Source organism: Bubalus bubalis, chromosome 10 (genome assembly GCF_019923935.1).
Source record: "Bubalus bubalis isolate 160015118507 breed Murrah chromosome 10, NDDB_SH_1, whole genome shotgun sequence".
Taxonomy (NCBI): Eukaryota; Metazoa; Chordata; class Mammalia; order Artiodactyla; family Bovidae; genus Bubalus; species Bubalus bubalis.
In genome coordinates, this window is record NC_059166.1 from 29,033,381 (window position 1) to 29,105,469 (window position 72,089).

Genomic DNA, 72,089 nt, shown 5'->3' on the forward strand with positions numbered 1-72,089 from the left:
TAGCTTTGACTATATGGACCTTTGTTGGCAAAGTGATGTTTTGGCTTTTTAATACACCATCTAGGTTTGTCATAGCTTTCCTTCTGAAGAGCAAGTCTTTTAATTTCATAACTGCTGTTACTGTCCACAGTGATTTACTTACAAGACCCAGCAGTCTCTTCCTTCGATTAGGACAACTCCTCTCAGCTCCAAGACCCCTCACCAGATTGGCGGAAGCCTCCGTTGCAACTACTACATCACAGTTTAACCTCACTGCACCAACAGTGTTTCCCTAGCTCCCTGGCCAGTATTGATCCTTGACGCTCTTACCAATTAAACACTGCCCATAAATCTCTATTTCAGAGCTGTTTCCAGGGGACCCAACCAAAGACAGTTGGTTACAGAAATGATCCTAGGAATCGGACCCTAACTTGGGATTTTGGAGATAAGTTGTCTGCTGGCCAGCTGTTAATGAGGGCCCCACAAAGGGTGCTACATGGAGCACTGACACTGAAAACTAGCACATCGTGGAAGCCAACTGGGGTGAACTGAACGGGATAGCATGAAGGACGGTACACAGGCTCAGGCAGCTGAGAGGTTCCATGGACAGCATCACTATTGTGCGCACATGCTAAGTTACCTCAGTCGTGTCCAACTCTTTGCAACCCTATGGACTGTAACCCGCCAAGTTCCTCTGTCCGTGGGATTGCCTAGGCAAGAGTACTGGAGTGGGTTGCCATGCCCTCCTTTAGGGGACCTTTCCAACCCAGGGATCGAACTCACATCTCCTGAAGCTCCTGCACTACAGGCAAATTTTTTTTTTATCACTGAGCCTTCTGGGGAAGCCCATTATGAGGACTATGGAATAGGGAAAACCTGATTAATCCAGGGAGGTGACTGACTCCACTGCAGAAATGACTGGAGTTCAAGTAGGCTTTCAAAGGCTGTTGGAATGATCCATGGGGATGTAGTGGCTCTCACTAGAACCTTGTTTACTCAGGGAGCTCTCAAACCACCTTCTGAGTGATGAGAAGGAAGATGTACCCCCACTCGTTTGGTTGATGTCTGTAGAAACAGTCAGGTGATTTCCTTTTGGATGAAGATTTTCATCTCCATTTGAACACTAGAATGTGGGCTCTGCTATAACAGGGACTTTCTTTGTTGTGTCACTGATCTGTCTCCAGCTCCTAAAACAGTGCTCAGTACTTAGAAGGTGGCACTCAATAAATATGGGTTGAATAGTTGAATAAATGCTTCAAAGGAAATACTCCTAATTGGAGTTCCTATATTCACACCATGACATGAATGATAAACATGAGCATAGGCTTAAAGGGAGTGGGAGAGAAGCAATGAGTAAAGAGCCCATAGCAACTTATCTACTTTATTCTACTTGTATGGGTCAGTAAGTATGGGAGGCAAACAAGTAATGTCTGTGGAATGAAAATCTGATTGGGACTGACTAAAGGTGTACTTCTGAATCAAACCGCAACCTTGTGCTGTTAAGTATTTTCAGAGTGAGAGCAATTGTCTTGTTTTGACATAAACTGGTTGTGCGTGCATGCTCAGTTGCTTCAATCATGTCCATCTCTTTGCGACCCCATGAACCATAGCTAACCAGGCTCCTCTGTCCATGGGAGCTTCCCCACCCAGGGATAAAACCTGCATCTCCTGCATTGCAAAGAGATTCTTTACTGCTGAGCCACCGGGGAAGCACCAAACTAGTCACTAAGCCTTGTTTTTAATTTCTCAATTTTTTCAAATGGAACAATATTGGTGCTATCTTTGACTGGAATGTAAGCCAGCCATGAAACTCAAATGATTTCCAGGCCTTGCTTTCAGACCTGGGCCCCTGGAGCAGTCCTAACTCTTGCTGCTGCTGCTGCTGCTAAGTCGCTTCAGTCGTGTCCGACTCTGGGTTGCCATTTCCTTCTCCAATGCATGAAAGTGAAAAGTGACAGTGAAATCGTTCAGTCATGTCCGACTCTTCGCCACTGAAACATAAATGGCAGATGTGGTCCTTCTCCCAAGCACTGTATTGAGGCTGAGACTACAGCTGAGAGGGGCACTTGAGATCACTCATGTCTTCTAAACCTTTCTGTGCTGCTCAGAACTGAAAATCAATTTTATGTAGGAGCAGTAAGTGATCCCATATTGAAGAGGCCTGTACAGGTGAGTCCGCGCCCTCTGTCAGGGTCATAAACCTGGACATTGCATATTCATACACAAAGACCAGCGGGACACCCAGACTCAAGCGCGTGGGAAACAGCGACATCCAGTGGCTGGCCGGCTGCATATCCGATGTGCGGTGCACACTGAGTGCGAAAGATGGGGTTCACTCTTTACTCCAGAGGCTGACTTTTGCTTTTGTGTTTCCAAGCCTCCCAACCCTCTGAGATTCCAAGAAGGTTATGATTTCAGACCAACCAGGTTCTAACCAGTAATATTTATCCTCCCACATATTCTAGGTTTTTTTACTTTCAGAATCAGCACTCATCTCTCCCTAGAGTTGCAATGTCTTAAACTGCATCATAAAAATGAATAAATGTTCAACCCTTGAGAAAATGTAAAATTCTAAGATTACATTTTTTTCTTAGTTTTGAAAATGAATAAACTTTGTCATTCATTCAACAAACGTTTTTTTGTGAAGCTACTAGGTGCCAAGCCATGAGTACAAGAGGAATCCTTTCCCTCTTGGGGAAGACAGACAGTAATGTACACAAACATATACACACACACATATGGAGATCCCATAATGTTTGGTCATGGTAAATGTTAAAAAGAAAAATGAAACAAGATAAGCACATAGATTTTGACAGGAGAATTGCTGCTATTTTTGCATTGTGGTCATACAAGATCTCTGAGGACATTTTAGCTGAAACATGAATTGAAGGGTCAGATCATGTATATATCAAGGGAAGTACAGTCCAAACATAGAAAAAGGCAAATAATAAAAAGGAGCCATTGTGCGAAATCTATACACAGAGAAAATTTAAAATGGTGTCACTGTTGATAAAAGTAATTATATATGAAAGCAATTTTAATTCTATTTTTAAAGATGAAAAGCCTCCGAGCCTAAGCTCAACTTTTGTATTTTATACAGGAGAGTACAACAATTAATTACAGTCAATCTTTGAATCCTAATTCAAAGCCAATTCAGCCCCAAAGTAAAACACTGTCATATAATAACAAATGGCACTATTTAAAATCATTATTTCAAGGTAAAGGCAAAGAGTCAGGAAAGTAGAGAGTCACATGCTTCATTCAGTCTCCTACTTAAAGTGAGTTTAACAGGCACAATATAACTCAGACCTCCCAGGGCTCCCAGCGCCAGCTAAGGGTATTTTACACACACACACAGAGTGGAGAAAGCTTTTTATGTTCATTACAGTATTTGACAAAGTATGATAAAGATACTTCGGGAAAGATATTTTTTTCTTTTTATTTTCTCTTTTTGGGGTATAATTTACACTTATCTGGACTTCCCTGGTGGCTCAGCTGGTAAAGAATCCTCCTGCAATGCAGACCTGGGTTTGATCCCTGCGTTGGGAAGATCCCCTGTGGAAGGGAATGGCTACCCACTCCTGTATTTTGGCCTGGAGAATTCCATGGACTGTATAGTTCAAGGGTTGCAAAGAGTCAGACACAACTGAGAGAATTTCACTTCACTTACACTTATCTTAAAGGGTACAGCTTGCTTAATTTTACACTTTTAAGTTTTTACATTTGTAAAAGTTTAACCACCACTGAGATCAAGGTCGGAGAAGGCAATGGCACCCCACTCCAGTACTCTTGCCTGGAAAATCCCATGGACGGAGGAGCCTGGTAGGCTGCAGTCCATGGGGTCGCTAAGAGTCAGACCCGACTGAGCGACTCACTTTCACTTTTCACTTTCACTTTTCACTTTCATGCATTGGAGAAGGAAATGGCAACCCATTCCAGTGTTCTTGCCTGGAGAATCCCAGGGACAGGGGAGCCTGGTGGGCTGCCATCTATGGGGTCTCACAGAGTCGGACACGACTGAAGCGACTTAGCAGCAGCAGCAGCAGCAGCAGCAGAGATCAAGGTATAAAACATTCTCAGCTCCTGAAATGTCTTTGTCCCCTTCTAGCTTACCGCCAAAAGGTAACCAGTATTTTTATTTCTCTCATTGTATACTTATTTAGTCAGTTGTTTTAACTTCTTAAATCACGCAGCATGTGCTCTTTTTGCATCCGGATTCTTCTGTTCAATAATCACCTGTGAGGTTCATTCATGGGGCTGCATGTAGCTGTAATCCATTTTTTTAATCAACGTTGTCCAATATTCCATTGTATGGATATGGTACAGTTTATATGTTCTATTGTTAACAAACTTTTGGATTATTTCTTGTTTTGTGGGGTTAGCATGAACAAATCTATTATTAACATTATTGTACATGTATTTGGGTGAAAACAAGCATTCAGTTTTGTTGAGTTTCTATCTAGGGTTAAAATCACTGATTCAGAAACTGGGCCAGCTACCTAATTTGCAAGGCTCAATGCAAAATGAAAACGCAAAGCCTCTTGTTCAAAAAGTAGAGAAACATGCTATTAAAGATACTACAATGTAAAGCTTTTTCCTTTTTCCCAAGTCTCTCTCAAACTGTCATGGTGTTCTTTTATTTGCTATTTAGTAAGTAAAAAAATTAAAATGCTTCCATTTTGACATATATTTTACTATTTACCTTTATATTGGGCAATGGCTGTTTCAAGTGCAAATATTACAGCATTTAAGCTGCAGACAGAATCACTGAAATAGCACAATTCATTTTTCATAGCTTGTACACGCATACACATCACATTCTTAACAGAACAGTGAATGTGCTTCCTGGAATGAAGGTAAATATCTTTGCTTTGCTTCTTGGCACATGCCCAACACTTTCTACCCTTGGTTTACTGTTTAGAAAGCAGGATCAAAAGGAAAATGAACTATAGGTTGCCCTATCTTTCCTTTCCTTCCATGTTATCATTGCTAGCATATGCATTTGGCTAATGCAAGGAATGGAGAAGGCAATGGCACCCCACTCCAGTACTCTTGCCTGGAAAATCCCATGGATGGAGGGGCCTGGTAGGCTGCAGTCCATAGGGTCACTAAGAGTCGGACATGACTGAGCAACTTCACTTTCACTTTTCACTTTCATGCATTGGAGAAGGAAATGGCAACCCACTCCAGTGTTCTTGCCTGGAGAATCCCAGGGACGGGGGAGCCTGGTGGGCTGCCGTCTATGGGGTTGCACAGAGTCAGACATGACTGAAGAGACTTAGCAGCAGCAATGCAAGGAAATAACATGAGTAGTTAAGAATATGATAGAATTCTTTGTTTTTGTGTTTCTTAAAATAGCTTTGTGTTCTTTCTTTTCAGTGCAAGATCTGGTTCTAGCAGACCTGGGGCTTCTCAGGGCTGTCAGCATCCCTCACTTATCTTGTATTCCTTTGAGCTTCATTAAACTCCAAGGCACTGGTGTTCCACAAGAATACTGTGGTCATAGGCATGGTGAGTGCTCTTCATGACAGGGGTACCAAGGAACAGCACAGACACACAAACTATACTTCCCTCCCTGCTCAGGACCGTGCCCAACAGCAGAGGCCCCCAAGCTTCTTGGCATCAGGGATTGATTCCTGAAAGACAATTTTTCTACAAACTGGGAGTGGGGGATGATTTGAGGATGATCTTCATAAGGAGCTTGCAACCAAGATCCCTCACAAGCTCAGTTCACAGTGGGGTTCAAGCTCCTAGAAGAATCTAATGCCTTTCCCTGATGACCTGTGATGTTGAGAAGTCTATTATTTATTTTTATATCTTCTTTTGGCTTCTCTGATTACTCAGTTGGTAAAGAATCTGTCTGCAATGCAGGAGACACCAGTTCGATTCCTAGATCAGGAAGAACTGCTAGAGAAGGGATAGGCTACCCATTCCGGTATTCTTGGGTTTCCCTTGTGGTTCAGCTGGTAAAGAATCTGCCTGCAATACGGGAGACCTGGGTTTGATCCCTGGGTTTGGAAGATCCCCTGGAGAAGGGAAAGGCTATGCACTCCAGTTTTCTGACCTAGAGAATTCCATGGACTGTATAGTCCATGGGGTGACAAAGAGTCCGACATGACTGAGAGACTTTCACTTTCACTCTTGTGAAGAACCTGTTAAAACTTTTGCCCATTTTACAGTGGATTGTCTGTCTTTTTCACAGCCATGCTGCTAAGTCGCTTCAGTCGTGTCTGACTCTGTGCGACCCCATAGACGGCAGCCCACCAGGCTCCCCTGTCCCTGGGATTCTCCAGGCAAGAACACTGGAGTGGGTTGCCATTTCCTTCTCCGATGCATGAAAGTGAAAAGTGAAAGTGAAGTCGCTCAGTCGTGTCCGACTCTTTGCGACCCCATGGACTGCAGCCTACCAGGCTCCTCCATCCATGAGATTTTCCAGGCAAGAGTACTGGAGTGGGGTGCCATTGCCTTCAATGCAGGTGTTATTCATACTTTCTGCATTCTTTTGATGTATGTATTTACTGCTAGTATCTTCTGCCCTGTACTTACCGTTTCATTCTCTTAACAGTGTTTTTTTTATCATAAGTCACAATATCTTTGTGTAAGTTGTTCAGTTTTGTTCTTCTTCAAGATTATCCTGACTATTCTAGGCCCTTTTGAAATAAAAACTCTGAAATGACCCCTGTGCTAATCTAGCATTTTCAAAAGTCTTCAGATTTAAATTCCTTAAATTACCCAGCAGAGGGTACTATACTACAACCAAGAAAAGCCAGTCTAAATCTGGATTTGGAGGAAAGAGATTTATTAATGTTGTGCATTTGTCTTTCCATACCAGAAAAGAAGAATCTTTAGTTTCGTTTTGCATAGTCTGGCTAATTAGCATGCCTGGCAGATGCAGCTACCAGCTGAATTATTATACCAACAGTTGTTGCATTGAGAACTTTTTTGATGATCATGAATGAAAGGTCATTCAACATTTGCAAGGACTTTAATCTTCTTTATTTGTGTGTGTGTGTGTGTGTGTGTGTAATAAAGTTTTATTAAAGTATAAGGGAGCTAGAGAAAGCTTCTGACATAGGCATCAGAAGGGGGCAGAAAGAGTACCCGCTTGCTAGTGTTAACAATGAGGTTATATAATCCAAAGAATGTCTGGAGGTTGCAAAGACCTCATCAGACCCACTCCCATAATTTACATCTTAAGGTAACACTGTCCTCAGGCAAGATACATCCTTGTAAAGACCAGGTCTACTCCCATAATTAACATTTTAAGATAACAAAAGGTTGAATCCAAAGACTGTCCTTAGGCAGGATACATTATTGTTAAATAATCCTAAGGAATGTGGAGAAAGAAAAAAAAAAAACGTGTCCTTTCTTCCTCCTTGAGAATTCCAGACCCCTCTCTCCCTGGGGACCCCTAGACTCCCTATCAACTTGTTACCACCATTCTTTATGGTACTGACTGAAGTAACTGTTGTGGCTTTTTATAAACCCTTCCAGAAGTCATTGTTTCTGTTAAGAGTATGGTTTCCATTTTTCAACCTCAAAATAGAAAAGATGACCCAAAAAATTATTATAAATCCTTTAGTTAAAAATGTTCTTTGAGACAAATATATGGTATCACATATAGGTAGAGTCTAAAATATGATACAAATGAACTTATTTACAAAATGAAAACAGACTCACAGACATAGAAAACAAACTTATGATTACAAAAGGAGAAAGAGGATGCGGGAGGGAAATTAGGAGATTGGGATTAGTAGATACAAACTATTATATATAAAGTAGATAAACAACAAGCTCCTACTATATATATAGCATAGGGAACTGTCTTGTAATAAACTATGATGGAAAAAAATATGAAAAAGAATATATATCCCCCTTGTCACTTATCAAATGTCTATAAATGCTGGACTCTATACCTTGTTTTACTAAGCTTCACTTTATTGTGCTTTGAAAATATTGCATTTTTACAAATTGAAGCTATGCGGAAACCTTGCCTTGAGGAAGCCATTTTTTCAACACCATTTGCTCACTTGTTCTCTCTGTGTCAAATTTTGGTAATTCTAGCAATATCAGACTGGTTCATCATTATTATATTTGTTATGGTGATCTGTGACCAGTGATATTTGATATTAGGACTGTAATTGTTTGGGGGAGCCACGAGTTGCACCCATATAAAATTTAATCGATAAACGTCTGTATTCTGACTGCTCCACCAAACACTGTTCTACTGAGGGTAAAACACGACCAAACAGCATTGTATGCAACAGAGAAATCATTCGTGAAAGGAAAAGTCAACCAATGCAGCGAAGTTGACTGTAGTCTTATTTTAAGAAATTGCCACAGCCACCTCAGCCTTCAACAACCACCACCCTAATCACTCATCAGCCATCAAGACTGAGAAAAGACCCTCCACCAGCAAAGGGATTATGACTCACTGAAGACTCACATGATGGTCAGCATTTTTCAGCAATTAAGTATTTTTTTAAAGGTTCGTACATAGCTTCCTTCATGGCCAGATGGTAAAGAGTTTGCCTGTAACACAGGAGACCCAGGTTCAGTCCCTGGGTTGGGAAGATCCCCTGGAAAAGGGCATGGTTACCTAATCCAGTATTCTTACCTGGAAAATTCCATGGACAAAGGAGCCTGGTGGGCTCTAGAGTGCTCAGGCTTCAGTAGCTGTGCCACGTGCCAGCTTAGTTGCTTCGCATCATGTGGGATCTTGCCAGATAAGGGATCAGATTTGTATCTCCTACATTAGCAGGTGGATTCTTGACCACTGAGCCACCAGAGAAGCCCCTAAAAAGGTTAATTATTTAGCCTTTTTAATATGGTATTGGTGAAAAAATTGACAAATATCAGTGGGAAGAATAGAGATTTGGAAATACACCGATACATATATGGTCAATAGACTTTCAGGAAAATGGCTAAAGCAGTTCAGTGTGCACCAAAAATCTTTTAGCAAATCTGTTTTTAGCAAAACAGAACATCTTGTGGGGAAAAGAATTAATCTCTACTTTTTCCTCATATTAAGCACAAAAAAATAACTTACAATGTATTTAATTACAAAATCTTTGTTCAAACACACAAAAATTTCTTAGATAGAACATCAAAACACAATGATAAAAAGAAAAAAAATGAAAAACTAGACTAACAAAATTTGAAACTTTTGCTCTTGCAGACATCATTTTAAAAATTATAAGGTTTCATGAACTGGAAGAAAATATTTGCAACAAATATGCCTGACAAAAAGCTTATATCCAAAATACATAAAAAACTCCTACAATTTCATAATAAGACATAACCCAAATGTCCATCAACAGGAAGATGGATAAGTCAGATAAAGTATTCACACAATGGCATGTCAGGGAAACAATGCTCCATGAATATTTTCACATTTTTGGATAGTTTGTCTTCAAACAAAATTGGCACACCATAGAACATTTCTTCTTCTCCAGACTCACAGTGCTCCTCACATGACAAGGGTGTTAGACCTGGAGCCATATGTTCCCATTCAAAGGATAATAAAACTTATCTCCCCCAGAGCCAAATGATTGCAGGCCAGGGTAGGGACTTTCCCCTTTTACCTTCCTGAGACAATCTGTTTACTTTCCCAAGTGTTTGTTCACATTGGGAAGATAAGGGTTTTTTTTCCCTTTTTAAGAAAGGTAGGCAGCAGTTAGTGAAAGTGAAATCATTAAGCCATATATACTCTATTTGAACTTCCAGACTCATAATCTAGGACTTCCTATCCTCTTTCTCATGCATAGGATATCTACCTGGCTCTCATCACACCATCTCAGAAGAGAGAGAAGAATAGAGCATGGAAAACGGATGCAGTTATGCTATCTGTGGTGCTTCCCTGGTGGCTCAGTAGTAAAAAATCTGCCTGCCAATGCAGGAGACGCGGGTTTGATCCGTGTCGGGAAGATCCTCTGGAGAAGGAAACGGCAACCCACTCTCTTATTCTTACCTGAGAAATCCCATGGACAGAGGAGCCTGGCAGGCTACAATCCATGGGGTAGACAAAGAGTTGGACATGACTTAGCAACTAAATGCTCTCACCTGGAAAATCCCATGGACGGAGGAGCCTTGTAGGCTGCAGTCCATGGGGTCACTATGAATCGGACATGACTGAGTGACTTCACTTTCACTTTTCACTTTCATGCATTGGAGAAGGAAATGGCAACCCACTCCAGTATTCTTGCCTGGAGAATCCCAGGGACGGGGGAGCCTGGTGGGCTGCCGTCTCTGGGGTTGCACTGAGTCGGACACGACTGAAGCAACTTAGCAGCAGTAGCAGCAGCAACTAAATGACAAACAGTAATAGCAATTCTGATCTCTGTCCTAGAAACTTTTTGCTTTTGGCACAGAAATGAACAAATGCAGATATTAAAATCTTATCATGGAACACTTCCTAGCAATGAAAAAAAAGATTGAAATTACTGATACATGTTATAACATGAATGAACCTCAAATGAACATTATGTGGAACAAAAGAAGACATATGCAAAAAAAGTACATACTGTCTGGTTCCATTAATAGGAAGGGCAAGAAGAGTAAAAACTAATCAAGTCTTGGGACTTCCCTGGCAGTCCAGTGGTTAAGAATCTGCCTTTCAATGTAAGGGACAAGGGTTCAATCCTTGGTCAGGGAACTAAGATCCCATGTACCTCAGGGCAACTAAACCCGTGCAGCGCTCTCCAGAGCCTGAGCTCCACAATGAAGACCTTGTGTGCCACAACTAGGACCCAATGCATCCAACCAAATAATTTTTTTAAACCTAATAAAATAGTAATGGAAGTCACAATAGTGACTATGTTGGAGGGATGTGAGAGGAGCATGTGGGAATTTTCTCTGTACTTGGTAACATAGTTGTGTGTCCATGAAAAATTTAAGTGAATTTTTTGTACCTTATTTTACATATGTTATGACTTAAAAAAAAGTTTTTTTATAAAAAAGTCTCCACCAGTTGTTTTGTGGGAGTTGGAAAGTGATTCTACAATTTATTTGGAAATCCAAATGGGAAAAAAAAATAGCCAAGGTACTTGAATAAGAACAAAGTAGAAGGACTTGCTTTACTAGCAAAAAGATAAAGTAGTGTGGAATTAGCACAGTAATAGACAAATAGACTAACAGAACAAGAGTATGGTCTATAATCAAACCCATTCATGGACGACAGTTTATGAAGAATTCTAAGAAAAGGATGATTTTTCAGTAAATAGTGCTGGGTCAGCTGGACTCTTAAACAATTAAACTTGAATCCTTACTTCACATCATATATAAAAATCAATTTCAGGTGGATCATAATTTGAAATGTGAAAAATTAAACAAAAAAAGATTTCAGGAGATAACTTAGAAGAATATTGTCATGATCTTGGATAACAGTTTTTAAAGAGGACAGAACAAAAACAAACCATAAAACAACTAATTGGTAAATTAGATTTGATTACATTTAAGAATTTCTTTTGTTACTCTCAAGAGTGAAAAGGCAAGCCACAAGAGGGAAAATATTTGCCACATATATAACAGCAAGAGGTGTCATATTTAGAAGATGTAACAAATTCCTTCAAAACAATTAAAAACAAAATTAAAAGACACAATTTAACAGAAAAAAAAAAAAACTGAAAAGAACTTCAGCAGATCCATGACACAAGAACTAGTATGTATTATCCAAGTGGCTAATAAACTTGCCAAAAAGTTCTTAACATCATTAATCATCAGAAAAATGGAAATGAAAACCATAATCACATAACTCTACATATCTTATAAAATGGCAAAAATTATAAAGCTGAAAATATCAAATATTAGAAAGAACGTGGAAAAAGAACTCTCATTGTCCTGACAGGGGTGTGAATTGTGTAAATTCTTCAACTATTTCAGAAATCAATATTGGTAGTAAGTTACTTAAGTTACAGAAGTTGAAATTAGGTCTGTCTTATCCAGAAGCAATTACACTTCTGGGTATGTATTTGGCAGAAATATGTGCACCCAAGCAAGAGACACATACAAGAATGTTCAAAACAGTACTATTGCCAATAGTTCTGAACCAGAAACAATCTAAATGCCATCAAAAATAGAATGAATAAATAAATCATGGCATAGTCATCTGATAAATAACTTCTCAGCATGACAGTATAGCTACAGGCAGTAACACAGAAAACTCTCATAGCCTAGTGTTAGTGAGAGAAGACAGAGTACACCCTGTGTGATTTGGCAAAGAAGAGAACAGTTAGGACAGGGGTTTCTATCAGGTTAGAACTGTTCCATTTCCTGAATTGAGTGATGTTTACCAATGCTTTCACTTTGTAACTCACTGAGCTATAACATAGGACTGGAAAAGATCAGTTTTCATTCCAATCCCAAAGAAGGGCAATGCCAAAGAATGTTCAAAGTACAGTACAACTGCACTCATCTCACACTCTAGAGAAGTAATGCTCAAAATTTTCCAAGCAAGGCTTCAACAGTACGTGAACCATGAACTTCCAGATGTTCGAGCTGGTTTTAGATAAGGCAGAGGAATCAGAGATCAAATTGCCAACATCTGTTGGATCATAGAAAAAGCAAGACAGTTCCAGAAAAACATCTACTTCTGCTTTATTGATTATGCCAAGGTCTTTGGCTGTGTGGATCACAACAAACTGTAGAAAACTCTTAAAGAGATGGGAATACCACATCACCTTACCTGCCTCCTGAGAAATCTGTATGCAGGTCAGGAAGCAACAGTTAGAACTGGACGTGGAACAACAGTCTTGGTCCAAATTGGGAAAGGGGTACGTCTAGTCTGTATATTGTCACCCTGCTTATTTAACTTCTACACAGAGTACATCATGCAAAATGCTGGGCTGGATGAAGCACAAGCTGGAATCAAGATTTCAAGGAGAAATATCAATAACCTCAGATATGACACCACCCTTATGGCAGAAAGTGAAGAAGAACTAAAGAGCCTGTTGATTAAGGTGAAAGAGGAGAGTGAAAAGTTGGCCTAAGAAAATGGCAATAGGAACATATATTGTACTTTACACAATAACTACTTTAAATGTAAATAGACTAAATGTTCCAACCAAAAGACACAGACTGGCTGAATGGATACAAAAACAAGACCCATATATGTGCTCTTTACAAGAAACCCACTTCAGACCTCAAGACACATATAGACTGAAAGTGAGAGGTTGGAAAAATATATTCCATGCAAATGGGAAGCAAAAGAAAGCTGGAGTAGCAATCCTCCTATCAGACAAAACAGACCTTAAAATAAAGAAGATTACAAGAGATAAGGAAGGACACTACATAATGATCAAGGGATCAATCCAAGAGGAAGACATAACAATTGTAACTATCTATGAACCCAACATAGGAGCACCTCAATACATAAGACAAACACTAACAGACATAAAAGGAGAAATTAACAGTAACACAACAATAGTAGACGACTTCAACACCCCACTCACACCAATGGACAGATCACCAAAACAGAAAATTAATAACATAAGTCTTACATGATACATTAGATGAGATGGATCTCATTGATATCTTCAGGACATTCCATCCAAATGCAAAAGAATACACTTTCTTCTGAAGTTCACATGGAACATTCTCCAGGATAGACCACATCTTGGGTCACAAACCAAACCTCAGTAAATTTAAGAAAATTGAAATTGTATCAAGCATCTTCTCCAACCACAATTCTATGAGAATAGATATCAGTTACAAGAAAAAAAAAAACTGTAAAAAACACAATCACATGGAGATTAAACAACACATCTCTAAATAACCAACAGGTTACTGAAGAAATCAAAAGGGAAATAAAAAAATTTCTAGAAATAAATGACAATGAAAACATGACAACTCAAAACCTGTGGGATGCAGTGAAAGCAGTTCTAAGAGGGAAGTTTATAGCAATACAATACTACCTCAAGAAACAAGAAAATATTGAATAGACAACCTAACTTTACACCTAAAGCAATTGGAAAATGAAGAAGAAGAAACAAAAAAAAAAAAAGGAAGGAAAGAAATCATTAAGATCTGAGCAGAAGTAAATGAAAAAGAAATGAAAGAAACAATAGTAAAGATTAATAAAACTAAAAGCTGGTTCTTTGAGAAGATAAACAAAGTTGACAAACCTTTAACCAGACTCATCAAGAAAAAAAGAGAGAAGAATCAACTCAACAAAATTAGAAATGAAAAAGAAGAGGTTACAACAGACAATGCAGAAATACAAAGGATTACAAGAGACTATTACAAACAACTACATGGCAATAAAATGGATAACCTGGAAGAAATGGACAGATTCTTAGAAAAGTTCAATCTTCCAAAACTGAATGAAGAAAAAATAGAAATTATGAACAACCCAGTTACAAGCACTGAAATTGAAGCTGTGATCAAAAATCTCCCAAAAAACAAAAGCCCAGGACCAGATGGCTTCACAGGAGAATTCCATCAAACATTTAGAGAACTAATGCCTATCCTTCTAAAAGTCTTTCAAAAAATTGCAGAGGAAGGAACATTTCCAAACTCATTCTATGAGGCCACCATCACCCTGATACCAAAACCAGACAAAGACAACACACAGAAAAAAGAAAACTACAGGCCAATATCACTGATGAACATAGATGCAAAAACTCTCATCAAAATTTTAGCAAACAGAATTCAGCAACACATCAAAAAGCTCATACACCATGATCAAGTTGGGTTTATTCCAGAGTTGCAAGGATCCTTCAGTATACGCAAATCAATCAATGTGGTACACCATATTAACAAATTGAAAGATAAAAACCAAATGATAATCTCAATAAATACAGAAAAATCCTTTGACAAAATTCAGCACCCATTTATGATTAAAACTCTTCAAAAAATGGGCATAGAAGGAACCTACCTCAACATAGTAAAGACCATATATGATCAGCCTATGGCAAACATTATTCTCAATGGTGAAAAACTGAAAGCACTCCCCCTAAGTTCAAGAACAAGGCAAGGGTGTCCACTTTCACCACTATTATTCAACATAGTTCTGGAAGTCCTAGCTACAGCAACCAGAGAAGAAAATGAAATAAAAGCAATCCAGATCGGAAAAGAAGAAGTAAAGCTCTCACTGCTTGCAGATGATACTGTACATGGAAAATCCTAAAGATAGTATCAGAAAATTACTAGGGCTAATTAGTGAATTTAGCAAAGTTGCAGGATACAAAATCAATACACAGAAATCACTTGCACGTCCATCTGCTAGCAATGAAAAATCAGAAAGAGAAATTAAGGAATCAATCCCATTCACCACTGCAACAAAAAGAATTAAATATCTGGGAATAAACTTACCTAAGGAAATAAAAGAACTATATACCGAAAATTATAAGACATTGATGAAAGAAATCCAAGACGACATAAACAGATCGGAGAGATATTCCATGTTCCTAAGTAGGAAGAATCAATATTGTGAAAATGACTATATTGTCAAATGCAATCTACAGATTCAATGTGATCCCTATCAAATTACCAATGGCATTTTTCACAGAACTAGAACAAAAATTTCACAATTCATATGGAAACACAAAAGACCCCAAATAGCCAAAGCAGTCTTGACAAAGAAGAATGGAACTGGAGGAATCAACCTTCCTGACTTCAGATTATACTACAAAGCTCCAGTCATCAAGACAGTATGGTGCTGGCACAAAAACAGAAATATAGGCTGATGGAACAAGATAGAAAGCCCAGAAATAAACCCATGTACCTATGGGTACCTTATTTTTGACAAATGAGGCAAGAATATACACTAGGGTAAAGACAGCCTCTTCAATAAATGGTGCTAGGAAAACTGGACAGCAACATGTAAAGGAATGAAGTTAGAACACTTCCTAACACCATACACAAAGATAAACTCAAAATGGATTAAAGACCTAAATGTAAGACCAGAAACTATAAAACTCTTAGAGGAAAACAGAGGCAGAATACTCAATGTCATAAATCAATGCAAGATCCTCTACTCCCCCTGGAGTAATGGAAATAAAAACAAAAGTAGACAAGTGGAGCTTGATTAAACTTAAAAGCTTTTGCACAGCAAAGGGAACTATAAGCAAGGTGAAAAGACAACCCTCAGGATGGGAGAAAATAATAGCCAATGAAACAACTGACAAAGGATTCATTTCTAAAATATATAGGCAGCTCATACAACTCAAGACCAGAAAAACAAACAACCCAATCAAATAGTGGGAACAGACCTAAACAGACATTTCTCCAAAGAAGACATACAGATGGATAACAAACACATGAAAAGATGCTCAACATCGCTCATTATTAGAGAAATGCAAATCAAAACTACAATGAGATATCACCTCACACCAGTCAGAATAGCCACCATTAAAAAATCAACAAACAATAAACGCTGGAGAGGATGTGGAGAAAAGGGAATGTTCTTGCACTGTTTTGGGGAATGTAAACTCATACAGCCACTGGAAGACAATATGGAGATTCCTTAGAAAACTAGGAATAAAGCCACCATATGATCCAGCAATCCCACTCCTAGGCATATACCCTGAGGAAACCAAAATTGAAAAAGACACATGTATCCCATTGTTCACTGTAGCACTATTTACAATAGCTAGAACATGGAAGTAACCTTAATGTCCATCGACAGATGAATGGATAAAGAAGTTGTGGTGCATATACACAATGGAATATTACTCAGCCATAAAAAGGAACAGATCTGAGTCAGTTCTAATGAGGTGGATGAACCTAGAGCCTATTATACAGAGTAAAGTAAGTCAGAAAGAGAAAGATAAATATTATATTCTATTGCATATATACAGAATCTAGAAAAATGGTGCTGAAGAGTTTATTTGCAGGACAGCAATGGAGAAACAGACATAGAGAACAGACTTATGAACATGCAGAGAGAGGAGGAGAGGGTGAGATGCATGCAGAGAGTGACATGGAAACTTACATTACCATGTGTAGAAAAGAAGCCAATGGGCATTTTCTGTGTATCTCAGGAAACTCAAACAGGGGCTCTATATCAACCTAGAATGGTGGGATGGAGGAGGGAGATGGGAGGGAGGTTCAAAAGGGAGGGGATATATGTATACCTATGGGTGACTCATGTTGGTGTTTGACAGAAAACAACAAAATTCTGTAAAGTAATTATCCTTCAATTAAAAAATAAATAAATTCACAATATATATATATATACAAAGGGGAAAAAAAGTTGGCTTAAAACTTAACACTTAGCTTTAAACTAAGTTTTAAACTTAAAACTCAACACTCAAAAAACTATGATCATAGTATCCAGTCCTACCCCTTCAAGGAAAATAGATGGAGAAACAATGGAAACAGTGACAGGCTTTATTTTGGGGGGGCTCCAAAATTACTGCAGATGGTGACTGCATTCATGAAATTAAAAGACACTTGCTCCTTGGAAGAAAAGTTATGACCAACCTAGTCAGCATATTAAAAGGCAGAGACACTACATTTACCGACAAAGGTCCATCTAGTCAAAGGTATGGTTTTTCCAGTAGTCATGTATGGATATGAGAGTTGGACTATAAAAAAAAAGCTAAGTGCTGAAGAATTGATGTTTTTGAACTGTGGTGTTGGAGAAGACTCTTAAGAGTCCCTTAGATTGCCAGGAGATCAAACCAGTCAATCCTAAAGGAAATCAGTCCTGAATATTTATTGGAAGGACTGATGCTGAAGCTGAAACTCCAATACTTTGGCCATCTGATGCAAAGAACTGACTCCTTGGAAAAGACCCTGATGTTGGGAAAGATTGAAGGCAGGAGGAGAAAGGGATGACAGAGGATAAAATGGTTAGATGACATCACCGACTCAAAGGACGTGAGTTTGAGTAAGCTCCAGGAGCTGGTGATGGACAAGGAAGCCTGGCGTGCTGCAGTCCATGGGATTGCAAAGAGTCGGACATGACTGAGCAACTGAACTGAACTGAACTGAGCTGTAATAACTACATTTGTGCATTTTTCTGTATACATATTAGACTTCACAATTACAAAACATTTTTAAAATAAAGTAATTAACCTCTAATTAAAATAAATAAATTTAAATTTAAAAAAAAAAAGCGTGTACCACTTCTCGAAGGGGCTTCCCCAGTGGCTCAGCAGTAAAGAACCCACAAGGAACACAGGAGACACAGGAGACATGGGTTCAATCCCTGGGTCAGGAAGATCCCCTGGAGGTGCAAATGGCAACCCACTCCAGTATTCTTGCCTGGGAAATCCCCTGGACAGAGAGGCCTGGAAGGCTACAGTCTATGGGGTTACAAGAGTCAGACATGACTTGGTGACTGAACACACAGGACACAATACCACTTCCCAAAATAAAAACTGAAGAGTTGGGGGGAAGATTTGATAAGATTCCATAGGATTTGAAACATTAGATATAATTTGGATTTAAGCAGACAGCATATCAAAAATTACTAGTGGCCCCATATAGCCACAGAGTAGTTCATTCAATGAAGAGAGCATGGCAGAGTAGCCTAAAAGGACTGTAGAAATCCTCTAAATACTGGATGCTTATTATTTCCCCAGAACTCTCCTTTTTTGCCACCACCCCCAACCCTTTTCAGAGAACTTTATCTTGCCACCCCTCATGTTCTAACTGCCACATGTCCCCTAACATTCAGGTGCACTCCTGGAGCAGTAGCCTTATTACATTCTGATCCTGCCCTGTTCATGCTTGGGTGTGCAGGAATGGCATCTCTTTTCACTCACAGGGTAGTTAACACTAAGGAAATCAACTCATGCTGCATTTTCATAAATTAATAAGAATGTGTCTTACTATGTGCGCTATTTCACAGTTCACCCCTCATATGTATGTGATTCATTTTGTTACGTATTAATATAAGAGGCATACAAGGAAGTCATTAAAATACAGCCTTTGGAATTGCATTAACCAGGATTCAGATCCTTGTTCTGTCCCTTTAAGTAAACCATCTGTACAAGCCTGTTTGCTCCTTTTGTAACGCGGGGTAACATAACTGATTCATAGAATTGTTTTAAGGACTAAAGAAAGCAGCAAATATAGACATTTTAGTTGGTACCTGGCTGACAATAAGAACACAGTAACTTCAGATGATGATGATGATATTACCCCTGAAAACTGTTTAGGAGTTAAACTGGAATACAGAAAATTTATACTATCTGTTTGTGGTATTAATGTCCGGGCTGGGATGAGAAGGATTGGTTTATGACCTTTCTGAACAGAAAGCCCAGAAACTCATACATCAGGTTTCACAGAACTAAGATCCCAGTGTGATAAGTCATGGCAAGAAGAATTGTAATGTTTGAGGAGAAGATCTGAATGTGTTGAGTCATTTCAAAAATCTGTGAAAGGATATACTAGAATTTATTTCAACCTGAGAGGTTTAGACTGGGAGGGACTCAGACTGTCTCTTACTGAAGTTCACAATAGTGAGAAGATGGTAGAATTTAAAGGTACTAAAGAAACGCCCTAAGGTGAATTCCAGGTCACAGCTAAAAGCAAAAGTCATGTCTGTCCTCTTCAATGCATGGGCAACAACTGAAGACCTAGCAATTTCTCAGGTCACACTCATCCTGCAAAAGCCATAGGCAACTGAGGACAGAAATGTGAGTGTGTTCACAGGTATGAGACCGAAAAATTCTGACTTACTGTCTGATCAGTGCCCAGGAGAAGGTGAGGAGGATGGGAGAGAGGGAGGGAGGCAAGGGCACACAGAAGATGGCTGGCTCACAAACAAGGGGCACCCACTTAAGAGTGGGAAGGACTATATGTCTCAGGCATGCTCCCCATTTCTGCTTCCTAGAAGAAGGAAACAATAAACTGTTCCTGCTCAAGTTAAGAAGTGTTAGGGGGCTATAGATCCCTGGGAACTATACTCAATATTCTGTGATAAACCATAATGGGAAAGAATATGAAAAAATATATATGTAGAACTGAATCACTTTGCTGACAGCAGAAATTAACACAACATTGTAAATCAGCTATACATCAATTTAAAAAAAAAGGGGGGGGGGTTGGGAGACAGGGAGGGAAAGTTATGTATATTTGCCTCAGCCCTTTTAGGGACGTGAACAATTCACATTGGAACCAAAACACACACAAGTCTTAAGGTTTAGATACTAAAAATAATCAACTCAAAATACTTCTGTGGCAAATATACATCATGTTTAATCCACCAGAATTGAAGTAATAATGATAGTGCTAGACTAATTTTTAATGGAAATATAGTTGATTTACAATATTGTGTTAATTTCAGATAGAGAAAAAAATAACTCAGTTATTTGTGCACATATTTTTAGATTATTTTCCAAATAGATTACTACAAGATGTTGAATATAGTTCCCTGTACTCTACATTAAGTCTTTGCTGTTTATCTGTTTTATGTAGTTTGTATTTGTTAATCTCATTCTCATTTGTCCATCCCTCCTTCCCTTTCCCCTTTGGTAACCATGTTAGTTTTTATGTCTGTAAGTCTGTTTCTGTTTTGTATATATATTCATTTGTATTATATTTTAGACTCTACATATAAGTGATAGCACATATTTGTCTTTGTCTCACTTAGTAAATATTCTCTAGGTTCATCCATGTTGTTGCAAATGGCAATGTTTCATTCTTTGCTATGGCTGAGTGACACTTTAGAGTGTGTGTGTGTATATCTAGTATTTAAAATCCAGAAAGGGACTTAACTGCTTTAGTGAAAGAAGTGAAAGTCATTCACTCGTGTCTGACTCTTTGCGACCCCATGGACTATATACAGTCCATGGAATTCTCCAGGCCAGAATACTGGAGTGGGCAGCATTTCCCTTCTCCAGGGGATCTTCCCAACCCAGGGATCAAACCCAGGTCTCCCGCACTGCAGGTGGATTCTTTACTGATTGAGCCACAAGGGAAGCCTTTTAAAATCCTATGGAATCTTATCTCATCAAATCTTCCTCCAACTCTTAAGGTTTTGTTTTGAGAAGTGGTATTGTGTGCACCCCACTCCAGTACTCTTGCCTGGAAAATCCCTTGGACGGAGGAGCCTGGTGGGCTGCATGCAGTCCATGGGGTCGCCAAGAGTCGGACAGGACTGAGCAACTTCACTTTCACTTTTCACTTGCATGCATTGGAGAAGGAAATGGCAACCCACTCCAGTGTTCTTGCCTGGAGAATCCCAGGGACGGGGGAGCCTGGTGGGCTGCAGTCTCTGGGGTCGCACAAAGTTGGACACGACTGAAGCGACTTAGCAGCAGCAGCATTGTGTGTTATGTGTTTAGTCCCTAAGTCATGTGGGTCTCTTTTGCCACCCCATGGACTGTAGACCACCAGACTCCTCTGTCCACGGGGATCTCCAGGCAAGAACACTGGAGTGGGTTGCCATGCCTCCTCCAGGGGATCTTCCGACCCAGGGATCAAACCCGCGTCTCATGTTTCCTGCATTGGCAGGTGGGTTCTTTATCACTGGTGCTACCTGGGAAGCCCATTGATAACATAAAGCCACTGATAACATAAAATGTTGTCCTTCCTAGTGAAAGTGAGTGAAGTCGCTCAGTCTTGTCCGACTCTTTGCGACCCCGTGGACTGTAGCCCACCAGGCTCCTCCTTCCATGGGATTCTCCAGGCAAGAATACTGGAGTGGGTTGCCATTCCTTCTCCAAACTCTTCCCAAATCAATGAGTCCAGTTAGGAAAACAGAAAACACACTGTTTACTTTAACAGAAAGAATTTGCTAAGAGGAACTGTTTAAACAGTCGGGAGGGAAGTTTTCCCTGCAGTAGTGACCTCCTTGGACTTGACCGCAGTGGCACAGCGGTAAAGAACCTGCCTGCAGTGTGAGAGGTGGGTTCCATCGCTCGGTGGGGAAGATCCCGTGGAGAAGGAAATAGCAACCCCTCCAGTATTCTTGCCTGGAAAATCCTACGGACAGAGGAGCCTGGTGGGCTACAGTCCATGGGATTGCAAAAGAGAACCACACGATTTAGAGACGAAACAACAGTAACAAGTGACCTTGTTGGTTAGGGAGGTGGAAAGTCAAGGATTCTCGGAGCTGCTAGTCCGACGGGCTTAGAGGAGAACTCGGACACTCCCCTGGCGCTGGCACCCAGCCCCGGCTCCGGCGGGACGCGGGTGGGGCTCCGCCGCAGCTCCGCCTCCCCCGGCACCCAGCCAATTGGAGCGCGGCGAGCAGCCTGAGCCCTGGCCCAGGGTGCGGAGGGGAGACAGCGCTCCCAGCGCCCGCGGCCCGAGGGGGAGTCCCACGCTGACGGCTGCCTGTAAAGATGTGACTCAGCTCCGGCGCCCATGTGCGCCCCCGGACCCTCAGCGAGGGCGGCGGCCAGAGGAGCCCCGGCACCCGGCCTCCTGGCCCTGCTGTTCCTGCTGCTGGTGGCCGCGTCGACGGGACGGGCAGGTAGGAGTATCGTGCCCGGGGCCAGCCGGCCGCCCAGCTCCGACTGATTTCTTCCACCCCGCCTTTTGCTTTCAGGCGCGTGGAGCAGGAGGAGCGGAGGTCCGCGCGGGGAGCCAGGGAGCCCGGGGAAGAAACGCCGCTGCCTCGCGTGCGCTGAGAACTTGTTGCGAGGGTTGCGGGTAACGGTGGAGGCAGGTTGACTGTAGTCGCTCCGAGTGGACCCGCAGCTGGTAACTTGCGGTCGGCGACAGTGCCTTTGCACATTGCACTTGCCCCCACGTCGCAGGCTGTCGCCACCCCCGCTGCGGCCCCACGTACCAGCTGCCCTTCTACAGGGAGCACCCCAGGGAAGGAGGCGATGCCTGCGCTTTAAAGAACCGAACTCCGGAAAAGAGTTGGGCTCGCAGGGGACAGGAGCTAGAAAGGGGCAACGTTTCTAAAGTAAGATCCCTTTCCTGGGCAAGTCTTTTTTTTTTTTTTTTTTCTTTGCCGTTTTGACCACGTGCATGTAAATGCCCTTTGATTTTTCAGAAGTAACAAAATTTGGAACTGATCTGTGATACAGGTTTTTTTGGTTTTGTTTTTAAGTTTTAACTCTACCAGCTGCAAGCCAGTAAATCAGAATGATTCATTAACTGATTTCTGTTTTCCTTCTGCATTTCTGGTGTATGAGAAAAAGAATGTTTTTAAAGATATCTAGGATCCTCTCTTTTTTTTTTTTTTTAATTTCAAGCAACAGAGCTTGAAATACTGTGTTTTGTGCAGATTTGGCCCAGGCTTCTATGTTTTTAATCCAGAACTGAACAATGACTGTGAATGCAAAAAGTTGTCCATGAAACTGTGGTGTCCTTAGTAATCAAAGAACAAGTTGCAAAAGTTCAGTATAATCAAAAGAAAAGTGTGCATATAGATCTTGGAGAGATTTTTGGACAATAGACGTTATGCACAAAAAGCTTCTCTTTCTCTTCTAAATCCTGAAGTTACCAGAAATTGTCATTCTTTTCTCTTGTGATAAATATTCCTAGGTAAGCTGAATGGGAAGAGACTGCTCCTGACTTAGCCAGATACTGAGCTTCAACTAACTGACAGGAATTTGGTTGTTTCTATTTCTAATCAAATAAATAAAGCTTGCTTCTTAATTGGATTGGAAGGCTGACATTAGAAGGTAATAATATTCTTGGCTTCAAAGCAAAATTAGGGGAAAAAACAAAAAAACTCTCTCCTGACCCAGGTACTTTCTTGGCTCGTCTTAAAACATTCCTGTCCTCTTCTGGGCCTCAAGGCACACTGAGAGCTGATAGGAAAATCAGGTGAGAAGGTACATGTGTTTATGTGGATAGAGAGCTATCCCATCTTGTTGGTTCCACCACCATATCTGAAGAGCCATGTGAACTTTCTAAGAATTATATGACATTGCCACATTCCAGTAGTAAAGGCTTTAATATTTCAAAAATTTTGGCACAAAAATTTGAAGTCACACAACTCTGTGATTGGATTGGGCTGTACTACAATACCAAACATCCAAAGAGAAAGGAAAAAAAAATTTTCAATGTGGCATCAGCATTTTAGGAAAGTTCTTGGTATTTCATTTCAGGTCAACTTTTAAAGGAATTTGGAACATCTGTACCACACTCACAAGGCAGGAGGGACACAAACTCGACTCTATCAACTCTCCAGGGACAGAAGTTTCATTAGGAAATTCATCACTATGGTTTGGCAGTCTGGTCCTGTTGGCCTAATCCCATGTCTTATTCATCACTGCAGATAAAGAATCCTGGTCAGCATAATATTAATGAGCATTTAAAGTCAGTAACAGAGAGTGGGAGGAGATGACTTGCCAAAGTCACTATCTCCTCTCCTCAAACCCTTCAGAAACCTTCACTGCTGATAGAATCATTCTAAAGTCTCCTGTGTGGTCTTATGTGACCCCTCCTGCCAGTCTCTTCAGCCTCACTCACACCACTTAATTCCTACTATTGTGGACGTTTTCCAGTTCCTAGAGCAAACCAAACTGTTTTGCATCACAGGGACTTCATACTTGCAATTCCTTGTGCTGGAATGTTCCAGCCCACTCTGTCTCTGGCTAACTCCTGTTCAGACTTGACATCTCACCTCCGGTGTGCCTCCCTCGAGAAGAGCTTCCCAAAATCCCCAAAGAGGGAAAAAATAGAGTTTATACATCTCACCTCCGGTGTGCCTCCCTCGAGAAGAGCTTCCCAAAATCCCCAAAGAGGGAAAAAATAGAGTTTATTGTGTCTATGAACAAAGGAGCCAACTCTAGGTCTGGAGCTTTCGAATATGGTCTAAATATTAAAGTATCTCTGCTTGTTAGAACTAATATGCTACATTTAACACAGTGAGGGTATTTGTTGAAGTGTTTCTTCTTTGATATAAACACAGCAGTATCAGGTATTTTATTTCACGGAGGTTATTTTAAGATATTTTTCACACACACAAATGATTCCAGTGAACTAATTAAATTTTTTTCATTGCTTTCTCCTTTTTAGCTTTTAATTTTGAGCTAATATGAAACTTACGCTCTAGAAATAATAGAGCTCTCATGAACCCCCTCACCCTGTTTCTCTTAATTTTAAGATCTTATATAACCATACAGTGTTCAGAACCGTGAAATTAACATTGATGTAACACTGTTCAGGCTTCCGAGGTGGCTCAGTGGTAAAGAATCCGCCTGCCAATGCAAGAGACGGGTTCGAACCCTGTGTTGGGAAGATCCTCTGTTGAAGGAAATGGCAACCCACTCCAGTATTCTTGTCTTGGAAATCCCATGAACAGAGGAGCCTTGAGGGCTACAGGCCATAGGATCCCAAAGAGTCAGAAACAACTTAGCAACTAAACAACAACAGTGTAACACTATCCACTAAACTACAGACTTTGTTTCAGTTTCACCCTTTTTTCCCCACTAATGCTGCTTTCCTGTGCCAGGATCCCAGTTACCTTCAGTTGCTGTCTCCTTCCTCTGCTCCAATCTGTGAGTTCCTCAGTCTCTGTTTGCTTTCCTGTCCTTGACACTTTAGGAGTCCTGGTCACCTTTCCCTCAGACTTGTCCCTCAGTATGGGTTCATTTGAGGTTTCCTCATTAGAGTGAGATTATTCCCTTTGGGCAATAATACCACAGAAATGACGTTATCTTTACCAGCCCGTCCTATCAAAGGGTTTATGATATCAGTACATCTTCTTCCTGATGATGTTAACTTTGATCATTTGGTTTAGGTGGTGTCTGTAGGGTTTTTCACTGTAGAGTTCCTCTTTTCATTTTCTGATTAATAAATTGCTGCTGCTGCTAAGTTGCTTCAGTCGTGTCCGACTCTGTGCAACCTCATAGACGGCAGCCCACCAGGCTCCTCCGTCCCTGGGATTCTCCAGGCAAAAACACTGGAGTGGGTTGCCATTTCCTTCTCCAATGCATGAAAGTGAAAAGTGAAAGTGAAGTCGCTCAGTCATGTCTGACTCTTCGCGACCCCATGGACTGCAGCCTAGCAGGCTCCTCCATCCATGGGATTTTCCAAGCAAGAGTACTGGGATGGGGTGCCATTGCCTTCTCCGAATAAATATCTAGTGGGAAGATATTCTGAGATGGAGCAAGTATCCTGTTTCTCCTCAAACATACACCCACTAATTTTAATATTCATCAGTGGATACTGGATGCAATAACTGTTATGCTTAATGGTGATTTTTTAATTTCACTCTTTCCTTCTCAATTTATTAAATTGGAATTCTAATGCAGGGAAGAGCCTTTGCTTCTCTGTCATTTATTTCTTTATTTAGTTTCTTACATATATTAATATGGATTCATAAATGTTTTGCTTTATTATTTGAGTTATAATCCAATACTATTATTATTTAGTATTAATTTTATTGCTCAAAATTTCCAGCTTTGGCCATCAAAAGCTCTTTTAGTTTGGTTCCTGCATGCTTTCAACAGGCCCCATTCTTTCCTAAGCATTTCATTACTTTGTAGCATCACAAAATATTTCAAGTTCATCTCATATTTTCCCTTCCCCAGGTCTGAACGGGCTTCCCAGGTGGTGCTAGTGGTAAAGAACCCGCCTGCCAATGCAGAAGACATAAGAGACACTGGTTTGGTCCCTGGGTTGGGAAGATATCCCTGGAGGGGGGCATAGCAACCCACTCCAGTATTCTTGCCTGGAGAATCCCATGGACAGAGAAGCCTGGTGGGCTACCATCCATAGGGTCACAAAGAGTCCGACCCAACTGAAGTGACTTAGCACGCAGGTATGAAGGGCTGAATCAGCCACTTCCCCAAGGAGCTCTAGTTCCTTCTCCTGGAGAATAAGATCTAGAAACCAAAATCTCGTTGCCGGGTATGCTCATTGCTACTGGAATGTTTTTCTAGGCCCTCTTAAAAAAAAAAAAAAAAGGTGACTGGCAATGTTAAAATTAAATATTTCTTCTGCTTTATTTTCAGAATTCTTTTTGCTATAGAAAACTAGGCTTGAAAAGACCTTAAAATCCCATCCAACTCCTTCTCTTGTGAATCTCTTCTGCAGCATAACTTCCAAGGCATTACCTCTCTGCTGTTGAAGCATCTCCCATTGTAGGAAACTCACTACCTGACACCCAAGTCACGATGTCCTGTCGTTGCAGACTTCCAGCTACTGGAATGTTCTTCTGTGTAATGAGCTGAGATCGTGATCTCTTTCCTCGTCTCCCATTGTCTCTCTCAGAGTTGGTCCTCACTCTGAGTGGATCAAGTTGTATAGAACAATCTGCTCAGCTCATTGACTGCAACCATCACATTCTCTCTGTCTTCTTTCATCTCAGCTAACCACCTCCCCAGTTACACCATGCCAGGCCCCTCTTTCTCCTGGTCTTTTCTGTAGGTGTGTGTTCTGGATTGTCCGTAAGCTGTCAGGCTGACTCACTGTAGATCATGATGAGATGGCTCATCTGCCACATTTTAAACACTACCCCTCGAATGTTGGTCCTTGAGTGATTTACCATCAGGTTCTTGGTGAACACAGGCCTCTAATGCCTAAAAGTTACCTTCCCTTTTTATCTTTGTTGTCTTCTCCTATGATACACAGACCTTGACCCCTCATTTAAACTCAGAATTTCATACAAATATAATTTCATTTTGTAGAGGCAGTTTTCTTTCTCTTCACTTCTTAGATTATAGAGAATGGAAGTATGGCATAATGTTTTGGCTAGAGCTGGTGAAATCTATGATGATGGACTTTAATGCAATTAATGAGACTTTTCTGGAAAGGAAATTTTTATTGATTACAAATATTATCTATTCAAAATCAGTTCTATTTTTCAATGCAGCACTCACTGCATTGCACGTGGACATGCCAAAATGACTTCCACTCAACTTGTCCAATCACTTTATGCGCAGCTTCATCAAATGCCAGCTCCACCTCCAGGCACAGAGAATGGCATTCCTCTCTTCTACAGGTTTGTCAGGAAGTTTTCCTTATACTTCTTGAGTCTGAGCATGTATGCCTTTCATCCAGCCTCCTGAAATTTCCATTTCATACAATTACATTTGTATTTTGGTAGTATGAGATATTTTGGCAAGTGTATCCTCTTAAAGCTTCTGTTTATGTTCTTTCCCCCATTTAAATTTCCTCCTTTTCAATGTTGCAGTTTTTTGTGTTTTTTTTTCTCCTACATCAGTCCCTTCCTCTTTACTTTTGGGTAACTTGGCAGCCCTTACAGCATTCATTGTTCTCATAAATAAACATTATGTTCATTTTTGAGGAAAGGTGTGAGCAACAGACACCTACTATATTACGTTTCTAGGCCTGCCATAACAAAGTACCTCAAACTGGGTTGCTTAGATCAATATAAATTTACTATCTCACAGTTTTGGAAGCTAGAACTTAAAACAGTAGAAGAGCATCTGTTCCACACCTCTCTCCTAGCATCTGGTGGTTGCTGGCAATCCTTGGCATTCCTTAGCTGTTGAGCACCATCCCAGTCCTCTGCCTTCACACAGTGCTCCTTCTGTCTCTTCACATAATCTTCCCTCTGTGCATGTCTCTCTTTGTGTCCAAATTTTCCATTTTTATAAAGATACCAGTCATGTTGGATTGAAGCCCACCATAATGAGGTACTGGAGGTTGGGATTGCAACATACTCCTTTCAACATACATTTATAACACCAACCATACCCTCAGCGGGCTTCCCAGGTGGCTCAATGGTAAAGAATTTGCCTGCAACGCAGGAGACACAGGTTCAATCTCTGGGCCAGGAAGATTCCCTGGAGGAGGAAATGCCAACCCACTCCAGTATTCATGCCTGGAAAATTCCATGGACAGAGTAGCCTGGCAGACTACAGTCCATGGGGTTTGCAAAGAGTCGGACATGACTGAGCAACTGAGCAGGCACACACCATACCCTCAAAGACTTGGAGGGTAGTGAGCAGGACCCATGAGCTTGGTTCCTAAAGTAAAGGAAAGCTGCCTTTTCAATCCTATGTAGTTCTCCTCAACATATTTATTAATCTATGTCCACTGCCAAAGGGAAACTTTTGCAGAGGTCTCACACATGAAAGCGTCCCTTGAGAATGTAAAGGGCATAGATGAGTCTTCTCTTATGCTTTCTTTAACATGAACATAAGAGAAAGCCACCATTTTGTAATATATGCAAACACAGAATCATTATGTTGTATGACTGAAACTAATATAATGTTTATGTCAATTATATCTTAATTTTTAAAAAAGAGAAACATCAATGGATGTGTATTAAGATGATGGAGTTAAAATTTCTTCAGCAGAGGGGTTCACTCTCTTCCAACCCCTACCTCCTGCCTCCATTTCTCTGTGGGGCACTTTCCTGCAAAATCTTGCTCCAACATGGACCATTTTCATGCTTAAGGCTAATTACTCATATGATTCCAAGTCAGCCTCCCTCCTCCATTTTACATTAAAATGTATATGTTTAAAAGGTTCTCTAAATTATCTACTAAATGCTTTATGTTGTTATTTTTTAAGTTGGCTAATGGTTGGTTTAGTGCAAAATAGAACAACATATGTACCTTAACAGTAAATAACTTAGGGGAATGAGGTATTTGAGCTGATTGGATGTAATGAAAAAGAATCAGCTTCTTACCCCCACACATTCATTTTGAGTTTTCCTAAGTTAAAATATAACTTGATGCAATGTGATTTTTAAATAACCTTCTTTTGAGTACTTTTCATTTATTCATTCACTTACTCAGAGTCATTCATTCCTACATTTCAGGAACTGTTCTAAGTATTGAATTGAACAAGAAAGCAAGGACGCTTTCTTTGTAGACCTTTTAATCTCAGATGATTACAGTATAAATGCCAGAACTGAAGAAACCAAGCTGCTTTAGAAGCACAGAATAAGGCAACTGCTCTAATTTAGGAGTCAAGCAGGGCTTTCTGTGAAAAGGGAAACTGAAACTTACGAGAATTGCCAATATACTCATATTTTTCATTTAAAATACTAGCAAGAAAATAAAGTTAAATCCTGCTCTAAGCATATTCTATCTGTAAATGACAAAGTAGTTAATATTCCTTTTCCACACTTATATTTCTTTCTTATAAAGCTACTAATCAACAAACAAAACCCAACAACAAATAGCAAAATCCTACGAAAAGGAGGGATTTTTTTTTGAGAGTGGTATTGCCAAATGGATAGGAGTAAGGAGCTTTGCAGTTTACGGACAGCCTGACCTCAAGGTCATTGACAGCCTCACCAGGTCACTGTGGACTGTGGCTCTACTCAGTGCCGAGTCCATCTGCAGTTATCAAAAGGCACCCATGTTATAGCTGCAGTTTTCTAAGAAGGCTGGTATCCTAGGTGCTGTTTCCTACTTCCGGAATCAACACAGTCCTTTGAAGGCTCTGTTAGCTTTAATAGCAAGAGCAAGGGAATGTCTACATCAATCCATTCTCTGCATTGATCCTGGAGAAGGTCCATTGTTGCCAGTACCTTATCCTGACCAGTGTTTTTTTAACATCTTTGTGGCAGGATAACTACCCCTAAGGGCTGATCTTTAGAGGGACCTGTGTTGCACATGGATCCCCTATCCATTGTATTACATTTAGTTACATAACTTCATCAAGGCATAATCCAACCTGAAGAGGTCTAAATCGAGTCCAGGTCACTGTCAAAAACATAAAAGCATTGACTTGTCACTACAGAGGAGAGGTAGCCCACTGAAAAAGAACGCATCTTTCTGACTGTATTTTTAATGGCTGCTATCTACTTCTGTCTTCATCTTATTTGATTAGACAGCTTGAGATCACACTCTCAACCTCATTTGCCTCAAAATCCCAATCAACAATGAGCAGAAGTAAATACTATTAATTACTTCCAAGTCTCCATTAAATGATTACTTCCAAATCTCCACTACTAAGTAATTGTTTTTAAGGCTTTTTTTTTGTTTTGTTTTTCTTACTTTTTTTCTATTTTTCTCTGTCTTCTCACATTTTTATCTTGTTCATTTTCTTTCTGAATATGTGAAGTGATAGAGATATCAGTGGAAAAACTGTATTACATATGTGAGGATAAAAAGAAGTACTGGATTTGAAAATGATGTGAAAGATAAAGTGGATGATATATGTTGATATTTAATAAATATCTGTTGATTGAACTTGGAGCTCCCAATAGTTGTTCTTTCCAATACCTTAGTGGCTCCAAATGGTTTCTCTCTGTTCTTTCTTTTCATGTATTTATTTTTAATTTTTTGCTTGCACTGTGTCTCTGCTGCTGCACGTGGGCTTTCTCTAATTGCAGAGAGTGAGGACTACTCTTTGTTGTGATGTGTAGGCCCCTCACTGTGGTGGCTTCTCTTACTGGGGAGCAGAGGCTCTAGGCACACGGGCTTCAATAGTTGCAGCACTCAGGCTCAGTAGTTATGTTGGGCAGCTTAGTTGCTCCACAGCATGTGGAATCTTCCTGGACCAGGGATTGAACCCATGTCCCCTGCATTGGCAGGTGGATTCTTATCCACTGTTCCACTAGGGAAGTCTGTCTCTGTTCTTTCTTCTGTCTTTTACTTTCTGAGGCAAGTTATTGAGTCGTAGAGACTACAACACACATGTGAATCTTCTTTCCCATATGCTATACTATGCTAAATCACTTCAGTCGTGTCCGACTCTGTGCGACCCCATGGCAGCCCACCAGGCTCCCCCATCCCTGGGATTCTCCAGGCAAGAACACTGGAGTGGGTTGCCATTTCCTTCTCCAATGCATGAAAGTTAAAAGTGAAAGCGAAGTTGCTCAGTCGTGTCCGACTCTTAGCGACCCCATGGACTGCAGCCTACCAGGCTCCTCCATCCATGGGATTTTCCAGGCAAGAGTACTGGAGTGGGGTGCCATCGCCTTAGTCACTTTGGATAGACACTTTGGCAATCACAAAATGTGGAGAAAATCAAACCCTTGCCCTCAAAAAGCCAATTTCTGAAAAGGAAGGGAAGGCATTCACACAAGAAATGACATAAGCCAGTGAGACTGATACTCTAACAATGGGACCAACATATACAAATTGATAATGACATCTTCAAAATAGGCATTTTAGGAAGCTATGCACAAAAATCTGACTGTTTTTCCTAAACTCCTTTTTTCAGAGTTCTGGATAGAACCTGCACACGTTGGTCAAAATAACCCATTAAGTGGCAAACCTCATCTTGAAGATGTGGTTTAATTTTCAAAATCTTTCAGAGCCACTTCCAAGTAACTTGTATAACCAAGCTAAGAAATGCTATGTTGGGCAAAAGCAAGGTGTGCCTATTTTTAAATAATGAGATGGAATTTTTGCATATTTATAACCTACCTCTGAAGACAGTTGTAGCTAAAAGGATATGTGTCCCAAATGCCAGAGCTGAGCAATGCCGGAAATGATTATAAACCGCCCCGAGGAAACTGCTTGGAACATGTGCACTCTTTTTGATGGGTAAACGCCAATATATTTATTTTAAGAGGTAGTCTCAATCTTAAAGTCCTATTTACTCTCATGTACCAACAGCAATATTCCAGAACATGTTTAAGCACATAGATTTACTTATTGAGGTGTGGCTATAAAGAAATAACATGTTTTTCATGTATGACTTATATATCACTCATCCATATAAACATTCACATACTTGGCAGGGAAAGTGTGTATTGATGGATTATGTCCAGATTCAGAAAATACCTGCTCTGTAAGCGCAGGGCCTTCTGTGTGTTTCTGTCTTCCAGTGCACCTTAGGAACTGGATTTTCCATTTCTAGTAGGTGCCTGGTAATGAGGTTGAATGAATGATATGACTAAGTATACTTCCTCCAGAAAAAGATTCAGTAAAGGAGAAATACTCAGGTTTTCCTCATTGAATTTCTTACATAGCTCCTTAGAAGCAATTTTCAGTAACATGCAAACTTTATAATGATTGTGCAATCTCTTCTTCCCACAACACTGTTCTTTGGAGCATTCTCTAAAAGCAGCAAGTGAGTATCCTAGCAGAGAGATCTCTGTTGTCCTAAGAACACTTGGACTCAATCACCCTCCGTATGGCTGAATAACCGCAGGCAAGTTGGTCAGCCTCTCTGGGCCTTTATTCAGCTGTGAAAGGAGAATAGTAACCATGGAGGACGACATTGTTGTTGTTTCGTCACTAAGTCGTGTCCAGCTCTTTGCGATCCCTTGGACAGTAGCCCACCAGGCTCCTCTGTCCATGGAATTCTCCAGGCAAGAATACTGGAGTGGATTGCCATTTCCTCCTTCAATGGATCTTCCTGACTCAGGGATAAAACCTGTGTCTCCTGCATTGGCAGGTGGGTTCTTTACCATGGAGCCACCAGGTAAGCACATGAAGGACAAGGCTGAGCTAATAATTACTGAGTTCTTTCTTTGTACCAGGCACTATTTTAGGAACCTTATTTAATCATCCCAACAAGCCTGTGAGGCAGATAATAATATTGTTTCGTTTTACAAATGAGGAAATTGAGTGCAGAGGCTAAATAACTTACTTCAGGGCACACAGCTTAGATAAGCAGAGAGCAGGGAGCAGGTGTCAGTGTGGCTCTAGAACTCGTGTTCTTATGACTTCTCTCTGACCTACTCACATAAACAATTATTAGAAGCCAATGAGATAGAGCAGGTGGCCGTGCCCCGTAAAATAACGAGCAGTCCTATTATAGAGAAAGCAGAGGCCGTACTCAAGTACAACAGCAAATGGGCTAAGCGGTAATAGGGAAATAGTAGCAGAATTGCTAGAGAAAGATAATTGAGTTTGGAGGAACTAATGTTAACTCCAAACCGTACTCTCTCCTTCATAGAAAACAGTTAAGTATATTTTCTCAGGTAAATAGTTCCTGCATCACGCTTTAAGTGTTGGTTAGACGACTCACTTTTTAAGAGCACTTGAAATATAATTTTAGTGGCTGGGGAAGGAGGAAAGAAGAGTTCATATTTTTCAGGAGAAATAATTTAAAACTTAAGACCAAAGAAAATATGCCTTTCCTTTTAGCATGATGAAGTTAGAACAATACTTCATCTGCTGGAAGGCAGAGACACTGCTTAGCTCTCCTTTGGTGGAGGTTGGGATGAGATATTTACAGCTTTGCTTCCTGAAGTTGATTAATCGCCCTCTGGTGCCATTTTGTACATCAACTCTTCTTAACCCCATTTCCCACAACAGAAAACTCAGTCAGGTGATTTTTTTCTCTTCTTTTGGTCTTACAAGGTAGTAAAGTATTTTCCTATTTTGAAAAACATTTACAATATGTGGCAACCACTTGCCATGAGCTGCTCTTCCTGCATTAAAAGTACGTTGAGTATCCCTTGTGTGCAGTGCAAGTTTCCCAAGGTAATTTCAAGCTATCAAGGTTTGGTAGTTCACACTCTATCACCCTCGTTCAGATGCTCATATGAACCTGGGTCCTGCTCTGTCTTCATGACGTATGTGAGCCAAGCAGTCCCTGGTTCGTTCAGTTCAAAAGTATTTGCCAGGCACTGGGGATACAAAGGGTCTTGTAAGACATGGTGCCCTGTCTCAAACAGCTCAGAGCCTGGTGATTGCTTCACTGCTTCAGCTGCAGAGAGACAGATGGGGCTGGAGACTTTCTCAGGGCAGAGCTGGGCAGGGCTTCCTCAATGCTGAGGTTCCCAAGATAATGAGCCAGTGAAACTTGAATGGCCCCAAGGGGAAGTCCCCAGAAGTGGCCACATTTGGCTATTCAGTCTCTTACAGTCTGGTGGTTTTCCTCAGGAGTGCATGAACATATTGTCCATAAAGGGTAAGTCAGAAAGTCTCAGCCCCAGAAGAGAGAGGTTTGGGTAACCATGAGACCAGTTACCCTCCATGAGTTCACACTGAAAACCTCGCCGTTTTTTACTGGTGTTCATCAAGTACTAATTTATGCATTGATTTTTTCCCACAGTGTAATGAAATAGAAATACCTTTTACTGTCAGGCATATGATTGAAACTGCAACATATTTAGACAGTGACCTTAGTATTATCTTTGAGGCCATTAGGAAAATGTCATACTATTTCATTACACTTACAGAAAGGTAACTATAAGATAGCTCTTGGAACTAATGCAGCAGCCACACTTTGTAAAACTCCACTAATGAACTTGTCAAAGACTTACCCATTTCAAATGCCATTTATCTATTCTCTTTCTACTAAAGGACCCAAGAAGAGACAAAGGACCTTTTCTTTATGGTGCTATAACATAGATGAAGCTGGACTAGAAGGCTTTCCCAAAGGCCAAGATATAATGAGAGGAAAATAAACACAAAGAGGGAACACAAGTCTAAATGACATGACTTACAAGCCAGAGCTAACTCATCATTACTTGGGAGATCATTAAGTGGGTCCTCCTTGCTGACCCCTCACAGCTTTGTTAGGGTAGTAAGCCATCTTTTCTGTTGTTGTTGTTCATTGGTCCATTCACACTCCATTTATAGGCGGTATTCCCTGTGTTGTACAATATATCCTTGTAGCTTATCTTATACGTAATAGTTTGTGCTTCTTAATTCTCTTCCCCTGTATTGCCCTTCCTCCCTCCCCACTGATAACCGCTAGTTTGCAGAAGCTGTCTTAATTACCCATAATCCAAGGGGACCCCGCCTCAAGTCTCCCTCCCATTGCCCAACATTCACACCTCCATCAGGGAAGCTCAAAGGGAGCCCAAAATTCTGGTCCCTTTCTGAGGTCTTCTGAATTTCACTTTCTCTCGAAAGAAATGCCTCCTCCCCAGTGACTGTCATCAGAAATGCCCACTCCCTTTTAGGGTATACCATGCATACGCTCCACAATATCACAACACAATCATGTCATTAGAATAGCACAGGCCAGTATTCATTGAATGGAGGCGCACAAGGGAAAATAAGGCGTCTTCTAGTTCCAAAAGATATTTAGGGAGAGAGTACCAAAATTATAAAGGGTATAAAACAGCTAAGCAAGTTAAGGGTTTGCTGGTAATTTGCTGTGACGGGTGAACATAGTGCATTTGGCTGAATACCGTAAGGATAGGACAGACCAGGCTGTGGAGACCCTTGTACCAAACCAAGGCTGTAGTGGTACAGCACTCCCAGAAATAAAACTATGTGTACCAATCCAAAAACTTTGTGATTTGGATTGTGATATTAAATAGAAGGACTCTCAGAAGTTCAGATCTGTACTCAGGCCATAAATCTATGTGAACAAAAGTGCTTTTGTAACTCACAGATCGGCACATGACTCCTGATATCAATGTGGGTATGACATATTTTCACTTGGATGTTGACTAAATTATCTTATCAGTACTGGCAGGTTAAGACAATGACTTATCTCAGTTGGAACATTTATTCAGGAGTGTTTTCTTTATGTTTTTCCGAACTGGAAACAAATAGTACCAACGACTTTGTAAAGATGAAAACACCACAAGGAAATACTAGTTATCGATTGTGCTTTTTTTTTAATGTGCTATTTCTCCCCCTCAGAAACAAGTACTAATTCTATTTTCTATCATTCTTTTGCATCATCAAAAGGGCTGCTACTGCTGCTGCTGCTAAGTCGCTTCAGTCGTGTCCGACTCTGTGAGACCCCAGAGACGGCAGCCCACCAGGTTCCCCCGTCCCTGGGATTCTCCAGGCAAGAACAATGGAGTGGGTTGCCATTTCCTTCTCCAATGCATGAAAGAAAAAGTGAAAGTGAAGTCGCTCAGTCGTGTCCGACTCTTAGCGACCCCATGGGCTGCAGCCTACCAGGCTTCTCAATCCATGGGATTTTCCAGGCAAGAGTACGGGAGTGGGGTGCCATTGCCTTCTCCTCAAAAGGGCAAATATTCCTGAATAAATCCTCATCTGTTGATGTAGCTTACACCCGATAAGACTCCCATAGCTCTGATTCATCACAGATTCCTGTTGTTTCTGCATTGAAAATAGAGCTCCAAGCTGTTGCCACCCCACTTTCCATATCCACAACCGGCATCTTGGTGCCAGTTCAGCCATCCTCACTGGGGTTGCTGCAGTTGTGGTCTCGCCCGTTTCTCCAGGTCTATTCTTACCCTCATTCAATCTTTTCTCCTCTCAGAAGTGAAGTAATCCGTTTGAGATACAAATAGGCTCTTGACTTCCGCTGCCTAAAAGGCATCAGTGCTTTTCTGCTGTATTTCAATTGTATCCCAACTTCCTTTCCAGGGTTTACAAAGACAGGGGTGGCGGTGGAGGATCTAGCCCCTTTGAACTTCAATCACAATGTGGCCAGTGGCCTTCACTTTTTGCAGCCACACTGACCTTTTGACTGTTCCAAGGGCATGGTATTTTTGGATTGGCATTTCCCCACCTCTGGAATCTACCTGGAGCACTGCCCTCCCACCTCACAGCTGACTCTTAAGCCCCTATCTAAGTAGGTTCTGTGACCCACTACTCCAACCTTATTCTCTTCCATAGCTGGGTCACCACGTGCTTGTTTGATTTTTGACTTGTCAATGGTGTCTCTCTTCCCACTAGTCTGGGATCTCCACAAGGGCAGAAACATACCTGCTTATTCATCATTATGTATCCACATGGTGGCAGCTGTATTAGTTTCCCGGAGCTGCCATGACAAAGTACCATAAACTGGATGCCTTAAAACAACAGAAATGTATTCTCTCACAGTTCTGAAAGCTAGAAGTATGAAACCAAGGGGCTGGCAGTGCCATGCCCCCTCTAAAGCTTCTGACAGGAGCTCCTTCTTCACTTGGCCTAGCTTCTGGTAGTAGCCAGGCTTCTTGACTTACAGATGTATCACTCCAATCTTCCATCTTCAAGTAGTGTATCCCTATGTCTTCAGATTTGTTGTTGTTGTTGTTGTTGTTTTAGGGCTGTCCCTGGGGTAATGCTTTGATTTATTGACTAGAGGATATCCCAAACTGATATCTTTTCTGCCTGGGAAATCTAAAAGATATTGTCAATCCAAATGAATCTAAAGGACCAAAAGCTAGGATATTCTTCCCCCAGAAATAGTGTAGCAAACAGCAACATCCATTTTAAAATGTATTTCTATTAAAGGTGTTTACTACTCTGAATCCTTATTAGTGTATTTAATGGATTGGCTAAAAAGTTCATGATAAGATGTTGTGGAAGACACCAAATGAACTTTTTGGCCAACTCAATATAATGTGTTTAACAGAGCATTTATATATTTTTTTAATTCAAAAAATTGTTGCTGTAACCCTCACCTGTAATTAAAAGTCTAAGAAGTTTTCATTCTTCTCATTGGTTTTTTAAATTTTTTCATAAAGATGAAATGAAACTACTAAATAGAACATTTTTCAAGATTGTGACTGCAGTAGTCCTTTATAACATCATCGGAAATGAAAGGAACCATTTTTTTTCCTTCCTCCATTTAACTTGTGGTTTTTTTTAAGTGATTAATTTCTCTTAGTTTCTCTAAGTTTTAGACTCTTTGTTGTATTAGATATCTAGTGCTGTGTAACAAGCTACCTCAAAACTTAGCAGCTTAAAGCAACAAATATTATCTCTCAGTTTCTGTGGGTCAGGAGTCCAGTAAAGGCTTATCTGGTGGTTCTGGCTCAGGGTCTTTCACGAGAGTATAGTTAAGAGTGTAAATGAGAGTACAGATGGCTGAGGCTGCAGTCATCTGAAAGCTTGACTGGGACTGGAGGATCCACTTCTAAGCTCACTAATGTGCCTTTTGGCAAGAAATTTCACTCAATTCTTCAACATATCTTGAAGGCCTGTTACTTGCCACAAGGTCCTCTGTGGAGAACTGTTCACAAAAAGACAACTGACCTTTCCTAGAGTAAATAATCCAAAAGACAGAAAGCAAGATGGCAGCCACAGTATCTTTTATAACCTAATATTGGAAATGATGTACTCTCACTTCTGTCATACTCTGTTGGTCACATAGACCAACCCAGCTACAGTGTGAGAGGGGAATATGCAGGCTGTGAATGCCAGGAGGAGGGGATTACTGAAGGTCATCTTGGAGACTGGCCACCAAAATTGTGGCAATACACATGATTTATCCATAATGTAAACTTGCAAAGAGGTTCACAACATTTATAATGAAATATGTTTTATTTTCAAAAAATAGAATGGTATGGTGAGAAAAGTGTTTAATGTTTTGATATTGTTGTCACATTATTAATTCTCTTTAACCAATTATTCCTTTTATTTAAACTATTAAAATATTTATTTTTTAATCATTTCTCTACAGAGGATTTCTAGAAATTAATCCTTTAGGATACAGAGTTTGTAACATTTTGATAATTGATATAGCATTTTAAGCTTCCCTGGTGGCTCAGTCAGTAAAGAATCTGCCTGCTATGCAGGAGACCTGGGTTTGATCCTTGGTTCAGGAAGTTCCCCTGGAAAAGGAAATGGCAACACACTCCAGTATTCTTGCCTGGAAAATCCCTTGGACAGAGGAACCTGGCAGGCTACAGTCCATGAGGTCACAAAGAGTCAGACACAGCTGAGCAACTAAACCACCACATAGCATTTCTAGAGGATCACTTAAACAGTTACAAAACTCTAATCAAAATTTCTGTTGCATCATTGAACATTAATGATTGACAACACATTTCAGGGGGTACTTTATTTCAGAAAAGCAAGGTGGTTTAAAACAATCATTTTATTATTTCTCATGGTTTGATGATTAACTAGGGCTCAGCTGGATGGTTCTTCTGCTGGCCTCTCTCAAAGCCTCTCACACAGCTTTAGTCTGAGGCAAATGGGGCTACAGTGTCCACAGTGGCTTCATTCTGGCCCCTTGACTGGAAAGCTGGGCTCAGCTGGGACGCTAGGACAGCTGGACATCTCCCTTGTCATATGGCCTCTCGACATGGTTTGTCCAGCAAAGTAGCCCACATTTTACATTGCAGTTCAGGGCTTTCAAACGAGCAAAAGTGAAAGCTCCCAGGCCTTGTTAAGGCTCAGTCTCAGAATCATTTCTGTTGGTTAAAGAGGGTCATGAAGTCAGGTCGGGCTGGAAGGAAATTCACAGAGCACGAGTACTGGAAGGTACTGCTTCTTGGGGTCTGTATCTAGAGACCAGCCACCACAGGTTAGGTCTTCCTTTCTCTCCACTAAACCCTCAATTCCTCTCTGCTCCTTTTTCAGTTCCCTGTGTCTCTGGTGATCTGCCTAAACCTACAAATGTTGCCTTCATATCCATAAACATGAAGAACATCCTACAGTGGAACCCCCCAGAGGGCTTACAAGGCATGGAAGTTAGTTATACTGTGCAGTATTTCATGTAAGTCTATTCCTTTCCTTTGGTTTATTTATAAAAACAAGACTTAGACTCCTATGCAAAGATTAACAAACCATCTATTCTATTAAATGAGTGTTTGAAGAAAAAGAGAGATTTTAGATATTTCCTGTTAAATTATCTTGTTATGTTTTGTTAGATTAAATTAGACAATAATTTCTTCATGTAAACAGAGTGTTGAGTGCTTAGGCAAGAGAGGAAATATTTAAATGGAGAAAAGTTGATCAAAATGTTATTCTGTGGCTGAGCAAACAAGGAGATCCATCACCTCTGAAACATGTAAACTTATTAGCATTACAGGGTATTTTTAAGTGAAACAGTAACAGAATTCCGTACAACTCATGGTTTTTATAGTAATGAATGGACATTTCCACTTTTCACCTCTCCCTCAAAACTCATGACAAACAAGAAAGAATGCAAAATAATGAGTGAGTGTGGGGTAGATTGTCACTCCCATACCCATTTACCTAGTATTTAATAAAGAACTGCTCCCTTCAAAGAGTAATTATCCCAAAGAATCCAGCAGCCTATCCCTAATTACTGAAAGGAAGAAAGAAAAAAAAAATGAGCATAAGTTAAAAGTTCCTGAAAGCTTTCTTGTGGAAATAGAAAGAAAATTCAGACAAGTAATTGTCTGTAGTTTGAGTCTATAAACAACGTGGTCTCTAATGGTAAATGTCAAAGAAGAGATAAACAGTCAAAAAGAAGATTCCAAGACTCCAAGAGGAAGAACGTTTTTTAAAAGCAAGATGGCAGAACTTAGGAAGAAGATAGAAAATAAAAATGTTTTATGGAGATGAAAAATCTATTATAACTGATAGCAATAATTGAACAGGTAATAATAACTGTCTGGAATTGCATATTGTAAATGCAAGCTCTGACTAGGAAAATTTAATAAAAATAATAGGAAGACATCCTGGTGAAGTTATTGAACTTTGAAAAAATGACATGATTTATAACCATCATAGTAAAAGCAATGATTTCTATCTGCAACACTCAGCTGATGGCAGTGATACATCTTCTGAGGGAAATATAGTTGTGACCTAAGACTCCTACCAAGTTCAACAAATGTATTTTCAAGCAGGTGGAACTTGGGATATCACTCCACTGAGACTTTCTTGCAGAGGGTTTGAAAGGGAAACACTAACTAAAGAGGATCTCCAACTGAAAGAGATAAAAATGAACCTAAAGAACCTTAATAATGACAAGATTATGGCAAAAAAGATGAGTAGCATGCATTGAAACCACCTAAATGTAGAACTAAGAACTAAGACTAAACAGTAATGAGAAATGTGGTTATAGAACTTTCTTTGAATGTTTGGACTTAATAATATAGCAAATCATAAGGTGGGGAAAGACTGTATGTGTACTGACTTTTATAGCACCAAGGTATTATATGTGATCCAAAATGAAAATGTTATCATTTGAATAACTAAACTCTCAATATCTTTCATATATGATTTTCTTAATTTAAACTATCTTATTAAAAGATATTAAGAACAAATATCTTGTGGTGATGAAACATTTGAACTGCAGTGATTCATTTCAGTTTAATTTCTTTCTCATTAAAGTTCAAATCAAATTAAATTTACTATTTTTATTAAAATCATAAGTATGGCATAATCGAGTTTTTGTCTATGTATTCAATTATTGAATCCTTCTTCTGGATACATATAAGCACAGTGAGATGTACAGAATCACACGTACCAAATGTTTTGGGGTAATGGGCTTCATGGTAATTTATTTATCTGTCCATTATACTTTTTTCATTGTGTGAGTTTAAAAAATGTACCATATTTACAAATAAAAACAATAATGTCATTTTTGTCTTTGAAAAAAAATATTCTGACCATTAAAGGCAGTAGAAGACTTTGGCTGCTATTCACAATGACCTCATTTATCTAGAACCTCATGCTCATTGCCAGTGAGTTTCTCAGGAACCAGTATTTTAGGGAAGAAGCATCACTCTGTCAAGATAAATGGCTCAGGAGTGTGCCCTTGCCTCCTTTTCCAATAGGTGGAGCAAGGAGCTTGCTCTTTTCTTCATGTGTTTGTGTGATTCAGAAAAGGATTTTTTAAAAAAGAGAGTCATCACTGCTCTGAGAGCAGATAATTTAGATTATTTGCATTTCAAAAAAGAATATTTGAAAATAAACTTTCCGTTTTGGAGTTCTTACAGGCCCTGTGCATGTGGATGGTGGGCAGGAATACAGGGCTGTGTATGTCACCAACAGACTCCACGCTCGGTTCCGAAGGCAAACAGTCCTGGGTTCACAGCCAGGCTGTGGACCTGGCTGGTTATAGATTATACGTTTTTACTTTTTAGTGAAGCTTGTTTCCAAGTAAAAGATGAAATTTTAGCAAAAGTTTAAACTATATCTATGCGAGGAATTTAACGCAGAAAATATAGTGTAGCATTAAAAGCACACATTTTAGCATCAGAGAAAGCGGTTCAAATCCCAGCTATGCCTGTTCCTAGTCAGACTAACTTGAGCAGCTCCATTAACATCACTGAGTCTCGATTTCCTCATCTGTAAAATGGGATGAATATAATGGTACCCACCTCCAAGGGTTATTATGACAATTAAATGAGATAAAGCTTTCAAATCCTAAGCACGCATCCATGCTTAATGGCACTTGATAAATGTTTCCTGCTGTTACCAGAAAGCAGTCAGAGATCACCTAGAGCCCCACATGACTTTTGGGCATGGATAAACATCATTGCTGTAGCATTTATTGTGGGATTCATGTCTATCAGCTTGTCAAACTTACAAAGCATTTTATCCAGAACTTGGTCAAGAGTATTTCTCCTTCATCCACATCTATCATGGGATGCTGCACCGGCCTTGGCAGAGTCAGGAAGTTTGAGGAGAAAGGGTCACATAGGCGATGGCAGTATTTTTCTAGCCACTAGTCAAGACCTGTTGGTGAGCCATGAAATCAATTTTGAGGGACATAACTAGCATGCCAAGGTTTAGGATGGTGTGGAGGGGATTAGAGTAATAAAATAACTGAGTGCCTGGCATGTAGTAAAGTTGTATGATCTTATAAAACCTTTGTTTTAGTATATGAGATATATGTATGAACTGTGTCACAGTGTGAAATGTATTTCTTTCTGTGGCTCACCATCACAGAAGGTGACAAAAGTGTGCAAGCCCCTTGGCATGGTGATTACTTGAATTGTAGAAATTGGTCAACAAACCCTTATTTCTTTTTATCTTTTTTAAGATTTTTTTTTTATGTGAACCGTTTTTGAAGTCTTTATTGATTTTTTTACAATATTGCTTCTGTCTTATGTTTTTGCTCTTTGGCCAAAGCATGTGGGATCTTAGTTCCCCAACCAGGGATCAGACCCACACCCCTTGCATTGGAAGGCAAAGTGTTAACCACTGGATGGCCAGTGATGTCCTTAGATCTAACTACATTTTTAGTGTTTTCTGGTAACTATGGTACTTAGGAAACAGGAGATGTTTACTTTCAGGATTCTGTTGCCATATTCTGAAAAGGGAAGATACCCTTAAGCTTTGGCAACACTTGATAAAGTTGGCAATTTCTCCTCCTCAACACGTAGTCTTCCCTTGACTTTTGTGATGTCTATTTTTCTTTTTCCTTCTCCCTCTTTAGCTGCTATTTCTGAGGATACTTTGTATCTCACCTTTAAATGTTGATGCTCCTGAAAGTTTATCCTAGGCTTTGCTTTGTCTCCATGGATAATTTCATTCATGCCCGTGCCTTCAATGAGCAGCTTTATGTCACCGATTTCAAAATCCCTACCTCCCACACACACCTTTCTGCTGAGCTCTAGCTCCTTCTGGGCACCTGCATTCAGGTACCTTTCACACATATCTTAAGCTCAACGTACTCCCCATTTCTCAAACCCACTCTTCCACATTCCTGATCTGGATAAATGTTACCACCATTCTACCCGTCTATCCTGGACAGAAAGAGATGTAATGCTTAACACCTTCTTTTCCATCATCTCTTATGTGCACTCAGTCACCAAGTCTTGTCTCCTAATATTTCTTACTTTTGCCCTGTCGTTCATTCCACTGTCACCATACTTGTACAATCCACCTACATCTTCTGCCGGGACCACTGCAGCATTCTCTTCAACTGTTCCCCAGTCTGACACTCATGACCGATCACGTTCTCTCTGCTACCACTAGAGTTAATAGCCCAACATGCCTGCTTTAATCCTTTCAGTAGCCTCTCATGCAACCCTGTCTCTTACACTTGTCTCATCCCGTGTCTTTTAAACTCTCAATACCTCAGTTTCTCCCACCTGAAAAGTGCTAGAAATATCCCCCCTCCCTATTTGCTGTGTTATGTTTTTAATAAAGGAGAGGAAAAATCTATATAAACAACCTAGTCTGTATCATCATTATCACTATGATCATCGAAAATGCAGATTTGGAAATGAACTCCAACCTAGTGAATTTTCCCTAGAACCCTTGAAGGCAAGTATATTTTTAAATTTTATGAAAATGTCAAGAAGAATTTCTAAGAAAAAAAAGTAATTTTTCTTAAAACATCCCATCCAAAACAAACAAACAAAAAATATCCATCAAACTGACCTTGATATGCATGTGAGCTGTAAACTTACATAGAAAAATTGATCACACAATCTGTAAAATTTATACTGTAGCCCAAGAATAATAATAAAATACATGCTTTCAAATGTACTATCCACATTATAATTCACAGAAAGGAAAGATGATTACAGAAACTCTGACTCATGCTCCTGACAGCTAATGAAAAAAATTGCTAGCAGCAAAAGTAGATTCTTTTTTATCTCAGTGACAGGCACTTTTGTTGTTTTGAAGAGAAGGTCTTAAGTTCCATTCAGTTTTATATAATGACTGTTTTTGTTTCCTATTGTAAAGCATGGAGAGCACCTCATTGTTGATTCACAGTTTTCTTCTCAGCAGATATGGGCAAAAGAAATGGCTGAATAAATCTGAATGCAGAAATATCAGTAGGACCTACTGTGACCTCTCTGCTGAAACTTCTGACTATGAACATCAATATTATGCTAAAGTTAAGGCCATGTGGGGAACAAATTGTTCCAAATGGGCAGAAACTGGACGATTCTATCCTTTCTTAGAAAGTAAGTAGCTCAGTTGTGTATTAAATAAGTATCAAGTTCATCTGACCTAATGTAACAATCTCTGCCTCATAGATAGCCTCGTCCAAATCCCAGTGCTCTGCTTGGCTCTCTTCTGCACTCTGTCCATTAGGTGGAGTGACCGGCCCAATACTGAGTACTTCACCTTACTGTATCTCAGAGCCTCATCTTTAGAAAAAAAGGTTTGACCAAGTGTCTCTCAAATTGCTCCCTGATCCAGAATTGACACTAGAGGCCAAAGTGTCAAATTTTGATTTTGTTTTATTGCTCAATTGAGACTGTATAATTTCAGGAACAACTGACAGATTTATCTTAATGTTGTGGTTTTAGAAACTATTTGACATATGCCCACAGGGTGACTAAAGATTGTTTTCAGGAGGGAGGTTCAAGAGGGAGGGATATATGTGTACCTATGGCTGATTCACATTGTTGTACAGCAGAAACTAACACATGGTAAAGCAATTATCCTCTAATTAAAAATAAGTTTAACAAAAGACTGTTCTGATCACCAAACTAAGTCTCTGCTTGTTATAAACTCGATAGTATGATGATGTAATTTCTAGATATAACTCAGAATGAGGCAACATCTTCCTGGTATTTGCTTTTTAAATTTTTCCATCCCCAATCTAAGACTGATTCAGCCATAGAAGACCCACTCAGAGCTGCCAGGATGACATTTACAAGTGCTCCCTGAGTTCTGGAGCTGGCACCTTTCCCTTGCTGCCCTTCTAGATCAGAAGTCAGCAAACCAGAGCCTCAGACTAAATACAGCACCCTACTCGTTTCTATTTTTCTACAGGACAAGAATGGTGTTTACATTTATATAAATAATAGTTGCAACAGAGATCACGTGGCCTGCAAAGCCTAAAATACGGCCTGTACCTTTGTGATAAAAGTTTGCTAATCTCTGTTCTAGATCATTCTCCCAAGGTTACATCCCCAAAGGTCTTTAGCACTGCTTCATTTCTCCAGTGCTGATCTTTAAAAACACATCAAATCTGATTAATGTTGTTTATCACCAACTTGTCAGGTCATAGTAGTATTGCAAATACTTTTAATTGTATTTACTATCCTCTAGTAGTGTTTGTCTAAGTAACTAGGAACTGCATGTGACTAAGTAAATCAGCTGTTTTAACACTGTATCAGAGTCTGTGACTTGATTATTTCAAAATTTGGTATAACTTGGGTCTAGATGAGCATTCTGAGGCACTTCAAATAAGAAGATGGGGTTTAGAGCTTTGATCCCAGTAGAATTATACTGTAGCTTCATCCAAGGTATTTTCTACAGCTGAACATTGTAATTCCCTCTCTCCTCCCCTTTAAGCACAAATTGGCCCACCAGAGGTTGCTTTGACTACTGATGAGAAATCCATTTCTATTGTTCTGACGGCTCCAAAGAAGTGGAAGAAAAATCCAGAAGAAAGCTCTATTTCCATGCAACAAATATACTCTAATCTGAAGTATAATGTGTCCATATATAATACTAAATCCAATAGAACGGTAAGCCTGAAATGGAATGGGGACCTATAATCTGTGTCACTTTCTGAAGCTAATGCTGGAACATGCAGCCCTGATTCTAAAATTCCCAGCATGTGAATCTGGGAAAGTGTGTTACTCAAAAGTGATGCCTTGCAGGATACAGTTGAAGGTGCTGCATAGAAATTTAAAGAGCTACCTTCAGATTTTCCTTACAGAAAGTATCTGCTATGATGTTGTTGCTATCATGTAGAGCAATTGTCCACCTCACTTTGATGGAGAGTTTCTGCTTGCTTAACATCTGCCAGTCACTCTCCGAGAAAGAAAGAAGTATTAGCAAGAACACAGGACAAAGTTGAATAAGGAATCCCTCCTATGTCATTATTTAGAATTGTTCCCACAATTTGTTCAGTTCCTGACCACATCCTGCCATGCTGAAGGGAAAAGTTATTTTAAAGCTGTTGCTAAAAAGAAAACTCATAGTGATAGTGAAGGACTTACTGGTATCTCCATCTTTTATTTCTTTCTGTCGTTGTCTGTCTGGGGGTTGCTGGAAATCTTTGGCTCTAACTGTGTTTGCAATTCCCTATCCTAGTGGTCCCAGTGTGTGACAAACCACACTCTGGTGTTCAGCTGGCTGGAGCCGGGCACTCTGTACTGTGTACTCGTGGAGTCCTTTGTCCCAGGCCCTCCTCGCCTCACTCACCCTTCTGAGAGGCACTGTGTCAGTACTCTAGAAGGTAAGCTTTCAAAATCTCAGCTGATCTGAGGAAGGAAATCTGGTGAAACTAGAAGGAAGTATGGCGGTATAGACAAGGTTTTGACAAATCCATGTCTACCAGAAACAGGCTGAAGCGAAGGCAGAAACAACCATCCCCAGACAGCCTGGGACTCTGCCTCTGAACTTGACTCACAGTGTTTTCTCGTCCTGGGGAATTCTCAGTGCAGGTCCTGGCGTCCGCTGCCAGTATCACTCTGCCTTGCAGAAATAGAATTATAGGAATTTTTACACACATGGTCTTTCTTCTTTAAATCTATAAGCACTCTGATCAGTAGAAGTCCTTTGGGTCTTAAAGAACATCAGATGATGTTATTCCTAGAAACAGACAGTACCCTAAAAACACTTTAAGATAGTGTTTGGCTTCTCCTCCAGAATACAAATTAGAGACTGTGTGGATTGTGTTCAAATATTACTCGCTGGCTGTGGGAGGGCCTGGGGTCAGCAAATCAGTTACTACTCTCTCTGTTTTATGATTGCTTCTCTCTCTTTCCATTTGTCTCCTCATGTTTTCTGAACTTGGCTGACAAGGAAGTATGATTGAAGATTCTTGTTCCTGTTAGGAGACTAGGGTTAGGAGCTTGGCATTTGTTTAATTGTTCTTCCCTGAGGGAGGGTCCTCCTGATGGCTTAGACAGTAAAGAATCAGCCTGCAGTGCAAGAGACCTAAGTTTGATCCCTGAGTCGGGAAGATCCCCTGGAGAAGGGAATGGCAACCCACTCCAGTATTCTTGCCTGGAGAATTCCATGGACAGAGGAGCCTGGTGGACTCGCAAAAGTGGGGTCGCAAAAGAGTCCGACACGACAGAGTGACTGACGCTTTCCCTGAGAGTGGTTAAGACCTTGAACTCAAAACATAAAAGTTGAAAATAAATCCTAAAGTTTACCTTCATGGAACAGCTCTTCATCCATTCTTCTTGTTTCTGTCTTCCAAATGTTCTGGCCTTCCACATGAAACAACCCTTTTCCCCCAAGCCTTTATCATCACAGCTATGGGACAGGAATGGTGACAGAAACCCTGTTTTCCTCTCTCCTCATGCCTTCCACATTTTGAGATGAAACTGTCCCAGGGATTACAGAGGGAATTTTGTGAATACATATCAAAAATGAAAAGCCTTATGTTTGAATCTCCATCCTTATTGTACCTTCCCCTTTTAAACAAAGGATTCTCTACCATATGTCCAATAAAATTAAAATGCAAAACAAGCAAAAGGCAAAACAAAGCAGATTGAGGAAATCATTTTTGTATTTGGAAGAGTGTTCTGTTTACTAACAGCTTGATCAGTGGCCAAATGGTAGGAATGAATTCCCAGTGGAAATCATTCAAGCCATTGGCAAAGCTAAAGCAACTAAAATACAGATTAAATTAAATACTTCCCAGTAAGCAGATGGAGCTGACTTTCTCACTAGTCCCGGAAAAGTAACAAAACAACAAGGTTCCATTTCAGATTCTGACGTTTTCTGTGATCTCCTAGCTGTTGATCAACCCAGGTACCTTTCTAAGACAACACTGTGAGGGTCTACTTTTTCAAAAACTTGCTATTACCTCTTTTGGGACTATTCTTAGAAATATTTCTGTTCTCCAAAATCCCCCAATTCCTAAAATATAGATACAGATTATCAGGTGATTGTTGCAAACTTGTGCTGGTGCCATCAGTCATTGTTGTCGCAGTCCTGTTTAAGCAGGGTGAGTTTGGTCCAGAGACCAGAGATTGTATTAAGAGGACTGGACTGACTGGGATTGACATATACACACTAGAATAAATAGATAACTCAGAAGGACCTACTATATAGCATAGGGAACGCTACTCAATACTCTGTAATTGCATGTATGGGGAAAGAATCTAAAAGAGTAGATATATGTTTGTATATAACTGATTCACTTTGCTGTGTATCTGAAACTAACACAACATTGTAAATCAGCTAAACTCCAATACAAATTTTTTTTTTAAATAAAGAGGACTGGGCTGAGTTGTAGCCTGAAGTAGGAGCAGGTGATACTCATTCACCTGCCACATCTGCATTATGGGCGTCTTTCTATATGGAACACGTAGACAGATGCACTCTCCGGGGTGGAAGAATCTGCAGTTAGACCCATGTACCTGGACCTTTCCTACTGGCATTTGTTGACCAGAAGTCCGTGATGCTTCTCTTTCCATTTTTTAACTGGACAGTTAACCGGACAGTGACTTGGCAGCTTTCTCCCAGGACTAGGCATCCAGAGCATCCACTGTTTGCATGGGTTAGAATGCTCTCAGGACACACGTGCTGATTGTATTAGTATGTAACGAATGGCCTTCCAGGTGGCTCAGTAAAGAATCCACCTGCTGGTACAGGAGCCACAGGAAATGGTGGGTTTGATCCCTGGGTCAGGAGAGTCCCCTGGAAGAGGAAATGGCAACCCATTGCAGTGTTCATGCCCAGATAATCCCCTGGACAGAGGAGCCTGATGGGCTCCTGGGGTCCCTGGGGTTACAAAGAGTCAATAGGGGTCATAAAGACACAACTAAGCGACTGAGCACACAGGCGCAATGCCCTAGAACTTTTGTCATTTGTGCTAAAGCGGCCCCTTTTTCTACAGCTGTATTGGTCACAATTCTCTGGAGAACACAATATACATAATCTTTATATGTATATACACAAAGAGGGAGAGAAAAAGACTTATTTTAAGGAGTTGACTCACATGATTTTGAAGGCACAGGGTAAATTCAAAATCCACAGGGCAGGTCAGCAGGCTGGAGAACCAAAGAAGGGTTGATGTTGCAGTTCTTGTCTGAAAGTGATCAGGTAGCAGAATTCTCTCCTCCAGAGGAGTGGGGAGTAATCAAGTCTTTTTTCAATCAAAGCCTTCAACTGATTGGATGAGGCTCACCCACGTTATAGAGGGTAATCTGGTTTACTCAAGACTACTCATATAAATGCTGCTGCTGCTGCTGCTAAGTCGCTTCAGTCGTGTCCGACTCTGTGCGACCCCATAGACGGCAGCCCACCAGGCCCCCCCATCCCTGGGATTCTCCAGGCAAGAACACTGGAGTGGGTTGCCATTTCCTTCTCCAGTGCATGAAAGTGAAAAGTGAAAGTGAAGGTGCTCAGTCATGTCCAACTCTTAGCGACCTCATGGATGGCAGCCCACCAGGCTCCTCCATCCATGGGATTTTCCAGGCAAGAGTACTGGAGTGGGGTGCCATTGCCTTCTCCGCATATAAATGCTAATCTCATCTAAAAAAAGTTTTCACAGAAGCATCTGAAATAATGTTGGACCAAATAACTGGGTACCTTGGCCTACATAGATTGACATGTAAAATTAACCCTTTCAATTTTCAGGTACCCTATAGAAGCTTAGCAAATATAAATTAGTCACAATGAGTCCTGTTCATCAACCATACAGTCTGATCAGTGGTGATCCAGAACTACTTTTATTAAAACTGTTCAGCAGATCTTTTCGTTCCTCTATGGACTTTTAAATTCACCATGCACCTACAGGACAGCAGGACCTGGAAGAGAGTTACTGCCATTCTCAGCACATACCACCTCAGCCACCTCCCACACGCATCCCCACGCTCCAGACCTACCAGAAGGCCTGGCCAACTGTGTCGGATGGTTCTATCTATTACACAGAAGACAACACCATATGTTCTTCTCCTTTCCCAAATATATGGAAAAGATTGAGTCAAATGAGAGATGTGGAAACGTGGAGCAGCTTAATGGGATCATCACAAGAGGGTTTTGTTTGGTTTGCAGTGCTCTGAGTTGCCTTAATACACACTTAACTTCAAATATAAGGACCAGTATGAGTCTCATAGCCAAATATAAGCTGTTGGAATATCTGCTGATTTGGGTTGTTAAGGCATCCTTGCCATAAAGGTTTGAGACAAGTCCAGATTATTCCTTAAGGCCATCTATTGTTAGACAGAGTAAGAATTCTGAGATCCCTTATAACATTTAGCTCAAGCTTCTCAGTTTATAAATGATAAAATTTAATTTTTAAACTGATCTCTGCAAAGTCGCTTGACATTAGCAGTTTTCCCACCCCACCAAATCACAACTATCTAACCCACCTCGCTTTTCTATTTTTACAGATCAAACAACAGCATTGGAGGTTAAAATCATCCTCTGGTATGTTTTGCCCATATCTGTTACTGTGTTTATTTTCTCTGTGATGGGCTACTCCATGTACAGATATATCCATGTTGGCAAAGAGAAACACCCAGCAAATCTGGTGAGTGCTTACTGTGGTGAGAGGCATTATAACACACCTCCAAGAAGATAGAAAAGGACGTTCTAGAACAGATACAATTCCTTTTGTGGGCAGAGTGAGTTTCAAGTTAAAGAGCTGATGAGTTAAAAACACTTTCTGTACTAGGTTAGCTCATTAATGTAACTAAAGAGAAAGATTCCTTTACTTTGACAAAGACTTTATATTTACTGAACAGATTAGACTAGGTCTTGAGGTACACAGATAAATTGTTATGATCCATGCCCCTCCAGAGGCTTAAGTCTAGTTTGGAACTAGAATTTTTAAATGATATGTGAAGACTAAGATGAAAGTGGGTTCTCGGGACTCTTGAGGGTACAGGAAGGGCAGTGGCACCCTACCTGGAAGATCAGAAGGAATTTCATGCCAGGGATTGGTCATGAATGTTGAGAGAGTTAGGGCACCTACCACAGGCAGAAAAAATAGCAGAGTCAAAGGTGGGTGGATATTTGGAAAACCACATAATATTTCTAAACCATAAGATTCCCGATAAGGAGCTATAAAAGAAGAGACTGAGGGAGTAAGGCCAAGTAATGGGAGAATTGGGTGCTATTCTAAGGAATTATCTAGCCAAAGGTGCTATTCTTGGGCTTCATTGTGTTTGCAAAACTCTGTCGGGTTTTATGTTGGAATCATCAGGGTCAGTATTGAGTTTTAGATACATCTGGATAGTGTTAAGAACAACTTTAAGCGGAGGAAGCCTAAAACCAAAAAAGCAGCTAGGAGACTGTGAGAGTTGTCCAGGAAAGAGAAGATGAGAGTCTAAAAGAGGAGAGTGGGAGATAGGGCTGGAGACAGACACGGAGTGGAGACACGTTTAAGGGGAAAGTAGCCAGGACTTCATCACTCACAGCAAGGAGAAGCAAGAAGGTAGAAGAGGGAACAAAACTTATGCTTCTAGACCATGTACTAGAGGGCTTCCAAGGGCTGAGCATATTTTAACAAGCAAAAATTATTTCTTTGGGAATTATCAAAATACATGTTCATATGTACATGATACATACCTGCATTTCTGTTCTGTTTTAAAACATTTCTATTGTTCTGCCTTCATTTAGGTTTCAGAGTTAGCTTTTTAATGAGATAGGGAGACCTTTCCTAGGAGGAAAAGGCACAGGAGAACTGACCATGTGTGGCTTTTTGAAACCAAAGCTTTCATAAAAGAATGATGTTGGAGTTCCTATTTTCTAGTTAAATGAAATCACATCATAGCGTGGACAATGAGAACTGGAACGTAATTCATGGTCAACAGTCTAAATTGGCACCGTCCACGTATCCCCAGCAAAATGTTAATCTTAAACAAGTTTCCTCCCACGATCTAGAGTTTCTCCATCTACTGTGAACTGGCAGGTGAATTTCCGATTTTGGCCCTATTAGAGCATAGTGTAGGGGGGAAGTTAGTTAAACCATCCCTAGTCATGTGCTTACTTCCCTTTTTACACCTAGTTTTCATATCCTTCCACATTTCCTGTCCAGAGTAGATGCAAAAAAGAGCTGGTGGCCCAGAGGATAATTTATTGATAAATACATTAAACTGTAATTAGAGCTTCCCTGGTGGTTCAGGTGGTAAAGAACCTGCCTGCAACGCAGGAGACCTGGGTTTGATCTCTGGGCCAAGAAGATCCCCTGGAGACGGGAATGGCTACCCACTCCAATATTCTTGCCTGGAGAATCCCAGAGGAGCCTGGCAGGCTACAGTCCATAAGGTCGCAAACAGTGGGACATAACTGAGTGACTTTCACTTTCAAACTGTAATTAACAAAGGAATTTCAAAACCTCTATTTGTTTTAACCCCTCCTGACACAGCAGGAATTCTGATTTTACAGAATTTAGAAGTGAGGCTCCAGAATTTAAATAATCCCCTTGAATGCCCTGAGCCAATTAGAGGAAGGGGCAATCACACCCTGACCCTTGAATTAGTTCGGGACCACCCAGGGAACCACTTTTCACTGCCATGTGCATCTCGTGCAACTTGGGTCCCTTGGCTCCAGGTGAGGGAGGTTTCCTGTGTATTCCAAGCATAACTTTAACTTTCATGAGTTGGTAAGTATAGGCCTTTAAAACCATGTGGGGACAGTATAAATTCTAACTAACAGCTGTTTTTAATGTCTCTCTAAAGTGAAAAGATGTAAACTGTTCTATTCTCTCTTTTTAGGTTTTGATTTATGGAAATGAATTTGACAAAAGATTTTTTGTACCTACTGAAAAAATTGTGATTAACTTCATCACCCTCAATATTTTGGAGGATTCTAAAACTTCTCCCAAGGATATAAGTGTAATGGAAAAAAGCAGTGATCCATCAGACCTGAATGAGCCCATCGAGGACCAGGAACCCCATTGGGAGGATGTGGAGGCGGAACACCTGGGCTATGTGTCACATGTGGGGGACATTGTATATGACTTTGAGAAAAGCTCCAAAGGGACTTCCTTAACCCAGCAAGAGCCACCCAGCAGAACAATGCCCATGGATAAAACAGTCATTGAATATGAATATGATGTAAGAAGTAGTAACATTTCTGTGGGGCCTAGAGGACAGGAGTTCAATTTGCAGGAGGAGGTGTCCCTTCAAGGAAAAATATTTGAACAACAGGCAACTTTAGCAGACTTGGGTTCACAAACACTGCTGTATTCATATACCCCTCAGCTCAGAGACTTGGACCACCTGCGGCAGGGGCATGTGGACACAGAGGCGGGGCCAGAGGAAGAGCCATCCACCACGCTGGTTGATTGGGACCCTCAGACTGGCAAGCTGTGTATACCTTCATTACCCAGCTTTCAACATGACCCAGAGGGATGTGGCCATCCTGAATCTGAGGGGCTCAGGGAGGAGGGCCTCTTATCTAGACTCTACCAGGACCGGGCTCCAGACAAGGCACCAGAAGAAAATGAAGCCTATCTCATGCAATTTATGGAAGAATGGGGATTATATGTACAAATGGAAGACTAACCCTCAAATGTCCCTTTGCCAGACCTCTACTGTTACAAAACATGTCAGTGCAGAGAAGTGACCCAATAATAAAGTACCTGAGATAGAAGTTTACTCAGATTTATGTGTCAGTGAGAATCACTTATTTCTTTTATTTTCATAGCACTTGTTTAGTTCTGCCTCATGTGGGTGATTTAGTCATGCATGGGGGTCTCCTGCACCAATGGTGGGCTCCCAGAGTGCAGGGGCTGACCCTCTTTGTACCCAGTAAATACTCAAAAATGTTGACCAAACTGGATGCAGGATTTATTCAGGTGGGTATACTGTAGTCTTCTTATTTATGGTTTTCTAACACTTGTACAGTTTTTCCTGGGCCTTTACCAACTGTGAAAGTGAGAGTGAAAGTGTTAGTCACTCAGTCATGTCCAGTTCTTTGCAACCCCATGGACTGTAGCCTGCCAGGCTCCTCTGTCCATGGAATTCTCCAGGAAAAATATTGGAGTGGATAGCCATTCTCTTCTTCAGGGGGTCTTCCTGACCCAGGGATCGAACCCAAGTCTCCTGAATTGCAGGCAGATTCTTTATCATCTGAACCATCCGGGAAGCCCCTACTAAGTGTATAGCACGTAAAAAACATTCCATGAAGATCATTCATTGTACAGGTGCTACTTTTTTAGAATTTGGTTTGTTGCCCAAATGATGACATACTTAAAACTTGCAAATACCTCTAAGTGGGTGGGAAGTGGTCACATTTAAAGACCCTAATCCACTCTTTAGTCATAATAATCCACATTCAGAGTGAAGGTATCAGGCAGAGATCTTGATGTCACATGATTTGGGCTACATTAAGTAGATATATTAATACTTTAGGAGAAGTTCTGGAGTATAAACATAAATTGTTGTTATTATTTTATACTCAGAAAATATTCTCTCAATAGTTTAGTGGGAGCTTTTTAGTAGGGAATTAACCTAAAAGAAAATGTCACATTTTATAATAGTCTTACATTTATTTCTGGAAATGTGTTTTTCAAAAAGATATTTAGGTAGTCTATAAACCAAAACATATTTAGTAGCTGAGTCAGTTACCATTCAGTTCAGTTCAGTCGCTCAGTTGTGTCCAGCTCTGCGACTCCATGGACTGCAGTATGCTAGCCTTCCCTATCCCTCACCAACTCCTGGATCATGTTCTAACTCATGTCCATCAAGTTGGTGATGCCATCCAACCATCTCATCCTCTGTCGTCCCCTTCTCCTCCTCCTTCAATCTTTCCCATCATCAGGGTCTTTTCCAATGAGTCAGTTCTTTGCATCAGATGGTCAAAGTATTGGAGTTTCAGCTTCTGCATCAGTCCTTCCAGTTACCATTATAATATTAAATATTATATTTGAATGGACTGTGCCTCAGAGACTTTTTGGAATTTATGTGAATGAATATCCCATAACTACATAATCTTAAAATCAGTAAATAAAGACATACAAAAGAAATGTTGAGTTAATATGTAAGGGAGAGTGTATTAAAATTTTGACATAGTTTACTGTGAGAATGAAACTATATCATGAAACAATACCAACATTGTTAAATTTCAGTAACCATTCCCACCTCCTTCACTATTTGCCTAGAAAATAAAAAATTCAGTAGTAACACTGTGTTAAAATATGACAGAATCTGTTAAGTTGAGCCATATAAAATTATTCATATTTGACCTGCAGAGACAGCAATTTCTTATAATTTACCTTAATGTATGTTTGTTTTAATCATGAACTCATGATCCATTGATGCTCTTTCAGGAAAACAGATAATATCCATATTTTCTTATTTATGTTCTTGGCACAGACAGACAACCCTGGATTCTGAAGTCATGGTCTTTTGAGATTGTCCACAAATCCAAACAGCTTCTGATCTAGCGATTTAATTTAGAGCATAATTCTATTAACCAGAGTGTCCTGTTCTTCTCAATCTTTGTAAAAATGATGCTGCTAGTTTTGAAGAACAAATGTATTATTAAGTAAATATGTAAGAGAGAGTGTATGAAAGATTTGACATAATATACTGTGGAAACGAATGTGTATCATAAAACAATACTATCCTAGTTAAATTCCATTAGCTATTCCCTTCTCCTTCACCATTTGCTTCAAAACAGACAGCCAGTTTTGAAGAACAAATTTATTATTATTATAAAGGAAGTTCAGGAGTGGGAAAGAGTGAGTTGTTATTAAGAGCAAAAAGAAAATAAAGTGATTGACGACTGTTTGCTTTATTAATTTCATTCACAAAATACTTACTGAGCATCTACTGTGTCCTACCACGTACTCCTTGTAGGGAGGATAACAGCAACCTTAGGGTTATTTTAAAGATGAAAAAGCCTTGGAACATTTAAAGCACTTAGAACAGTGCCCAGCACATAGTGAGTGCAATGTGTTTGTTATCATCAGTGAAAGTGTTAGTCGCTCAGTCGTGTCTGACTCTGCAACCCCCTGGACTGGGACCCACCAGGCTCCTCTGTCCACGGAATTATCCAGGCAAGAATCCTGGAGTGGGTTGTCATTTCCTTCTCCATGTTATCATTAGTAACGTCCAAAACATGTGCTTACCATCAAGAAGACAAGCCATTTAGACGTATGACTACTTTGATTCAAAAGCAGAGCTCGCCTCACTGTGTTTCTCTTCCCTAAAAGTACAATAGTAATTTGCTTCCTACATTGTGCCTTCAGATTGAAATCCATCTGTGGTTTTGTAAAAGGGAATCTAATTCTGAGTTGCTTTTGCAGCTCTTGTCATTCTAAGCATATCAGAAGTATTAAGCCTTCGTAAAATTTTGTTTCTTCAGTACTTTGCAATATACACACACACATATATATATTCAAATGTGAGCATACAGTAGGCATGTCTTGTGGGGGAAAGGTGGCACATTCTTTGATGTGGTGCACCTGTGTGGGTGGCAGCCATCATGCTTCCTGTTACCTCTGTGACCACAGCCTCAGCAGCTCGGAAAAGCCATCCTCTGGGGCCTCAGCAGATTCCATCCCTAGGACTGAGGTCCCAAGGGAGCTGGGAAGTTGAGGTTTCAGAATCTCGGACCAGCGCTTTCCTCCTTTCACCAGCTGTTCATCAGTTTTAGGATTTCACACACCTCCTCTATATCAGATGGTCTTTCCTCGTGAAAACACCTGCTGACGGCTCTATGTCCACACCCCATAAATTCTAAACAACCGGGTGAATAAAAAACCCTCACTACAAAGTGAGTGAGACCCAGTGCCAATACTGCACATGGAAAGGAAGTAGGTGAAGAGGGGCATTTCCCCCTCAGCCTACAATGTGGACAAGATCAGATGCCCCCAGGCTGAACTCATCTCAGAGGGAAATCGGTGCAGGGTAAAATTGCTTGTACAGCCCAGAGCACAAGTCTGTGCAGCATGATAAATCTAATGAGAACATCAAATAGAGGGCTCCATCAGTGTGGATCGGTGCACCTGGCTCATAAATCAAATTCTCTCTGGCCCACACACTACCACCCCCATGTCTTGAGATTAATTTTTGCTAAATTATCTTGAGAAGAACTTTTTTCCAATTTCCTTTGTGATTCCCCACATTGTATCTTCCATAAATCTTCTATCTGTGGTTTTTCTTCAAAGACTTTGCTCAAAAACTTAGGCCTATAATTTTTAAATAAATAATACAATAAATTAGGAGTTTCAGATTAACATATACACACTACTATATATAAAATAGACAACAAACAAGGACTCTGTAGCACAGGGAACTCTACTCAATATTCTCTATGGGAAAGGTATCTGAAATGTGTATGTATAACTGAATCACTTTGCTGTACACCATGTTGTAAATCGACTATACCCCAATATAAAATAAAGTTATATTAAAAATAAATACATTAAAATTTTTAATTAAAAAAGAAGAGGTTGACTACACACAAATTACCAGCAAGGTACATTACTATTTTGTTTCAAGCAGCCTATTAGCTAGTTGCAGTTTTTCTCCCAAAAAGAATCCTAGTGAACTCTCTCATAACTTCTTTTCACTCACTCAAAAATATGTATCTGTCTTAACTATACTTAGATTAACTTTATGAAGCACCAATCTTATTCAAACTTGAACTATTGAAATGACAGATGATGAATTATTTTTTCTGAACTTAACGCTTTAATTTTTTTTTTAGTCAAATAGCAACCAAAAGTTGGCGTTATTAAGAGCAACATGATGTGAATCCTTTAAAGATAACTGAACCTCTCCAAAATGTTGTTCCTGGAAATCACATCCTGCAAAGTGGCTGGATGACTATTAGATGGTCGTTTACCTTTCCTTTGAGGTGCTGGACTCTGTTGTGCTTAATTTTGACCACTTTTCCTTTTAAAGTCTTTAAGATCTTCAGTGATAGGTCCTAGAAGGCAATCTTTGCTTTTGGGGCTTTCATTCATGTTTATCACTGATTTTCCTCCAGATTTGCTTGTCTGTAGCAGCAGCAAGATTTCTGTTCTACTTTACTAGTTTTAGACTTGAACAAATCTTCCAGTTGGTTTTCATTTCTGAAAGCCTGTAAAGATGTAGGGTTAAGGTTCTGAGAACATTGCTTCATCCAAAGCTCCCTTCCTGGAGGGGTGAGGGCTTGGGGGTTGCACTGCGTTTATGCCAGTTGAAGGAGGCTTCTTCTGTCCTCAGGCAAGGCTGCCTGTCTTGGGTTCTCCTACAACTCTATCTCTGGCACTTTGCTAAATTTGGAAACAGATGAGGTATCTTCTCCTACTTCTCAACAGATTTCTTTTGGTATCTCAATCTGTCATTCTTTGGATTAAGTGGTATTTGGAGGCTTCCCACCAATTCAGACGATGGACATATGGCTCATGCTTGTGTTTTCACACCCAGACCACGGAAACGATGAACACTGTTAGGGATAAATACCATCTGCCATTTGCCTGTCCCTGAAACTGACTTCTGTGGGATGTATGAATTAGACACTGCTCTGAGAGGTCTCACAGAGTTAACATAGTTAAGACACTTTATTCTTCATTCTCATGAAGTGCATTCTTCCCCAATTTGAAATTGATTTGAAATGCAGACCCTTCAGAACATTTGATGTGAGAGTAGAAAATTTTAATCCTAACTCCCCCCTGCCCCGAAAGGAGGCATGGATATTGGATCTTCATTCAATTTGTCAAATTTGTGCTTCTAAAAGAATCTGGCAGCATTTGAGAAACAAAGCTATATAAGGATTGTCGACTAAAAAAAATTAGAGAACCTAGAGGTTAAGATTTATATTTTATTTGACAGACCTTCTGAGGATTTAAGTCTGGGAGGCAGTCTCTCAGGTAACTCTGAGGGGCTGCTCTGAAGAGGTAAGGAAGGAGCCAGGATAGGTAGAGTTTTTGCACCAAAAATATCGGTCACAGAATATTGAGCAGTGTTCTTTGTGCTATACAGTAGATCCTTGTTGGTTCTCTATTTTAAATGTAACAGTGTGTACATATTAATCTCAAACTCCCAATCTATCCCAGTCTATTGAACACAGCTCAGTATTCTGTAATAATCTAAATGGGAAAAGTATTTGAAAAACATAGATACATGTATCAGTTCAGTTCAGTCACTCAGTCGTGTCTGACTCTTTGCAACCCCATGAATCGCAGCACACCAGGCCTCCCTGTCCATCACCAACTCCCGGAGTTTACCCAAACTCACGTCCATCAAGTCAGTGATGCCATCCAGCCATCTCATCCTCTGTCGTCCCCTTCTCCTCCTGCCCCCAATCTCTCCCAGCATCAGGGTCTTTTCCAATGTAGGTATAACGAAATCACTTTTCTCTACACCTGAAACTAACACAACATTGTTATTAACTATTCTTCAATATAAAATAAAACTTAAAAAACAGAACATCAAAAGACTACTGATAATTAAAGAAAACCAGATATCTCAAATTAATTAATTTAGGAATTTTCCATGTCTGGGAAGATGCAAGGGGCTGGGATCCTTGAAATCACTCCTTTGATACACACCTTAACTATCTAGGGCCAATATCCTGCTTTTCTCTATCCTGAAACCCCTCTTCGTGCACCATCGGGATATGGCAGGCAATGCTTTAATCCACATTGCGTGTATGCACACATACTAAATAGCTTCAGTTCAGTTCAGTTTAGTCACTCATTTGTGTCCGACTCTTTACAGCACTGGACTGCACATGGACTGCAGTACGCCAGGCCTCCCTGTCCATCACCAACTTCCGGAGTCTACCCAAATTCATATCCATTGAGTCAGTGATGCCATCCATCCATCTCACCCTCTGTTGTCCCCTTCTCTGCCTGCCCTCAATCTTTCCCAGCATCAGGGTCTTTTCAAATGAGTCAGCTCTTCGCATCAGGTGGCCAAAGTATTGGAGTTTCAGCTTCAACATCAGTCCTTCCAGTGAACACCCAGGACTGATTTCCTTTAGTTTAGATTGACTGGATCTCCTTGCAGTCTAAGGGGCTCTCAAGAGTCTTCTCCAACACCACAGTTCAAAAGCATCAATTCTTCAGTGCTCAGCTTTCTTTACAGTCCAACTCTCACATCCATACATGACCACTGGAAAAACCATAGCCTTGACTACACGAACCTTTGTTGACAAAGTAATGTCTCTGCTTTTTTAATATACTGTCTAGGTTGATCATAACTTTCCTTCCAAGGAGTAAGTATCTTTTAATTTCATGGCTGGAGTCACCATCTGCAGTGATTTTGGAGCCCAAAAAAATAGTCTGACACTGTTTCCCCATCTATTTGCCATGAAGTGATGGGACCAGATGCCATGATCTTAGTTTTCTGAATGTTGAGCTTTAAACCAATTTTTTCACTCTCCTCTTTCACTTTCATCAGAGGCTTTTTAGTTCCTCTTCACTTTCTGCCATAAGGGTGGTGTTATCTACATATCTAAGGTTATTGATATTTCTCCCGGAAATCTTGATTCCAACTTGTGATTCTTCCAGCCCAGTGTTTCTCATGATGTACTCTGCATATAAGTTAAATAAGCAGGGTGACAATATACAGCCTTGACGTACTCCTTTTCCTATTTGGAACCAGTCTGTTGTTCCATGTCCAGATCTAACTGTTGCTTCCTGACCTGCATACAGAATTCTCAAGAGGCAGGTCAGGTGGTCTGGTGTTTCCATCTCTTTCAGAATTTTCCACAGCTTCAGTCATGTCCAACTCATTGTGGACAGACTATAACCCTCCAGGCTCCTCTGTCAGTGGAATTTTCCAGGCAAGAATACTGGAGTGGGTTGCCATGCCCTCCCCAAGGGGACTTTCCTGACCCAGGGATCAGATCTGTGTCTCTTACATCTTCTGCAGTGGCAGGCAGGTTCTCACCACTAGCACCACCTGGGAAGCCACGTTACCTTTGGCAATTTATTTAACATTTTGGAACCAAGTTCCTTCATCTGTGAAGTGGGCATAAGAATTGTCCATACCTCCTAGAGTTGTGGGAGGTTTAAGGAATCAATATATTGACAGTTTTTAGAAGAGTGCCTGACACAAACTGAGTGTGTTATCTATTAGCAGGAGAAAGATGTGGAAATGAAGGAACCATACATCTACATGGCAACCTGAGTGAAACTCACAAGCATGTGGCACAAAAAGAGTGATTTCCAGAAGAATATTCAGAGCATAAATCCCTTTACATAACACCTCAAACACACAGAATTAAACACTAGTCATATATACACGGTAAAACTATAAAGAAAGCCAAAGAAATGATTAACATGAAGCAAAGTTTAGAATCATGGATACCCTCAGGGACTGAAAATCCAGGGAGCTCATGGAGCTTATTGGGGATTCAACGGAATTATTAGCAGGCTCCTTAAATAAGGTAGAGACAGCGTATTCTTCTTTAAACTGTGCATGCATATTATATATGTCCTAATGGCACCCCACTCCAGTACTCTTGCCTGGAAAATTCCATGGATGGAGGAGCCTGGTAGGCTGCAGTCCATGGGGTTGCTAAGAGTCGGACACGACTGAGCGACTTCATTTTCACTTTTCACTTTCCTGCATTGGAGAAGGAAATGGCAACCCACTCCAGTGTTCTTGCCTGGAGAATGCCAGGGACAGGGGAGCCTGGTGGGCTGCCGTCTATGGGGTCGCACAGAGGTGGACACGACTGAAGTGACTTAGCAGCAGCAATGTGTATATATTCAATAAAGAAAAACTGTGGAACCCCAAAGCCCCTGTAGTCATGTATGGATGTGAGAGTCAGACTATAAAGAAAGCTGAAGTGAAGTGAAGTCGCTCAGTCATGTCTGACTCTTTGTGACCCTGTGGACTGTAGCCTACCAGGCTCCTCCATCCATGGGATTTTCAAAGCAAGAGTACTGGAGTGGGTTGCCATTTCTTTCTCCAAAAGAAAGCTGAGCACTGAAGAATTGATGCTTTTGATCTGTGGTGTTAGAGAAGACTCTTGAGAGTCTCTTGGACTGCAAGAAGATCAGACCAGTCAATCTTAAAGAAATCAGTCCTGAATATTCATTGGAAGGACTGATGCTGAAGCTGAAACTCCAATACTTTGACCACCTGATGCAAAGAACTGACTCATTGGAAAAGACCTGGATTCTGGGAAAGATTGAGGGCAGGAGGAGAAGGGGACAACAGAGGGTAAGATGGTTGGATGCCATCACCGACTTGATAGACATGAGTGTAAGCAAGCTCTAGGAGTTGATGATGGATGGGGAAGCCTGGCATGCTGCAGTCCATGGGGTCGCAGAGTCGGACACCACTGAGCGACTGAACTGAAAGCCCCTGAATTTTGTTTCATTCTCATAGGTTCCATAACTTGTGTCAGCTTTGTACCATTGGTAAAGCCATTTGGAATGATGCGAACTGTCAGACATTTTCCCTTGCAGGTCAGGAACAAGTATTTTATGGCCATATTCTGTTTACAAAGCTTCTTGGTTTCCCAAGATTTGACTATGTCTTAAAATTCTGAACAGAAAACAACTGCTGACGGATTGGTTCATTGGATTTCTGTGCCCAGTGAAGGACGTGCCCCGAAAACCTTGGCTTGACTTAGAACTGTCATTATTCAAAGAGTGAATACCAAAGCCCTGACAGGAAATGAGGAGGACATGTGATCCACATGAACTTCTGAAATGCAAGCACTTCTCTGACTCACAGGTGACAAAGAGTTAATGTCTCAGACAGGCTGGCAGTCCCCCACTGACAAAAATTACATGGTGTAAACACATCCCTTCCTTATGAAGCAGCTAGTAGTTGATCTCTGCTGATGTTAGTATGCAGGGAAGAAGGATTAGGACTTTCAAAGTCTCTGCCTTTATACTGCAGCTCACTGCTCCTTTCTATAATAAGCTTGCCTTGGTTACACATGCTTAGTGACCATTGGCAAATAAAATGTGTTTGCTTTTCCTAAGTCCCCATATTTCCTGCCAGCCTGTTACTAGCAGCTTCCAGAATGAAAGATTTGCAAAATTACAGGTTTAAACCACACTTTCAAGTGGAAACACCTTTCATCCAGGCATAATGATGAACTTTAAACATTTAACTTTCCCCCAAACAAGGTATAAACAGAGGTATAATTAAGACATGTGCTAATATTTCTTCTTAGCAACCCACATCATCTAAACCTCAGTCTCAAAAATCTAGAGCACGTGTTCCTCTGTTGTTGTTGTTCAGTTGCTGAGACTCTTTGCAACCCCATGGACTGCAGCTCACCAGGCTTCCCTCAAATCAGATCAGATCAGATAAGTCGCTCAGTCATGTCTGACTCTTTGCGACCCCATGAATCGCAGCACGCCAGGCCTCCCTGTCCATCACCAACTCCCAGAGTTCACCCAGACTCACGTCCATCGAGTCAGTGATGCCATCCAGCCATCTCATCCTCTGTCGTCCCCTTCTCCTCTTGCCCCCAATCCCTCCCAGCATCAGAGTCTTTTCCAATGAGTCAACTCTTCTCATGAGGTGGCCAAAGTACTGGAGTTTCAGCTTTAGCATCATGCCCCTCAACATCTGGAGTTTGCCCAAGTTCATGTCCATTGAATCGGTGATGCCATCCCACCATCTCATCCTCTGTCGCCCTCTTCTCCTTCTGCCTGAGCATCTCATTTTAACAAAGGCTTGAACAATCAGAAAGCATCTCAGAGTGGGTCCAATAGCCAAGATACAAGGGTAAATGTGGATGGAATCCAAGATTTAGTAAAGTCCTAACAGCTGCCACATGCAAAGGACTTTCCTATGAATGAGGACATTAGCCATGTGTTTCTTGCTTCAAAGAATGAAATTAGGACACATATTTGGGAGTTGCTAGAAGGCAGAGTTCAGTTCCAAGGAAGGAAGGGCTTTCTGTAATTAAGTGGCAATTCTTAATTCATGACTGTATGAGGTACTGAGATCTCTGTCACGGTTTACATTCTGAAAACACTGCTTATACTACCTTCACCTGAGTAAATCTTAGTTGTTTTCATTTCAATTATCCAGAAAACTCTGCAGCAGTTAGCACTGGAGTAGAGGTTTCTTTGCTAGAAGCATCAGAGTAGGCTGGTAAATACAACTTAACCAATATCTTACTGCACTCAAAGTCTCAGGTATGCCTAGATCTACAAATTGTATTATTGTGCTTTTCCAACAACTAGAGAAAGTGAAAATGGAATGAACGGAGGTGGGAAGGAAGGGGGTACCTTCACAGTGCAGCAAATACCTGGGCATTGAAGGACACGCTATACTTAGTTGGGAAAGGAATGTGAATAACTCCAAAATTATTCTTGCAGGTTATTACTTAATCTCTAGAGTGTAAATTCCATGAAGGCAGGGGTTTTGATCTTCTTTTACTCTATATTCCCAGCACCTAAAACAGTGTCTATGATATATTAGTTGCTCAATAAATATTTGCTAATGGAAAATATGAATAAATGGTTTTTAAAATTTTATGTGAATTAGTGCCCAGAAATCGACCCACACAAATATAGTTTAGTGATATTTGATCAAGATACAAAGGCAGTTCTGAAGAAAGGATAATATATTCAACAAACTGTGTTTAACAATTAGACATCCACATGTAAAAAAGCAAAAACTTTGCACCTTTCGCAAAAAATTAACTCAAAATAGAGCATAGACCTAAATGTAAAATGCAAAACTATAAAACTTCTAGAAGAAAACATAGTAGAATAGGTGACCTTGGGCTTAGCTATAAGCTTTTAATTACAACAGCAAAACCACAATCCAGGAAAGGGTTCTTGGCTGAGAGAAGGACAAGTACTATGTCTCTGAGACGTACATGCACTTTCACTTTGAAGGGAAGGTCAGAAAGAAGGCAGGTGAACCAGGAGGAGCCTGGGAGAAGAGGAGGGCAGGGGGCAGCTAAGACCAGGAGCCTTTTTTTTTTTAATCTAGTTGATCAACAGAGTTGTGTTAATTTCTGCTGTATGGCAAAGTGATTAGGTTATCAGTTCAATTCAGTCACTCAGTCATGTACAACTCTTTGTGACCCCATGGACTGCAGCAGGCCAGGCTTCCCTGTCCATCACCAATTCCTGGAGCTTGCTCAAACTCATGTCCATCGAGTCAGTGATGCCATCCAACCCTCTCATCCTCTGTTGTCCCTCTCTCCTCCTGCCTTCAATCTTTCCCAGCATCAGGGTCTTTTCAAATGAGTCAGTTCTTCGCATCAGGTGGCCAAAGTATTGGCATTTCAGCTTCAGCATCAGTCCTTCCAATGAATATTCAGGACTGATTTCTTTTACTTTAGACTGACTGGATCTCCTTGCAGTCCAAGGGACTCTCAAGAGTCTTCTCCAACACCACAGTTCAAAAGCATCAATTCTTCAGTGTTCAGCTTTCTTTACAGTCCAACTCTCACATCCGTACACGACCACTGGAAAAACCATAGCTTTGACTAGATGGACCTTTGTCAGTAAGGTAATGCCTCTGTTTTTTTTTTAATTTGCTGTCTAGGTTGATCATAGCTTTTCTTCCAAGGACCAGGTGTCTTTTAATTTTGTGGCTGCAGGCACCATCTGCAGCAAGTTTGGAACCCAAGAAAATAAAGTCTCTTACTGTTTCCATTGTTTCCCCATCTATTTGCCATGAAGTGACAGGACCAGATGCCATGATCTTAGTTTTCTGAATGTTGAGTTTTAAACCAACTTTTTCACTCTCCTCTTTCACTTTCATCAAGAGGCTCTTAGTTCTTCTTCGTTTTCTGCCATAAGCATGGTGTCATCTGTATATGTGAGGTTATTGATATTTCTCTCAGTAATTTTGATTCCAGCTTGTGCTTCATCCAGCCCAGCATTTCTCATGATGTGCTCTGCATATAAGATAAATAAGCAGGGTGACAATATACAGCCTTGATGTACTGCTTTTCCTATTTGGAACCAGTCTGTTGTTCCATGTCCAGTTCTAACTGTTGCTTATTGACCTGCATACAGATCTCTCAAGAGGCAGGTAAGGTGGTCTGGTATTCCCAGCTCTTTAAGAATTTTCCACACTTTGTGATCCACACAGTCAAAGGCTTTGGTGTAGTCAACAAAACAGAAGTAGATGTTTTTCTGGAACTCTCTTGCTTTTTCAATGATCCAATAGATATTGGCAATTCATTCTCTGGTTCCTTTGCCTTTTCTAAATCCAGCTTGAACATCTGGAAGTTCATGGTTCACATATTGTTGAAGCCTGGCTTGGAGAATTTTAAGCATAACTTTGCTAGCATGTGAGATGAGTGCAATTGTGTGATAGTTTGAACATGCTTTGGCATTGCCTTTCTTTGGGATTGGAATGAAAACTGACCTTTTCCAGTCCTGTGGCCACTGCTGAGTTTTCCAAATTTGCTGGTATATTGAGTTCAGTACTTTCATGTATGGATGCGAGAACTGGACCATAAAGAAAGCTGAGTGCTGAAGAACTGATGCTTTTGAACTGTGGTTTTGGAGAAGACTCTTGAGAGCCCCTTGGACTGCAAGGAGATCAAACCAGTCAATCCTTAAGGAAATCAGTCCTGAATATTCATTGGAAGGACTGATGCTAAAGCTGAAGCTCCAATACTTTGGCCACCTGATGTAAAGAACTGACTCATTTGAAAAGACCCTGATGCTTGAAAAGACTGAAGGCAGGAGGAGACGGGGACGACTGAGAATGAGACAGTTGGATGGCATCACCAACTCGATGGACGTGAGTTTGAGCAGGGTCTGGGCATTGGTGATAGATAGGGAATCCTGGTGCGCTGCAGTCCATGGAGTCTCCAAGAGTCAGATACTCAGTGACTGTACTTAACTGAACTGATGGAACTGGATGCCATGATCTTGGTTATTTGAATGTTGAGCTTTAAGCCAGTTTTTTCACTTTCCTCTTTCACTTTCATCAAGAGCCTCTTTAGTTCCTCTTAGCTTTCTGCCATAAGGGTGGTGTCATCTGCATATCTGAGGTTATTGATTTTTCTCCCAGCAATCTCGATTTCAGCTTGTGGTTCATCCAGCCCAGCATTTCAGGTGATGCACTCTGCATATAAGTTAAATAAGCAGAGTGATAATATACAGCCTTGACATACTCCTTTCCCAATCTGGAACCAGAGGTCATGGGCAGAGACATGGTCAAAAAGAAATTAGGTTCAGAGAATTCACTTTACAAAAATACTTCAGCACAGGCACAGGCCTATAATTACATTCATCACTGCATTGACCATAAAAAGGATTTTTAAATAATTTGAATTTTCATTAATAAAAGGTTAATTTTGTTACAATCATACAAGGCAAAACTAGGCAACCATTAGAATAAAGGAACATGTCCATATTATATTAAACAGGAAAATATTAAAAAGTGATGAAATGTATCACATTTTTACAAATATACATATATATTTTAAATATATATATTCATAAATATGCATATAGAAATGCATCATGGTTTTTTTCTGCTCGCATATTTTCTCATCTTCATTATGGTCATGTGTCAACTGTGACATTTTAACAAGTGTGGAAATTCTATTATGAGCACACTGACACTCTCTGTTACCAGACCACTCTCAGGAAGATGGAGACAGCTAGCTATTGCATTTTTAAAGACCAAAGAGTCACAGAAGAAGTAATTATGGTGAGAATTAAATGACTCGTATTGTTCCAATAATGTCATAAGGACAGGCACAGTGTATAAACTCAGACAGGAACATTAAAAACTGTAATTGAAATTAAGAAGTAAAACCAGATGAACACAACAGAAGGTGACATCTATTAGACTCAAAATTAGGAAACAACAGAGTTTTACCACCCCAGGAATTTTGATAGCTCTTCAACTCAGTCACAGATAAAGGAGTTCATACAAACTTGTGAGACTTTAATCTTAACTGTTTAAAAGAACCAAAGTAAACTTTGTATTTGTCAGTGGGATGTTAGCTGAATATTTCAATACTGCTAGGTACCATGCTCACTTAGGAAGTCATATTTGGTTTGCGTAGAATCTAAAATGCAAATATATTGGAACAGCAAGTACCCTAACCCTCAATAAGTCTGACTTTTAAACAGAATTCTAGGCTTGGTGGTAGGTATAATAGAAAGGAATTATGAATTTCAAAGTTCACAAGAATCTAGCAAAGACCCTACATATCTGATAAGGTCAATAGCAAACAGAAATATCTCTGAGTCACATCTGTATTTCCAGGGAAAGTATAGAAATCAGTGGTCTCCAAATTAAATTTGGAGACCCTCAGCAAAAGTTTAGACTGGCCCAGAATTTATCTCAGAATGTGTAAACTCTTGCATGTCTTTGACAGAGAAGGCTTCTGCCTTTGGGTCATGGTGGGGTTCCCTGGAGGCTCAGAAGGTGCCGTAGACCCGAGTTCAATCCCTGGATTGGGAAGATCCCCTGGGGAAGGGAAATGGCAACCCACTCCAGTATTCTTGCCTTGAGAATATCATGGACAGAGGAGCCTGGCAGGCCATAGTCCATGGGTTCACAAAAAGTCAGAGGCGACTGAGTGACTAACACTTTGGGTCATACATGAGCCCTCAATTGCAGAACAGCCCAAGCCATCTTCACATCGCTGGCAGATGCTCTGGCCTCTGCCAGCTTGAATTCCTCGCGGCTATCAGGGTCAGAATTCTGAGAAAGCCGGAGTGGGAAGCAGCCGCGAGCAGGTGGAGCCTGTGCCGCCTTTCCCTCCGCTGGAGTCTGCGGCTCAGCCTCGAGGGAGGTGGGTGGTTCCGTGCGGGGAGTTAGCACACAGCAATTACGTCTGCCTTGAACTGCAGCAGGCAAAGCCACTGACATTTATATCCAAAAATGGCTCGTTCGGATCCCACAGCCTTCCCAGAGGAGAATCTGTCATGTCTTCATCACCCTCCACTAAGGGCAAGGAGCCGCTGTTAACAGGAGATTCCATTCTCAGCGTGCCACCCTCCGCCGCCAGCACACACACACTTGCATTCAGAAACCCGACAGGGTTTGGTCACTGTACCAGTACTGCAGCCCCCAGATCCCGCCCCCCCCCCTCCTTTGCCTGTCTGTCTTAGGCCCCACCAGCTCTCCAGGTCAGCTCTGAGTTGACCAAGCCCTCCCTCTGGCAGGTGACCTTTCCTTAAGGAAAGCAAAGCCAGGGAGAGGTCAGAAGTGCTCCCATCCCTCCTCGACCACGCTCTGTCCCCAGGAGCTGGGCTCTGCACCCTTTCCTTGGTGGCCTGCTTTCCAGCTAAATGCTTCCAGAATGATTTCTCCACAGAGCGGTAGCTGAAGTGGAAAGGCTCACCTCTAGCTGGCAACTAGCCAGCAATACATACTGAACAACTTTCAGGTCTCCAGACAGTCCCAGTTGCTTTGGGGGTTTAAGCATGACTCCTCCAAAGAAGAGACGTAAAAAATAAGACATAAAGACCAAGCATGCCTACAGCCCTCTCTCATTTTAATTCACACACCCATATCCTTGCAGTGGGATGTTAATCCAATCAGAGATTTTGTAGTAACAAAATCTGTTATTCAATCTCACAATTTGGCAATCTGATGGAATAAGCTATGTTTCATTCTTAAGGATGAGCATTCTTGAGAGTGTTTTTGGAAGTCAGTTTTCCTTGTGCGATGTGATTCTTGTTTTATCTTGTTTTTGTTTCTGCTTCAAAGCCAACCCAGATCTTATAACTGATTTTTTCAGACACATCCACTATGACTCATAGCTATTTGATAAAGGATAAAATGCTTCTATTTCTCAGGCTTAACTTTCAAAATTAAACATTCAAATGAAAAAAAATAGCATTGCTCCAGTAGATGTCAGTGATTAAACTCACAAAAACAGTTCTTTTCAGAGAAGCTCCATAATGTATCTAGACTGTTTCTTCTTTCCAACCCTGACCTAATTCTGAGCTTTTTTTTTTTAATTCATCTTGACTTAATTAATTGTTTACAAGCTGTTGCTCAGAGATGAGTTTATTTTCTGAATAGATACCCTTGAAGAACCTTCTAGGGGTCAGGAAGGCTAAATGAGATCCCCTTGCATTCAGGGAATGACAGCCTCCTACTTCACACCCATCCCTGGACCAGTGAGAATGCAGAGTGCCTGTGTGGCAACCCACTCCAGTATTCTTGCCTAGAGAACTTCATGGACAGAGGAGCCTGGTGGGCAACAGTCCATGGGGTCGCAAGATTGTACATGACTGAGCGACTAACACTGTGAGTACACAGGGCCACTCCCACTGCCTGAGGTGGCACTGCCCGCTCCCTCCAGACCCTGCAGTTTCAGGGACAGAATTGGTATCTGCTACTTTCATAAAAGCCACTGGTAACCTAAGGAGATGGAAAGGCTACTTGCCAAGGTCTTCAGAAGATCTGATCCAACATGGCAAGATGGACTTTTCAGTTCCCTTAAGAAAACTCTTGCTTGAAAGAAGAATATGTCTGGAGCCAACAGCTATCTGCTCAAGCACGAAAGACATCTATTAATACAAATTTCCTCTATTTTGTCTTACTCCCTAAAGGGAGATGACTAGAAAAGGTCAAAGTGATTCTGTTTCCTGTAATTCACATAAATAAATTATTATTAAGCATCCACCATATTGGGGCATGGGGGCACCAGGATAAATGATCTATGTCCTACCCTCAAGGAACTTACAAGGACTTCTCTGTGTACCATCCACTTCCAATGAGGTGTTTTATTCCCCAACACAGAAAATCACTGCTAAATGGATTTCACACTTCCCTGATCTTTTGTCATGACTCCCACGTCTTCATTTAAATTGTCAACTGTAATAAGGTGATGCCCTCATTGGGGAGATTAGAGCCTCTCCCTGTGTCTCCACACCAGCCAGGAAATCTGAGAGCCATCCTTGACTTTTCCTTCTTCCTCACCTCTCCCATCCGATCAGTCATCCTGAACTGGAAATTCTACCTCCATGACATTTTATGTCTCATGCATTTCTTCATTTCCACTGCCTTACTTGGGGCTTCTTCACATCTCACCTGAAACCACTTAAATGCATTCTGGCTCATAGCCCTGGGTTCAGTCTTATCCAGCACTTAATTATTCACC

At 40.7% G+C, this 72,089-nt stretch overlaps 1 protein-coding gene across 2 annotated transcripts; it reads left to right on the top strand.

The window, feature by feature from the left end:
* Positions 1 to 22,093: 22,093 nt before the first annotated feature.
* Positions 22,094 to 54,722, top strand: IL20RA (interleukin 20 receptor subunit alpha). 2 transcript variants are annotated; one of them, XM_025294481.3, is made up of 7 exons: positions 22,094 to 22,348; positions 39,897 to 40,032; positions 44,976 to 45,154; positions 46,497 to 46,672; positions 47,244 to 47,388; positions 51,506 to 51,645; positions 53,834 to 54,722. In XM_025294481.3, the coding sequence occupies exons 1-7, from the start codon at positions 22,240 to 22,242 to the stop codon at positions 54,623 to 54,625; spliced, it is 1,677 nt and encodes a 558-aa protein (XP_025150266.3). In that variant the 5' UTR covers positions 22,094 to 22,239; the 3' UTR covers positions 54,626 to 54,722. The 2 variants fall into 2 exon arrangements, with proteins under 2 accessions (XP_025150266.3, XP_044780116.2); XM_044924181.2 differs by lacking the exon at positions 22,094 to 22,348 and adding an exon at positions 22,451 to 22,789.
* Positions 54,723 to 72,089: the final 17,367 nt, after the last annotated feature.

Bases quoted from the DNA above. Each gene is read 5' to 3' on its own strand.
- IL20RA (XM_025294481.3), top strand. From the start codon at position 22,240: ATGTGCGCCCCCGGACCCTCAGCGAGGGCGGCGGCCAGAGGAGCCCCG. The intron at 46,673-47,243 runs GTAAGCCTGAAA...TCCCTATCCTAG, and splicing joins ATACTAAATCCAATAGAACG to TGGTCCCAGTGTGTGACAAA. The intron at 47,389-51,505 runs GTAAGCTTTCAA...CTATTTTTACAG, and splicing joins CTGTGTCAGTACTCTAGAAG to ATCAAACAACAGCATTGGAG.